This window comes from Pinus tabuliformis, chromosome 7, assembly GCF_031772625.1.
Source record: "Pinus tabuliformis cultivar Carrire ecotype Pingquan chromosome 7, CPIR1, whole genome shotgun sequence".
NCBI classification, from domain to species: Eukaryota; Viridiplantae; Streptophyta; class Pinopsida; order Pinales; family Pinaceae; genus Pinus; species Pinus tabuliformis.
Window position 1 is genome coordinate 1,498,220,257 of NC_142293.1, and position 72,089 is coordinate 1,498,292,345.

Consider the following 72,089-nt stretch of genomic DNA (forward strand, 5'->3'; position numbering starts at 1 on the left):
ATCTCCAAAATAGTTAAGTTATTTTTTGGTTTTCAATTAAATTAATTAATTAAAAAGAAATTCGTATGGGCATGCATCATGTGAAGTGACTTATAATTTTCTAAACATGTGATATTGATAACTCAGGATATTGACCTATAGTATTATAATGAACCCTATTTACAAACTAAATTTTTTTAAAACAACTATAAATTTACATGGTTTAAAATTGTATTCCATCTTTTTTTTTTATGTATATTTTAATTCTTTTTATAATTATTATTAATATTATTTATTTAAAAAATTATAAATATTTAAAATAAAATTATAGTTAAATAAAGTTTTATAAATTTTAAATTTTGAAAACACCAAATATATATGATAAAGTAAATGTTTTAATTCCATTATAGCTATTAACATTTACCCACAATAATTTATATAACTGCCCTATATTACAAATATTTGATTACCCTAATACATATTGTACTACAAATATGCTCAACAGTTCCGCTATTGTATATGTAGACTGCATTAGCTCCATTTCGTTATGAAATAATGTCGTTACGGTGTATGTAGACTGGAGTAATTTCCGTTTATGATGTAATAACGTCCTGCTGTAAATAAAACTTCTCGCTGGTTTGATTATGGGTATAGGTTTTCGTTATTTCCCACCTAATGTGAACGTATGTTCACAAAGTTGGTCTCCAAATTGTTACATATGTGAAGCAACCTCTCCCAATTTGATCTCTAGTATATAGCACAAGCGCATTGCGTCTCGACAAAGACGCGTTGCATAAGCGCCGGGTGACGGTTTCCTGTGTCGCCTGCTTGTTAATTACATACCTGAGCTACTTATACCGAGCCACAAGGTGAGGTTAATATCGCATGTGAACAAAACTCTTACACAAAATGTATATATATATATATATATAACTTCTACGTTGGAGGTTTCAACTCGAGTTGTTCGCCTGGTCGTTCTCCATCTAACCGCCGATTTGTTTATTTATTTATATTATTTACTTCCATTTAAATTAAATGTTAGGTTGCATAAGCATCAACATAAATATAGCAACGTGTTATGTTTTTTTTATTTAAATGTGTTTAATATAGACCTATGTTACTAGAAAATTAATTTTCATATATCTTTAAGAATATATTTAACATATGATTATGACAATATCCATTTGAAATCGTTTTTGAAATATGTTATTGTTTATTATATGTTTTATTATAATAATAATAAAAATTATTATATGATGTATTATTAATTATATTTTATTATATTAAAAATGTTATTTATTTAAGTTTATTTTAAAATTAGTTTTTAGAATTTTAAATTAATTATCAATAATTATTAGATGGATGGCAAAGATTAATTTCCACTCAATATTATATTCTTAAAAACAGTTAGATATGAAGGTTAAGATTTATGTCAAAAATTGTTTTGTTTTTTTTATTTGTTTAATTAACTTGATTAATTAAAAATTGTCATAATATAATGTCTCATATGAATAAACACGTGTTATACTTTTTTGAGCATGTGATTTTGAGCATCTATATTATTGACTAATGATATTATAACAAAGCCTATTTATAGATTAAGAATCTCTATGACAATGTGGAGGTGAATCTTCATCTTATAAATATTATTAGTTGTTTTTATATTTATTTTATAATTTGTATGTTTATACAAGTAAACCTATGCGGACTATAAACTTTCACTAGAATTAGGGTAGGGATTTTATGGTGCCAAGACATCTTCGTCAAAGTTTTGGATGCTTACATGAAGTGAAATAATGCAAAGGAAAAGATGGATATTTACATTCAATAGATGTATATGAATATGAAATGTTCTTATCCCTACCTCTTTTATCTAATAGTAGAAAGAAAATATATAAATAAACTTCCCTTTAAATTGGATTCATGGATTTTTAATCTAAGTTGATGTTGTATATTTATATTTTAGAACATATATTACTTGATCCATTTTATATGAGACCCATAGGTAATGGTGTCATGTGTGAGAGTTGTGTGAAACTTATATGTTTGACTTTTGATAAACTTAACCCCATTATTTATATACAGAGATAAATTTTTCATCTCCATGTGTTACCAGACCTCAAGTTTAGCCCAGGATTGTCAATATTACTATGATTATTCTCACATATTCTATTCATGTTAAATCTCTACCATCCACTTAGTAATGATTGATGATTAAATTAAATTCTCCTATAAACCTAATAATTATTAGGGGTATATTAGTGCTAAAATATTCCTAGTAGTAAACACAAATCAAAGATTGAGATTTATCTCCAAAATAATTATGTTATTTTTTCATTTTCAATTAAATTAGTTGATTAAAAAGAGTATCATATGAATATGCATCATATGAGGTGACTTATGGTTTTCTGAATATATGGTATTGATAAACTATGATATTGATCTATAGAATTACAATGAACTCTATTTACAATTTTTCTTTTTAAACAAGTACACATTTTTTATACTTTAAAATTATGTTCCATACTTTTTTAAAAATTAAAATTTATATATATTTCACTTCTTTTTATAATTATTATGAATAATAATTCTATAAAGTAAAATTATAATAAAATAAAATTTTAAAAATATAAAATATATAATAAAGCAAGGGTTTTAATTCTTATTATAATTAATGACTATCCACATTTACCCACAGTAATTTATATAACTGCCCTGATATTACATATATTTGATTACCCTAATACATATTGTTCTACAAATATGCTCAACAGTTGTGCTATTGCGTGTGAAGACTGCATTAGCTTCATGTCGTTATGAAATAATCTCGTTATGGTGTATGTAAACTGCAGTAATTCCCGTTTACGATGTAATAATGTCATGCTGTAAATAAAACTTCTCGCTTCTTTGATTATTGGGTGCAGGTTTTCGTTATTTCCCACCTAATGTTCACAAATTTGGTCTCCAAATGGTTACATATGTGAAGCAACCTCTCGCAATTTGATCTCTAGTATATAGCGCAAGCGCATTGCGTCTTGAGAAAGTCGCGTTGCATAAGCGCCGCGGGACAGTTCACCGTCTCACTGCGTGTCGTCTGCTTGTTAATTATATACCTGACCTACTTATACCGAGCCACAAGGTGAGGTTAATATCTGACATGAAAAAACCCCTACACAAAATGTATATATATAAATATATTTTAAATAATTAACTTCTACGTTGGAGGTTTCAACTCGAGTTGTTCGCCTGGTCGTTCTCCATCTAACCGCCGATTTGTTTATTTATTTACATTTTTTACTTCAATTTTAAATTAAATGTTAGGTTGCATAACCATCAACATAAATATATCAACATGTGTAATAAATAGTTATTTGTTTTTTAATTTAAATGTGTTTAATATAGACCTATATTAATATAAAATTAATTTTCATATATCTTTAAGAATATATTTAATATATGATTATGATAATATCCCTTTGAAATTATTTTTGAAATATGTTACTTGTTGTTATATATTTTATTATAATAATAATAAAAATAATTATAATAAAAATGGTGATATGACATATTATTAATTATATTTTATCATATTAAAAATGTTATTTATTTAGGTTTATTTTAGAATTAGTTTTTAGAATTTTAAATTAATTATCAATAATTATTAAATGAAGAGTTAACTTCTATGGGATATTATAAAATATTCTTAAAAATAGTTATATATGAAGGTTTTTATTTTTTTAATTAAATTGATTAACTAAAAAATGTGATAATATGATGTCCTATGCGAATAAACATGTGTTATAGTTTTTTTAGCATGTGATATTGATAATATATAGTATTGACCAATGATATTGTAACAAAGCCTATTGATAAATTATGAATCTCTATGTCAATGTGGGGGTGAATCTTCATCTTAAAAATATTATTAGTTGTTTTTTCTATTTAATTTATAATTTGTATATCTTTATGTAATATCCCCTAGTAAACATGTAATTATTTAATTACTATAGCTAATAACTTATTATGGAGGCCAAATAATTAGTGGAAAAAAGTGTTTTGTTTAAGTTGTATTGAGACAAAAATGCTTTACGCAATTGGCCATAGAAACCACATTGAAAAGTAATGTAGCTAAAAACTTATTGAGTACTGTGGACCATATGGAGGCCAAATAATTAGTGGAAGAAAGTGTTTTTTTTAAGTTGTATTCATACATAAATGTTTCAGGGAATTGGCCATAGAAACCACATTGGAAAGTAATGCACAGAAAAGTTTCACATTCTAGACAATCGAAAACAGTTATAGGCAAGGTGGTTTCTTGTCCAAACTCCTTCCTTGGGAAATAAGCTCTCTCAATAGAAAAGGGAGCCAAGAGGGTAAGAGAGAAATCTGAGGAAACCTCGAAGGAGGGACAGACTGCAAAGTTCAACCTACGACAAGATGTTACGGAGGAAGCCAGATCGCTACCAAGATAAGGAATTCTTAAGTTGGTTGGCGAGTGGAATTCCAACTAAAGCTTGTGTGCTCAATTTTAAAAACTCTATAGTAAATTTGGTTGGGTTCAAAAAGGTGTTGGGTTGGATCTAGGCAATTTATTATTCTGAAACTATTTTGGATGTGAAACTGGCTTGTGGAGAGAAGTGGTTGGGGGGAGTTCTGGTCGAAGCTAGAACTGTGACCAGCCTAGGGACAATCCCTAACTTGCAAGAATACATTTGAAATAAATAGATTATAAGGGAATTCTTAAACAAAAAATTTATAAACCAAGTGCAAATACTTATAATTATGCTTGTATTGAAATAAACTAAAAAATTATTGTAAGGGTAAGAAAATAAATCCATATACATATATAACAAAAGATAAAATAAATTTTTCAATACACATAGATAGTATTAGAACCGAAATATGTTTTTTTTATACCCTGAACTATTTAAGCACAAGTAATCACACAAAATGCCCATAAGATTGAAGAGAAAGAACTCTACTATTTTCAGAAAAATATTGAAGATATTCACAACTCAGATCGAATGAAAATTTAAAAGTGAGCCTAGCCGCATTATAAATATGAAGATACAACAATAAAAAAACCTCACGAGAATATTGACAACTTTATACAAGGACCAACAATACTATTTATGATACGCACAATGGAAAGCACAAAGAAGCATAATTCGAGAGAAATCCATTCTAAGGAATGAATAGGCATTGAAACACTTTAATGTAAGGGAAATATCCTTGAATATAACTAAATAAAATTCCCATTAGCATCGAAATTCTCATCAAAAAGGTTCTAACTAGATATGTAACAATTATTGGTCCTATGCAACTCTAAAATAACCGATAACCGACAAAATTGAACAATTGCAAGAAACAACTATAGAAACATAACAATATATTACTCTAACGTATCTCAAGATTAGAATAGTTTCCGCAAGCTGATTTAATTAGAAACTAACACATGAGGTTTTATTTTAACAACCCAGTTTTGCGAGAGTCACAAAAGAATAGTGTAGCACTGATTAACAATAAGAGGGACAAGCCTTATATAACTCTGACTCAGTGACAATTAAAAATGGAAGGGGGTTGAAAACCCTATTAATAGAAATTCGAAAAAGTCAAATTATACAACCTTAGAAGAATCCCTAAGCTCCAAAAGTTTTTAATATCACCTAGAGAGAATGAGAGGGAAAGGTTGTTAAAAACATAGGAAATGACATTGAATGCATAAATTAGCTACCAAAGGCTGCAACCAAGAGTTATCACTTGTAAGAGAATAGGAATATGAGACCGTTAGGGAAAAACTCTAATAAGCTCCTACTTAAAAGAAATAAAAAGTGCATGGAGTAATAGGTGAAGGATTTACCTTAAACAATGATGTTCTCCCTTGGACAACTCCATTACACCCCTATATCATAACAATAATAATTTTTTGTAGAGAACATAATATAGAATTGAGTGATAATGAAATGAATAGGGGATATGACTCTTACCAACTATAAGGGTTAGCCATTGATAGATTCCAACCCAAAGTAATTTTAGCCACGCAATCCTCGAGGGAAAGGTATTTGTAGAGAGTCATAAGAGAGATTGCGAATATACATTACTGTTGAACGTAGGAATTATAATGAAACAAAACAATAATGAGAAAACTGATAAAAAACTTTGTACATACAAACAAAATTACAAGAAATAAGTAATGTGATTACCTGAGCTATTATTTTCCTTAGTGTCGGATGGAGCTATTCTAGTCATTAGCATTGGCATAGGCTCACAAAACTTATGCATACTATTCTTGGTGGAAGGATGAGTGCAAATGAGCTATACACAATGTGAGGGCAGGAGGATGGTTACAATCTAGTTGCTCCCTCTTCAACATGCCCTTGATTCAAACCCTAATGAGTCTGAGTCATAGATCAACATTTCCCACATCCCAAGATCTCTAATTCCAAAGTGGCGCACAATTGCAGAGCTTCGTGAGAGTTCAAAATTCTAGTTTACAAGAAACAAGGGTATATTAATAATGTAACCTAAACTATGTGTAGTTGCAAAATAATGTTGAAGGATTAAATATATGGAATGAAACATAGTTTTATCAATTCCATTGCACATTATAAATATACTTTGAAAATAATTTTATGATCGAGGACATTAGAACTGCGGTTCATATAACCTTGATACGAATCCAACATATAACCACACAAAATTTAATAAGAAGAAAAGTTACAAATGGAATAATCTATTACATAGTAATTGACAACTGGTAAAGAGTAATTATAGAAACAAGAGAAAATTTGTTGTTGATGATGAGACATGTTAGAAATGGTCTCAAAGCCATGGTAACTACACTGTAGCCTAAACAGGGTAATTAGGATAGTGAGTAAAATTTGTTTTCTGTTCCACATAAATGAGAAGAGGTAGTGGCACGATGACTACACCACCTACTAAACCACCTACCAGGACTAGTTCAATACCCTTTTAGGGACCCAATCTAGAGATGTGGGTCTAGTTATGGGATGAATCTAGTACAATAACTACAATGTTGATGGAAAAAATACAATACTGAAGAAAAAAGATGGCTAAATTAAGAGGCGATAACAAAAAATTGATGTGAGACCAGGAAAGGATAATTAAAATTTTAATAGATAGGAATTATCAAAGAAATTTAGCCTCAACTCTTAATAGTGGAAATATCTTTGAATGACATAGGCAAATAGAAAATAGTGTTTATGAGAAAAATATTACACAAGAATCAGAGGGTGTTAGCGAAACATAGGAGGAAAATTTTGGAGATGCTTCTCTAGAAAGAATGCAGAATGGAGCAAAGAGACAAAAATTCAAATTGAAATGGGAGTTTAGAAAAATCAAGCCCCCAACCTCTGATGGTGAATATGAGGAGCCTTTTGAAGCATGCTTACTAAACATTAATCAATATTTTAAAAGTTACAAGTATAATGACAATTTGAAGGCACATTTGGCAATTTATCAACTTCAAGGAAACACAACATTATAGTGGGAAGAGGTTAAAGAACTACAAGGGTTTAATGAACATGGAATCACTTGGGAAATGTTTCAGCAATACTTCAAGAATAAGTATTTGACTGAAATATTTTACAATGAGAATGAAAATGATTTTTGTGACCTTCGACTGGGTTAGTTATCTAAGGACAAATTTGTAATCAAATTCACCTCTCTATTAGGACATGTCCCTTACATACGTGATGGGAAGGGAAAAGTTTAGTGTTTTATAAGTAGCCTATCGACGTTTCTGAAAGAGCAACTACATTTTGATAATACTAAGACCATTGATGAAGTAATATGTAGATCATGAATTTTCTATAAACAAATGAAGCAAAAAGGAGATAACAATAAAAGGTGGTTAGACAAAAAGGGACAAAAATACTCCCAAAATGCTAAGGGTGCAAAAATCGTGTATTTTAAGAACTCACATAAAAATCATTAGAGTAAATTTTCAAGAATAAATTAACAAAAATATTAACTCCAAAATAAATCTAAACCAATGGAACAACCAAATAAACTTGATTCTAGTCATTATAGTCGTGAGGATGTGGAGAACCTTACTATGTTAAAAAAAATTCTTATTGTAGGAGGACAGAGAAAGCGGAAATATTCAAGAGGCATCTATAGTAAGGGAAATAGAAAGGACTCCACTAAATATTATTGTTGCACTAGAAGACCAACAAGATGAATATCAACCAATAATGGTATAGTTCAAAGGTAATACTTCTAACCATGAAGTGCATATTCTACTTGACCATGGAGCATTTTTTAGCTTTATCAGTCCTAAAATAGTGGAGTTATGTCATTTACAAACTAGCAATTTTAAAAACCCATGGCTGGTATAACCATACACTCAAGCAAAAAGAAGAGTGGTAGTAAAGGTAGAGAATTGTCCAGTTGAATTAGTTGATCAACCGATAAAAGTAAATCTGAACAAGTTACCCCTAGGTTCTTATGACATTTCAATTGGTATGGATTCGATGGAAAAATAGTGATCCCTTATAAATTTCAAAGACAAGACCAATAGTTTCATTAATGAAGAGGGTGTTAGATAAGAAGTACAAGGGATAAAGAGGCCTATAAGATTATGACCGATCATAACCTTAGGTGGGTAAATGTATTAGGAAGGGTTGTCAAATATATCTTACACAGGTGGGATACACCAACTCTAAGGATAAGATAGCCACCTTAGAAATTTTTCTAATTGTCCAGACATTGCTGATGTATTTCAAGTAGAAATACTAGGGTTACCTCCTAAGCATGATATTCATTTTATAATTGAATTGGTCGAGAGAGCCACATCAGTGTCAAAGGCACCATACCACATGAGCATACATACACTAACGGAGTTAAAAATGCAATTGCATGAGTTGTTTCATAAGAAATACATTGGGCCAAGTGTATCACCTTGGGGAGCCCTTGTGATTTTTGTTCAAAGAAAGTATTACACCCTAAGGCTCTGTATTGACTAACGACAACTATAGAATCTAACTATAAAAGGAAAATATCCACTAGCTACGATTGACAACTTATTTGATTAGGTTAAGGGTGCTACTATATTTTCCGAAATTGATTTATGGTTAGGGTACCACCAAATATGAATCAAGGAATAATATATATGCAAGAAAAAGTTTAGGAATTGTTATGGGCATAATGAGTTTTTGATATGACCTTTTGGGTTCACTAATGCCCTAACTACATTTATGACCCTCATGAATGGTATATTCCCTCCTTATCTTTATAAATTTGTGTTAATCTTTATTGATGCCATTCTCATTTATTTAAGAAATATGGAAGAACATAAAAGATACTCACAAATAGTATTGCAGACACTATGAGAGTACTAGTTATACTCCAACTATACTAAAGGTAGCTTTTAAAATGACCAAATACAATATTTTGCGCATATAATTACTCAAGATGGAATAGTTGTATACCTTGAGAAAATAAACACTATAATAGAATGGCCCATTCCTTAAAATGTTGTAGATATCCAATCTTTATGCATTTATCAGACTATTATTGCCACTTTATAGAATGGTTCTCCACAGTTTCCTACCATATAACCTCTTTGTAGAAAAAAGGAAAGGATTTTAACTGGACCACAAAGTGTCAATATATCTTTGACCAACTAAGCAATCTATTGACTACAACCCCGACTTTGAGGATTATAGTTCCAGAAAAGGAGTTTCTTGTTTGCATGAGTGCTTGTAAGGAAGGGCTAAGAGGTGTGTCAATAGAAGAATGTCGGGTGGTGGCCTATGAATCTATAAAGTTAAGAGATCATGAAAGCATATTCATCCTATGATTTGGAATTGAAAAAATTTGTTCATGCCTTAAAAGTATGACAATATTACCTACTTGGAAAGAAGTTTGTTTTAATGACTGATCACAGTCTAGTTTAACAAGATTCTTTAAACGACCCACTTTTAATGCACAAAAAACATGATGGACCCCCTTTTAAGTGAATTTGATTTTGATATAAAACATTTGAAGGGTAAGGAAAATTGAGTGGCATATGCTTTAAGAATAAAAATGAATTATATCTATGTCATTTAATGTAGTTAAATTAAAGTTGATTTTATAGACCAGATTAAAGATGTCATCCAAAGAGACCCAAAATATCAGTTTCTATGGCAACAAGAAAAACATAAAGACAGTAATGAAAAACAATTACGGTATGATGTTGTTATGAAAGCAAGTCACTAAAAGATAGAAAAGATAGATCAGTGCCTTAGAAATAATCCTCTTTGAGGGGGATAACTCCTTTACATTACACGAATGAACAATTCTTGGATGATACAAATGAGAAGACCTCCTTTTTATATATAGGAGTCTAACGGGTCATAATATAATCAAAGCCGACATAACAATAATAATGTAAGGGCACAATAATAAGAATAGTGGGCTTCTATGGGGCACAATAATAACAATATGGGTACTACATGGGCACAACAATATAATAAGAGGGTTTCACTAATAATAATAAGCGGTTACACTAGTAGGATAGGGACCTAACATGCCCCTCTCCTTCAAAAAGTGTTTTCCTCAACACTTGAGTAGTTCTGGATGCTTCTCTATAAAATTACCGTCCTTCCATGTGGAATCTTCGGTAGGTGAATTCTTCCACTTGATGAGATACTCTAAAATTGATCGATTTCATAGCTGTCGACTTCTCGGTTCTATGAATGCTTCAAGTTCCGATATGAGTTTTCCTTCCTTGTCAAGTTATGGAAATATTGTTGGAACTAGCATCTTCGGTAACTTCTGAATGAGTTCTCACCCTGCTTCGCCATTCTTCCATTCATCCATTGCTTTGTTTATCAAATTTGGTTGGATATTTATACCAACCTCTACCATTTATGCAACCATATGTTCAATTTCACTCCTTTGGGCATATGGATATCTATAAGGCCTGCTGTTTGGAGCAACACTTCTTGGAACCAAATGAATAGCATGATCATGATCACAAATACATGGGAGACCTTTGGTAGTCTCAAATACATTGGAATGATTGTCAAAGACTTTTTGGCGATCTGGAGAAATAGATGATTCGATGTGGGAACCATTAGAGAACATAATTGTGCAATTATGCCTCATTCTTCTTTCTTTAGAAGCTTTTTCATTCCATTAGAGCTGATTATATTTCTTTGTTTGCCTGTGATACCCCTTAATTCAACTTCCTTTCTTTCCAAAGAAAATTTCATGAAAAGTTCTTGAAAATTAAAAGCTATTGTACCTAAGGATTGTAGCCATTGGACTCCTAGTACAACATCAACACCACCCATTGGAATGGAAAGTATTGGTATATTCAATACATATTCTCCCATGGATAGCTTGATATTATGGCACTTTCCAGAGCAATTTATGGTTCCTGCACTTACAACCGTCACTTGAGACTCTAGTTCTGGATATAGGAAGCAATTCAATTCCCTGGCTACCTTATAATGAATAAAATTATGAGTACTACCCGAATCAATCAGCACTATTACATTTTTCTTCTTGATATGTCCTTCTATATTTATAGTTTCAAGAGTGCTAATTTTGACCAATGCATTACAAGATATGGTCGAATTCATTTCTTCTTTCTCTGGGGTTGGTTCCTGGTGAGTATCCTTTTCTTTTGATGTTTCTTGACACTTTTATTCTTGATATTTCATTATTTGAACTTTCTTCTTCTTGATATGCCCCTCTTATTGAGAGTTTTAGGAGTGGTAATTCCAGCCATTATAATACAAGATATGGTTGGATTCATTTGTTCTTTCTCTAGAGTTGGTTCCCGGTGTATATCGTCTTCTTTTGACGTTTTTTGATCCTTTTCATCATTACGAGGCCTTTATTGTAGCAACTTTGTCCCACCTTCCTTCAAACCTTCCATATCTTTCTTCAAATATTCCATGCATTTATTCCAATATGCTTTCATACCATCGATATCAGCTTCCATGGCATAGATAAAACTATTTATCTTTTGCTTCTCTAGAATACCATTTACCCTTATATTCAATTTTTGAAAGTCCTCAATGTGCTCTGCCATTGAACCCTTTTGTTTGAGATTTATCAATTAGCTAAAGAAGGTGTTTATCTCGGAATCCTCATAATGTGCTATCATTTCCTACGTGAAAATTGACCACGTGACAAGTGGTTTACGAGAACAAATCCCTTTATACCATAAAAATTTATTTGGTTCTAAATAATTAGATGCAATACGTACCTTTTGTAACAATAATACACCATGTAGATCAAAATATTTCTCCATCTATAGTATCCAATTTACAAGATCCTCGCCATCAAACTTCCTCATCTCGCTTTTTCTTGATTTTAGGAGCTCGATCTCGAAATGACTGTAACTCTATAATTTTAGATCTTTAAGTTTTGAAATTTTAGCTATTAATAGCCCTCTAAGACCTCTTTCTAACTTCGTGAGTCTGATCACCATTAGATTCCCGAAGAAATAGTTATTCCCAATATCCCGCAATGACCTAATTATAAACTTGTTCAGTAGAGTTAACTTGTACGATATGTCTCGTGTCACTATTTCAAACTTAGAATCTGCAAATTATACCCAAAGAAAATACAGTCTATCCTCTTTTTGTGACTTCTTACGAAATGTCAATCTGATGCTCAGAGAGAAAGTTATGATGATTTTCCCAAAGTTCCCTATTTAGGATGTAACTCGGGAGTTTGCAAAAACCCTAACTTCCTGAGATCATATAGCTGAAACTATAGGGAGACAAGATTTGAAATTCAGACCCAAGCTTCAGATCAATTTCTTCTCAAATGGTGTTTTTTTAGCTTCTAAAACTTCATAGTGAAAATGTTATCATGAAAATTCCACGATGACCTATTTTTGATGAAATTCCAGAGCTTGCAAAAACCTTTACTTCCTCAGATCATATCATATCATATTAACTTCTTTTTGTGTTGAGATATCTTTTTTAATTCTATCCTTTTGGGATTTTCATATATTTATGGCTTGTTATCTTACCTTTCTTTTGTACATGCCAAAATTTTCTTTTATTATTTTTCGATTTTGTACAGAGGTTAGACCTTACTTATGCTATTTGTGTAGATTTGCTTTTACAAAAATTACATAGTGTTATGTTTTCACCCTATACATACATTTTTTTGATTTCTCGATGTTTTAAAAATTTATATGGGTATAGCCCCTACACAACATCAAATGGTGGATTTGGGAAATATATTCTTTTACTAGAGCGGATTTTCATTTTTCTAGAAGATCATTATTATGAAGTTTCTTCTCCCTACATTTGTCTAGACTTTGAAGGAAAACTTAGATGTATTCCAAGTAGTACGATTCATCTTTTCAAAGGAAAGAAGACACTATCATTTTCATGTAATCCCTCGTGTTTCCCACCAAATTTAAATAAATCCTCTACACTGGTAGATGCAGAGAAGGCTTATGGGGTCAAGACTAAAAGTATGATATATATTTTCTCTAAATAAAAAACACCTCTTGTACCACCCCAGTTTCTTCAACCAATTTCAAAATGGAATTCTCCAATAAGAAAGTCAAAGGGTTGAAAGCAAAAGATAATTGAGAGCAGCAAAAGGTGTGAGAAGTACAATTAAACCTGTCAAGGCTATAAACACTCACTAGTAATAGGGTCAAGATTGTAGGGTATCCATGAGGAAGAAGGCTCTACTACACAAGTTACAATGTGAAAATAAATAGAGGTTGATGTTACAACTTGACAAGATTAGACCTAACACCCAATAAATGGCATAAATCATCCATAATGTGTGAATGACGAGATGGGAGGACCTACATTCCAATATCAAGAAAAAAAAACTAATATATAGATGATTTCACAATAAAAAAGAACCATATCGCATAAAAATCATATAGTGAAAGAGATCAAACATGCATAGGTTAAACAAAACACCATATAATTTTTTATTTTCTGATTTTTATAGTTATTTTTGGACTTTTGGCCTATATGTACTATCTATGTTTAGTTCATCTCTTACATATGGCTTTGAATGATGTGACTCAAAATCCATGTTTTATGGAGTAACATGCTTGTATAAATGATCAATTTATGTGACAAGTGTCAAAATATTGAGAGGAATACCATGTGTAAAATTTTCATCTCACCATAGGAGTGCCTATGACAAGGCAACAATTTGTGAGTAAAAAATGTAAATCAAGCATGAATCATGATAAGAATTGAATGATAATAATAAAAATTTAAATATAAAAATTCTCATAGCACATCCCAAAGCAAAAGTACACTACATACGGACAAAGCTGAATGCATTACAATAGGTTACGTAATGTATTGTCCAGCACTTGGCACATGTCAATGATTCCTATGGATGTGTATGAACTCATGGGCCATTGTCAATATCATATTGTGCACTATCCTAGGGCCGCACCACATATAGTTGAATTGTGGCATTCCTAAAGGTTGATGATTCTAGGTAAAGCTTAGAATCATATCGCTATTGAAACTAACTAAGGACCTAAATAATGAGTTATCTCATGAGATAGTACATCTCCTTGATGATGGTTATCAAGGCACAATAGTGGTATAAGACACTCATTAGTGCGGGTGCTCAGATTGGAAATCTCATTGGAAGCTTGGTACTATAAATCTAGGACATGATTTGGTTGAATGATAGTGCTTCTATTATCAAAAAAAATAGTGATAACATATCCAAAATCATTAGGTGTATAGAAACATGGCATGTTTGTATGGTGTTACACATTGAAACCCACCTTCACCCAAGGAAATAGCCCAAGTAACAACTTTTCGTAAATTATTTGAATTAATTTTTGATACTTATATACAAATAACTGATACATTCATTTATTTTATGTTATTATCATAAAATTACCAACATATGTGAAAATAGTCTAATTATTTCACTCACATTATCCATTTCCATAAAAATAATTTAATAAATAAATAATTAATTAATTAATTATGTTTTAATGTTTTAAACAATTTCATTTATTGAATCATTATTTATGAATTATTGGAAACATATCTTATGCTCTCAACTGTAAATAATTAAATAAACCATTTATTTATTAATTATTTATAACAATTTTATAACAAATAATCTATCTATAGATTGTTTTCATTAATTAACTCAATAAATCCTTATTTTGAGTTAGTTACCCAAATAGAGATCATCAACCATTATGTTTTTACCTTTTTGTCATACAAATAATAATAACATACCAAATTAGTTAGAACTTGATTCAATCCAACAAATATTTTGTAACAGTTGACCTCATCAAAATAGCTAGTAGTTTATTCTAAATACGAGAGATTTTATCCTCATTTCACTAGGAACCATTATCATCATCAAACCTATTATCCTAAGCCATTTGATTCCATTCCACTAAACATCTCAAACATTTTTCCTTTTTATTCTTTGTTTCATTTTCTTTTTGAAGAGAGGGATACTATTGTTGTAGACAATTTTTTAATGAAAACTCCCAAAGAGGAGGTCTATAGCACCACTATTCAACAAGATGATTTCATAGGTGATATAATAATAAATATTTTTGGGCTTGATTTGAATTTTATCGCATATTATGTGTTATTTTATTCATCTTTCTATTCACTATTATTTTGTAAATATATAAGAAAAGACATATGAATGTGTGATCATCCTAGGGTTTAATAAGTGAATCCTCAAATTTACTTAACACCTTATTTGCAATTAATTGTTTATTTGTTTTTACTAACCGTTACTACAAAAATAAAACAATGACATAGACAGTCCATTAAGGGTATAAAATTTTTAGGTCAAGTTGTGTGCTATCAACTTTCTCTCCCTTTCTTGATTTAGTTTAGTTTTATTTTTAGTATGTTTTTGTAATGCCTTTCTGAAGTTTTTTAGGTCAAATGCCTCACAATAACAACATATTGTAGATATCTATCAAACTAGAAAAAATGACTTAAATCCAATGCACCTTTTAGCCGCTTTTTACATTATTAAACAAAATTTTTGTAGCTTTTTTAAACTCTAGCTTTTGGCCCCTTTTATGCATTATTTAATACACTTTCATGTTACTTTCATGCACTAATCAAATTTTCAAAAAAACATCAATTTATTATTCCACACAAATATTTAAGTAGGGTTTTAGTAGGGATTGTTGTTATAAATAGTGTCTTTTCAAACCTTAATCTTTTGAGCTTCCAAATATTAGGAGGAATAAAAATCCCCGTAGAGGGATTCTAGTACTTCTCTATCAAGCTAGGCTTCGGGGGCTAAATTGTGATTTTGCTATTGTAGGTTGGTTCAAACTTTGTCATATCATTTTTCATGTTTTTTCACTTACTTCTACCTTAGATTTTATGACTTAGGAACATCTCATTTTGATTAGTGCTCATCTCCCCTTTATTTTCCCTTTTGATCCCCATAAGTGATAGGTATTTTTGAGATCAATTAAAAATCCCAAAACCATTACATACTTGTTGTTACCTCTATATAAAGTTTATTTTAGGTTAAAAATTCATATTTCATCTTTATTATGGATTTTTATCCTACCCAATTCAACCTCCTTTTTCACTCTTTCCCACCTCCATTTTTCATCTATGAAACCCTCATAGGTTAGGTAGTTTTTTTATTAAAAGTGGATTATTTTTATTATTTATTTACAACATTGTATTTGACATTTTTGCAAAAATTAATTACCTTTAATTTCATTGAAATAATTTTATTTCGAAGCTGTAACACATTACACTAGCATATACATACACAATCAAAAAAATAAACCCTTGTTCCATGACCACAAGTACAGTTGTTAAATTCAATCATAATATAAAAGCATTGATTATGACCACTTTGGCACTAAAATATTCTATTAGTTAGGATAGGGATAATGGGTAGGAATCCAAATAACACCCAATGGTCACTATACATTTATACACAGATGATGAGCTTAGGGAGCTTAAAATCCTTTACCATATAATGGTATAAAATGAGTACATAGAGGAAATCCATAAAGGAGGTAAGACTTAGATTTTAGATATTAGAAGTTCCCCATGATTTTCCCAATTCTTTTTCAAGACTATGGTTCCAAATATGACACACAGGAATTGAGATTCTCTTGCTCCCACTAGGCAAATGTAACCTTCGTGGCCAATATTCTAGGAAAACTACCCTATAGATGGAAGTAGTGTGGAGAAACTACACTTGGAACAAACATTTGTAGGTCTATAGTATTTCCTAACCTAACAAGCATAAGCGCAACTATCTTTGATAAATTCATTTATCCTTCTGAGTCATGATTACTTGTTATGTAGGCTATTTGGAACACTATTTTAAAATATAGGTTATGGGCTTGTTTGAGGAGTAGTTGATATATTATTCTAGAGAACTTTTATTTTATAGGAAAACGCTACTTGATTTATATTAGGATAGAAACCATCATGAAAGAGACACTACACCAAATATGCACATGGTTTCTTCTTTCTCTTTGTTGATACGATTCACTTCCTTATCCATTTATCCTCATGCATTCATCCTATTTTTATTCTGTACACTCTATATTGACACCATAGTTCTTCTCAAGTGTTAGTGGAAGATATTAGGAGGCATTCACCTTTATTTCCTCTCGGATGATTAGTTACACCTTCACAATTCTAGGTCCCTCCCCCTAGCCTACCTCAAGGCTCTAACTCTTCTAATTCATCCACTAGTTCCTCTTCCTCTTGTTCTACTTAACCCCGACTTGCTACTAGTATGGTACGCGTCAACCTTTGAGACAATGTCAGTGTTAATGCGGATGCGAACAAGAGGTAATGCTAGTTTACAGCTGATGTGATTCCAAATTTAGGAACATTAGCTAGTATAAACATGATACAACCTTATCTCCCATTCATGGATAGTATTAATCCCCCTTGTTTAATCTAACCCATAAAAAATCCTCTCCTTCATGATCACACATTGATCCCTATGACAATAAATCTTCCCTCAAATATCCCAAAGTTGAAGGGTAATCCATCAGAGGACCTTGTTAACCATACCTAGACCTACGAGATGTGGTGTTTTCAGACATCTATCATATAGAATTTGGTTGATATCCATCTATTTCAATGCACACTAATAGGTGTTTCTACAAAATGTAGCATCCATTCAATATTCACCAATATTGCTAATGATTTTATTTCATACACTTAATTACTTGTTTGTCACAAAATAAACATTGAAATTTCAACGACATCTTAGTAAGTAATTATAACTTAGATAATTGATCAAATTCATGAGTGGCATAAATGACAAATCTTGTGCAAGGCTCAAGAGATTAATTCTTTCTTCTTTATGGAATTGTTTTTGAAGTCCCTCCTTCCTACCATTGCCAAATATGTGGCTTCAATTTTCCCCCAAACCAAGGAAGTGTCCATTTAGAAGGATATGTCATACAATCTAGTCAATGCCTAATTGTGCTACATATACACCATCATCCCTAATGCCCCATAATCTCATCCAAGTGACACTACAACACCCAAAGCATCACATGTTGCTGGGAGGCTGATTGGATCCATTGCACACTATTTACCTTCACCATTTCCACCATGTAGTAGCCCCGAAATTAAATATGCAACTCATTAGATCAATTATGTGATTTACAATTAACACACTTCAATTCAACTAATTAGCATAGAATTTTTTAGAAATAGAAGTAAAGAAAATTGACACGTAGTGATGATATTCCTCACTTGAAATTTTGGAGTTGAACTCTATTTGAGTCTCACTAAACGCAACCAATTTTTGGGGATGACTCTCCGCCCAACCATAGACTCATCTGCATATAATATTTCTACCACTGGCCACCCCCAAGCCCTCAATCAACGTAATACTCCCAAGGAATCCTTTGCCTCACCACAATTTTCTCCCCAAAGAATGGGGGAAGGAATGATCTCTCATCTTCCTCATTATCTATTAAATAGACCAAACATTGGAAAGGGAACCACATGAAAACATTCCATGTGTCAACATGCAACTTTTTTTATTTTATTTAAGTTAAATTTTCTCTTAATTTATTTCTTTCTTATTTTATTCCTTTTTACTTTTTGATAAATTTACTTATTTTTACTATTTTTATAGTTTTCTTAGTTAAGTCTTTCTCATTTTATTTTAATTTTTTGTTAACTTTACTTATTGTTACTATTTTATAGTTTACTTTTATATATACTTATGTACAACTCTAGTAGTGTTATTTACTATTTTATTTATTTGTTATTATTATATTTCTTCATTATTTATTATCTATTTACTATTATTATTAGGAGACATTACATACTCCCCCTCTTTAAGGAACTTCGTCCCGAAGTTTAATTGAGTCATTTAACATTTTATTTATTTAGTTTTTTATTACTTAATGTTTTCCCTAAACCGCCTGTTGAACTAGTATAACCAGCAAGCATCAAAAGTTTTCACAACGTCGGGGAAATCTCAAGGAATATCTGTCATTTTTCCCACTTTCAGGGTCAAGCATATGCCTCATCAGTCTGTACCATAGCCCAAGGTTGGCCCCAAGGCTCGCGCTGAGCTTAAACCTCATCTGCCCCAAGGAAGGCATCTGATATGGTACTTAGTGACTTTGGGCATCTCGCAAGGCTAGCCCACTCCCTCCACACCAACTAAGGTGCACAGCCCCAGGAATCGAAGTCCCTACACCCCCACTAGACTTCGACATCATAATATAATACCAAGCACCTAGCCTATACTATCAGGCACTTGGATTCCTCAAGATAGTCCCATAGCCCTTCCAGAGCTATCCATAAAGAGCTATATGAGACAAAGGAACCACTAGCATATGTAGTTTTGATAAAGTTTTTCCCCGTGCCATATGGTGTTACATGTTCTCCCTCACAAGCATGGGCTCCTACGGGATCATCAAATAAATAGTCTCTCTCGACCCATTTGTGGATTTCCTATCGATCACCACATCTCAACATATATATAATTCATTAGCAAAAACCATAGTATCATATGAAATAATCTGCATGCCAACTCTTGCATGTCATCATGATAACATAACATCATTGTTAATCACCACATATCGAATAGTAAAGAACTACATACTCTTGCATGTGATAAAAACTGCATGTGATTACCACATAAAATACCTTCATAAATTATAACATCAACATATTATCTTCAAAGACATATCATGAAATCATATAATAAATGAACCATGTGTGAATATAACCTCATACCATAACACCATAATCCCTATGCATATTATATCCGTCATGACCATACACCATTATTATCATAACAAAATAAATAAATAAGAACCACATGTGCATCATTATCCTCTCATTAGAAATGTGTCCAACTACCACATACTATCACACCATCAAACATCCTCACAATATTATACTTCAACATTTCCATGTTGACATAACAAATATTTGAAACCATAACCTCATAGATGGTACCATATTGTAAGAATCAAATTTAAGGAATAAGACATGATTTAGATGTTTCAAAATTCAGATGGTACCATATGCATTCTCTTACCATTATCCCTTCTCCTTTATTATTAATCATCTCTGATGCTAAGAGATTAAAGAAATATTCATAAGAAAAAATCATCACTATTAGAAATCATTTAGCAAAGATTCCAAACCATATTCTAACCAAATAAATCAATATCCCCATAAAACTATTTTTGTTTATCTACACCATCTTTACTCTATATTTACTATTTATCCTAAAAAATATATTTAGTATTTAATTTCCCCAAAACTAATCATCACTAATAACCCTTATAAGAATATGTTCAAACTCAACAACTATATATACTATTACACATACCCTTATAACAAATCTGATTCCTTATTAATTTATATAATTTAATTTCTTTTAAACTTAATCACTAAATATATAAAAATTTAAATATATTAATAATGCACTTTGAAATATTCTATATATTAATATATAAATATTATTTTTATTATTAATACAAAAATCTATTAATAATATATTTATACAATTATTTTTTACTTAAATTTCATTTTCTATATATGTCAAATATATATATTTAACATATCATCTCTAAAATCCCCCTTTCATATTTTATTTTAAAAAAATGACAATATTCAATTTTATTAAAAATTCTGTAATAATATTTACTATTAATGCAACGAATATTCTAAAACTTATTTTCATTGTCATTGAATCATAAATAAATTCTCTTTATTCTTTTAAGATTTTATTTGGTACTTGAAATTATATTAACGTTAATAAAACATTAAAACACATTTCTTTATATTAAATAATAATTTTATAACTCTAATTTCAATATTTAAAAATAATAATATTTATGGTTTTTTAAATAATTATTTGATATATTGTAAAACATTGATTTTGTATTGGGAGTTTTATAAAACCTAATAGAAAGTTATCTCAAAGTGGATGCACAAAGTGTGCATTACAAGCCTACAACTAGTACAAAATCTAAACTAATATGATCTTCTAAAGAGGTAATTAGCCATTTAAGTATTAACTTTGACCGTGTGCCTAACCGCAAGGGATACATCAACTTGCACTAGTTGCTAACAATCACTCTCATTCAAATATAAAGATCTAAATTTTTGTTAAGTGAAGCTTGCATTGATTTCTTAAAGCTCGACGATTAAATTTTTGGATATTTTAAAGCTAATCTTTTTCGATCCCGTACGTTCTCTAAACAATATAATATTGCATGTAGTTTATAGCTTAAATCCCTTTTCGTTGGAGTGAAAGCAACAAATTTAGAGTTAAGGTTATGACCATACATAAATTAACAAAATAAATAGTTAATATTTGTTTTTTTTTTTTAATTTTTATTTATATATATATATATATAGAATGAATATTGTTTTGAGGATGAGGACAACGAGAATATGATTATAAAGACAGTTTTATTTCCGAATAAGCCATCCCGTCTCCTAACAGAGGCATGGTATTCGTCGCCTAACGGTGAGGCGTGGTATTGTTATACGCTGGTTCAAAATTTCATGAGAAAGAAAATAAAAATTAATTTTATTTTAACCATCTAAATTTTTCATAGTTTGTCAATTATTTTCTTCTTCTCTAATTAACCATTCAACTTATAATCAAAAGTTATACCAACATAATTTAAAATATTTACACTTTCATCTAATTAATTAAGGATCATATATTAACAATCCCAACAATCCATTATCGTTCTTGACTCGGCAGTTTATTTGTAAAACCTATTGTAAATTATTGTATATAATAATAAATGATTTCATTATATTATTAAATAAAATATTTTCTAGCATGTTCAACACAATATATATATATATATATATACTAATTATTTTATTAAAAATATCATTTTCTAATTCTTTTGGATTATTATTTATAATCGCTATATTTATTAGTAAACGGATAAAAATTAAAGCTAGTTATTGATGATACTACACATGTTTTTGGTTTAATTTATTGGAAGTATTATCTCATGTACATATATAGAAATTATGTACAGAAATTCAAGAAATAATCAAAGTTTTATTTATTTTTTAACCTTAAAATGCCCACACGTCTTAAGGGTTTGAGCCTAAGCTCTAATACCATATGTAACAACCGTGAAATTAAATTATGCAACTAATTATAGCAATTATGTGATTTATGATCAACAAATTTCTATTCAACTAATTAGTATAGAAGTTTTGAGAAATAGAAGTAAAGACAACTTACTCGTAGCAATGATATTCAGTACCTGAAATTTTGGAGTTAAACGGTATCTGAATCTCCCTAACCAGAACAATGTTTTGGGGACGACTCTCCACCCAACCGTAGGCTCAAGAACATATAATCTTTCTATAACGGGAACCCCGAACCCTCAATCAACATGCAACAAAATCCTTTGTCTCACCACACTTTCCTCCCCAAATAATGGAGGAAGGAATGATCTCTTCCTCATCGTCTATTAAATAGACCAAACATTACAAAGGGAAACACTTGCATACGTTCCATGTCTCAACATGCAACTTTAATTTTTTTACTGAAGTTAAATGTTCTCTTAATTTATTTATTTCTTACTTTATTCCTTTTTAATTTTTGATAACTTTACTTATTTTTACTATTTTTATAGTTCTCTTAGTTAACTCTTTCTTATTTACTTTTTGTTAACTTTACTTACTGTTACTATTCTATAGTTTACTTTTATATATACTTATTTAGAATGCTAGTATTGTTATTTACTTGTTATTATTATATTTCTTCATTATTTATTATCTATTTACTTTTATTATATTTTCTCTATTATTTATTATTTAAGACAAATGAGATATGGCAAACCACATGGGGAACTATTACTTATAACAATTATTCACATCTTGATATTTATCACATTCCCTCATAAGGAGGAACTAGTACCTCTTACACCTATGCCCATCCACATCATGACGTGCCTAGGAAGTCTTGTAATAATCCCACTTTCCAGAGAAAAATAGTGATGACTTATTCTCCATTTCCACATCGAAGTGCTCCAATGCCTCTAGTACCCGAACCTCAACCTCCCCTACCTCAACATGCACAACTTGAGAAAGATCAACTATATTCCCCAAAAGAATGATAATAACTCCAATATTTTAAAGAACAACTTAATGCCAATAATATATGAAACTCAAATACCACAACCCAACACCGGGGAAATACATCTAAACAAACTAAGGATATTTTAATGAATAAGCATTATACATGTTTAGCTACTTATCAAAATTATACACATAAGTATCCTCTTCCCTTTGATATGTGTCGAGAATAGGAAGCACAAGAAAATTATATGTGGGTAAACCTACCACCTTCCACCTCAGATCACCCTCCTTCCCAGCTGATAGTGCTTAAGAATCTATTTCTTCCCTACCAATCAATCTTAGAATCAAACATATATGGCCTTACTGATGAACTTTTCTGATGATAACCTCCCCTCTTAATCACATCAATATGGTCGTCCACATATGATTCAACCAAAATCATCCATATATCCTTTATTTTCACCAAATACTACACTACATATCCATCGACCATTAGTTGAGCCCCAACCTAGGATTGCCAAGGGTATGCTATCTCAAACACAACCAATGCCCATTTACAAGTCACCAATAACTTTACCATAATAGACAACGTGGAACAATCCCTTCCTACAATGTCAAACATTCTCTTCAAAACGTAAGGATCTACTCTGTATATTGAGTGTTGGGGATCTCTCATGATTGTATGATCATTTTTTGTGTCAAAAAAGACTACACTCCATGTTTTCACCCATTTCTCATTTTACAAGTTCAAGTCTCCACCAAGAATGTTGTTTTTCAAGATTGCATTGTTAATGAAGGTGAATCGATGTGTTTGATGTCTGCCCAAGTGTGGAAAAATCCTAGCTTCTATCAAATTGTGCCCCATACAATTACATTAGAAGCATATGATGGTATCCCCTAGTATACAAAAGGATTGTACCAAAACGGGCCTATTGATTCAACCTACAAGTAGGCCTTGCTAGTTGCATAGGCTATTGACTCCCATTTACACTGTAATGTCCTCTTAAGATGCAACTTAATGTACACCATAAGGGACCATGAGCCATAGTTACCAAATTCGACCATGATGAAGAACTTGAAAATTCTGCAATTTGTTTTGGTCATTAATGTGATTAAATTCGATTCAATATAGTTAGTTTTTCTTTACTCTTTTTCCAGTTACTCACTCTCATAGAACTCGCATGGATGGAGATGGAATTATGCAAGAAGGAGAGTATAGTATGCCCATCAACCAGGGAGCATTTCTATTTTCCTAGCATACGAGCTTGTCATGAGCAGAGACATTTTCATCATTACGAACTACAAGGACCCAATTATGGACCTGCTTCCCTCCAACACTCTTCACCATGGGTAACTAAATAGAAAACCCTGAAAACCAAGAATCAAGGCTTAGGTGTCCTTCCCTCCTGTCATTTTTAGATCTAGTAGAGTTTGCATATTTTAATTGGAGAAACATAATCAATATCATAAAGAGCTCCTTAAGAGTGTGCTTTCAATGTGATCTACTTGGAAGGCTAATCTAGAGTGAGTGATTTAGTTTTTAGTTATTAAATAATAATGGCGGTATTATCTTTCATTTGAATTATATTACATTTCTAAGATTTTTATCAAAATCTTTGATTTGAGATTGGTATTATTTTCCAAAATGATATAGCTTTTTATGTCCTTATTTTCCTTTGGATAGATTTATATAATATTAGATATATGTACAAAAATTATAGATAAATGATTAAAGAAAAAATTGTTCAATAAGTGAAAATATATATAAAAAAAATTTAAAAACAAAAAATATTTTAGATAAAATCTAAACCTCCTAATTTTTCCCCTACTGAATTTCAAATAATAAGATTTATTCTAATTCTTATTCAAATTTGAATTGGATAATTAGTCCATTAACTTCCTTCATAGTGAAACCATCCACTAAGTCACACAATATGATGCTAAACTTCAAATTCATCATTATAATGTTATTGCTCAGTGGTGGGCAACCAAATGATGTCTCGTAACTAAACTTGGGACTCAAATTTATCTTGTTTGTCAAATGGAAATTAGATGACAGTTATTTGTTTTTTCATGCCTATCACTTTACATTTTATGTAGATTCACGAGTGTCAAACTTTTTTCTTGTTAAATTCAAATTTTGTATGACAATGGGGAGGTAGGCTTAAAGTAGTCATCCTTGGAAAAGGAAAGCCACTAATATAGCTTTATAACTCCAAAAAATATTAAGATTCAAGTATTTCTTGGAAACAACAATGGCTTAAGAACTTAAGAGGTGAAGCTACCAACAAAAAATGTAAATTGAAGGGACAACACCTAAAAGAGAAACTATGAAATAAAAATATGAGTAATGGACTTTTATTTTATTTCAAGACTTCATTTACTAGTAAAAACTATAGAATAATATGACATATCTGTCAAACAGGATCTATATGTTAAAAGATATGTAATCATAGAACTTAATTTATGCATCTTTGCATGATATCTAAGGCATGTTTGTTTACTTATAAGTGATTATTTCACATTTAAATATATCAATGCCAAAATAAGAAACACCTTTTCTGTACATTTAAGGGTGCAATCCAGGATCAGTTATACCTCTTTCACTTACTAATAGTGAAAGTACACAGTAGGGAGATAGTGGATGGAGAGAAATAAATTATTATTATTAAATGTATATATATACCATAAATTCTCATTTTTGATAAAATGAATAAGAAGCACTTTCAAAAAATATTGAAGACAAAATAAATAATTTTTTTAATAAAATAAATAAGAAGTAATTTCACAACTTTAAAATATTGAAGACAAAATAAATAATTTTTTTAATAAAATAAATAAGAAGTAATTTCACAACTTTAAAATATTGAAAGCAAAATAAATAATTATGAAATGTATATCAGCCATGTGTAACTAGAGAATGTTACTATTCTAATCCTTCCCCTTATTCCCTCTTTTATTTGGAAAAATCTCATTTCCACCTAACTGATAAAAAAAAGTTGTAATGAGTGCTACAACTAAGGACAGCAGAAATTATCTACCTCAGTATGTGTTTGTAAAGTACTTGCTAGAATTTAAACCACTTATTAATTATGACAGACTTTGGTTAATATCAAATACTCTCAAAAGTTCAAAAAAGGGTTCGGCCGAACGTCAAATTTCACGCTTGCTCGCAGCATACAAAGACTCATGTAAATGCCAAAGCATGACCAAATCGTTGTACAATTAATATATATAGTATTGTAATACCTATATCCTCAACACTTCTTCTTCGGTTTATGTAGACGGCAGCAGCTCCGTTTCGTTATGAAATAATGTTGCTACTGTGTATATAAACTGTGTTTCCGTTAATGATGTAATAATGTCATCTTGTAATGAAAACTTGCCTAGCGGGTTTTGTTATTAGTGCAGGTTTTCCAAAAACCTATTTCAGACTTAATGTGAACGTAAGTTCACCAAGTTGGTCTCCACATCGGTACAGATGTGAAGCAACCTCCCCCAATTTGATCTCTACTGTTGCGTATTGCATCTGGATGAGACCCGCTGCATAAGCTGCGTGTCGTCTGGCTATTAATGATACACCTGATATTGTTAAAAACTGGTATACGAAATGTATAATATAGATATATATTAAACAATTAATTTCTGCGTTCGAGGATTCAACCTAAGTTGTTTGCATGGCCGTTCTCCATCTAACAACTGAGTTGTTTAATTTTTTAATTTTATTTTTACTTCCTTCTAAATTAAATGTCAGGTGGGCATATGCCTCAACATAAATATAACTAGCATTTGCACCAGATGTTGCAAAGAAAACGCCGTAAGGCATAAAGTGCGGAAATCCATTATCCATGTAGTGTGTGCATTATTCAACAAGGTGGATCTCTTTAAATTTGTTGCAAACATTTATGTTATTGCATTGCTAATTTATTTAGAATCTACTACTACCTCCTCTTCTTGGAATATTAAATTTCTTATCACCCCATGATGACAATTCCTCTAATTATTGGAATCACAATTTTTTCCACTTTAGTGGGTTTACCGTCAACCTAAAGAAACATGAATTTGAGTCACTCAACTAAAAAGAAATTGCTAAATTGCTATTTATCATGTTTTGAGTAAAAACAATTAATAACTCATATTTACAACCCTTGAAATATTTACAACCTTTTAAGTCTTGTATTTATAACTCATATTTATAACCCTTTAAAATGAAACTAACTATCTATATTTTTATTAATAATAAAAAGAATCTTCTTTATAAAACTGATACTCACATGCTACTCCTATTGAAAAGAATCAATACTCTTTGATAAGCAAGGAAAGCATTATACTCGACCTCAGGGAACTCAGTGGGCAAAATTATCAATAACTAGTTAATATTGATTTGCATCAATTTCTTTTGGTCCAACCAACAATTAAAATCCATCCCCTGCCACTACAACAATAATACACCATATATCACCTTCCCATTAAAACTGAGAATGAGCTGCAAGTAACTGTGAGAACGCGGATGCCTCATAAGCATGGAGTTAAGTTTGATCCCTGAGCTTTGCTACAATCCTCAACTGTAGAAATATTGAAATTTTTAAGAAGACTCTGGCCATTTCATAAGCTGCTGAGTTGACAGCAGAGTTTGTCTGTTGCTGAGTCCCAATCATAGAGATGTCTATATGAGTTATGTCAATGTCTAAGTAGAGCTGTTGAATATGGAATGTCGGTGTAAGTCCTCATCTATGTCCAACTTATGTCAAAGCAAGGATGCTACATAGGAACAAAGAATTGGTTAATTGGTTGTGTTAAGTTCATGTGCTGGCCTAGCAACCCTGGAACAGGGCAAACAGGTTCATGCTCAAATAATCAAAGTGGGATTGAGTCAGATGTTTTTGTGAGAAGTGCCATAGTTGATATGTATGCTAAATGTGGGAACCTAGATGATGCACGGCTATCATTTGATAAAATTTACAAACCTGACACGGTCTTATGGACCGCAATTATATCAGCATATGCTCAGCATGGACATGGCAGGGAGGCATTACTACTCTTTGAAGAAATGCAACAAGCAGGCTTGACTCCAAATCACGTTACATTTCTTGGTGTTCTGGCTGCATGTAGTCATACAGGCCTAGTGGACAAAGGCTGGCACTATTTCTTATCCATGAGTCAGCATCATGGTATTAGACCAAGAGTGGAGCACTATGTCTGCATGGTAGATATTCTTGGTCGTTCAAGGCACTTGGATGAAGCAGAGGACCTTATCAACTCCATCCCTTATGAGCCTGATGCTATTCTGTGGAAGGCCTTGCTTGGTGCTTGCAGAGTCCATGGAAACCTTGATATAGGTAGACGTGCAGCAGAACACCTTTTTGATTTGGAACCTCAAAATGCAGCTTCCTATGTCTTGCTGTCAAATATTTATGCTGCTGCAGGCAAGTGGGATGATGTTGCAAAGGTGAGAAGAATGATGAAAGATAGGGAGGTAAAGAAGAATCCTGGATGTAGTTGGATTGAAATCAAGAATGTGGTGCACAAATTTATTGTAGGAGATAGATCACACCCACAGTCAGAGAGAATTTATGCAATGCTGGATCACTTGTCTAAGCGGATGAAGGAGGCAGGATATATGCTTGACATGTTGTCCGCCCTGAAAGCAGGGAAAAGTCTAGCTAAGGTTCAGCTAATGCGACACCTTCTGAAGCAAAGAACGATCCATTACCCAGCTTCTGGAGTGAGGATACCAATCCTCGACCTCTCCCTTGGCTTACAGGAGCGGAAACCTTGCTCATTTCTTGTCTCTGCAATAATCCTCGTCTGGCGGGTAATTGACTCCACGAGGGTTCATCATCTCATCTTCCTCTTGCGATTGCTCTCTTGGTTGAAAGTGGTTCTTCTCCCCTTTTTGCTATGAGTTATCTAGGTCTTATGAGACCCGTCTTGTTTTCTTGCTCACAGGTGAGTGAATGGTTCTCAATCACAGTTCGAAGGTGGTTTGAAATTATCTTCCCCTAAATAACCAAGTGCTTCCTTTCTTTTTCCAGGTTGACAAATGTTCCACCAAGTCTGCGGCTTATTTATTTTTTTGTTATTAATGCATGGACCCTATTTAATTTCTACGGAAGAGTTTCTCGGAGGAGGGTTTCAGATTTAGCTATGGCTACTTCAACGACGTTTAGGTAGTTTTAACTGCTCTAATTTCTTCTTAATAGTCTAGTCAAGGAGAATGATTACTACAGTTTCCTAGCTTTTTTAGTTTAGACAATGCGATTGATATTTTCATATTGTTTTTCAATTTTCTGGATGTAATGGAACTTAGTTCTTCTTCTGCTTATACCCATACCATGACTATAAGGATTTATTTTAAATTCAGTGTGTAATGAATGATGATTTTTCTTGTTATGTTGTTATTCTATATTTTCAGAATGTCTTTCAATTTTATGTATGTAATGGAACTTAGTTCTCCTTCTACTTATATCCATACCGTGATTTCTGTGTGTAATGGAACTTAGTTCTCCTTATGCTTATACCCATACCGTGACCATAAGGATTTATTTTAAATTCAGTGTGTAGTGAATGACGATTTTCTTGCTATGTTGTTATTCTATGTTAGTTATCTTGACAACCACCATGGATTTGGTTCCCTTAAACTTGCTATTTACAAGAATATGGTTTGTGATCTTTCCCGGGTAAGCAAGGGTCTGGCCTGCCTGAACTCGGTTTAACCCACAGGTATAATGTTCTACACTTTTCTTAAATGCACAGTCAGGGATTACTCTTACCGATGGCTCTTGACGGTTATCAAGTGTGAAACTGTGCAATGCCCTGTTTGGAAACAACATGAACATGGAGTATGGGATGTTAGCCACCCCATCTCAAAGCAATTCAACAATTCAAATGTTGAAGTGTTTCATGTTGCCCATTTTCTCAGAGCATGCTTTCTTTGCAACCGACAATTGAACCATTGGAAGGACATCTACATGTATAGGTTTGTTATAATGATCACAACATGGTTTTTATGTTAGAATTTTCTTTAATCTTTGAAATTCACCTTGAATTGATTATAATTTCCAATTCTCAAGAGCTAATCTCATTCTCTGTTTGCTGATTAATGCAGAGGTGACAAAGCATTCTGCAACGTGGAATGTCATTACAAACTGATTTTGATGGGTGAACAAATGAAAAAATTAATTGCTTCTCCACCATATTCATGGAGTGATACTTGTTACGGTAGAAATATTTTCTTAAGATTAGAGGCATGAGAACTGTCCATCTGTTATATTCTATGTATTGTTTGCATCAGAGAAGCTGTTGAAAAATGCAAGGCCACAGATGATATAAAAATATATCTTTGTTTTGCTCGGAGGGAAAGGGAAGGAATGGGATGGTGTGCCCTTTTTTGAACCATATCAATTTGGAATGAGCTTTCTTGTGGTAAAAAATGCATGGCCACAGATGATATAAAAATATATCTTTGTTTTGCTCAAATGGAAAGGGAAGGGATGGGAAGAGGGATGGGATGGCGTGCCCTTTTCTGAACCATATCAATTTGGAATATCAATTTGGAATGAGCTCTCTTGTGGTAAAATTTGTTCTATTTTGAAATTTGATAAGAAAACTAGAACTATTGATGCTTGACATATTCTCTGAGTTTTGTTTAAGTGAATCTTATTGGTTTTAAATACAACCCCTGTTGTACTTGTTTCAATGTGATTCAGATCCAATTCACAGGAAAGATTAAAAAACACGAAGTGTGACTGCAATGCAAAATTTGCACATTATGTAATACTCCTAAAAATTCATCTGAACGATGTTTCATAAACTCATAAAATCAGTCTTAACTATGACTGATAACTGATAAGCCAGGCAGGATAAGTTATTTATTGGGGAAAGGTCATATGTTCGATCCCACAAATAAATAAAGAATGGCTCCTCTTAACACGATATAAATTGAGTACCTTGTTCAGTTTAGTGACACCCCTGCAATTAGAGAAGAGAAATGGATGAAAGGGAAAACAAAATTTGGAGATAAGCCCCCTATTTGGGAACAAGCAGCTGCAGTGTTGTTGAGTCTTTTTGGTTTCTGGATTGATCCTTTTCTGCTCCTTTTCTGCTGCATCACAGAAACAAGAACACCCACCTCGGAAGTTATATAGCTTTCTTCAACTTTCATAGTTTGTGCATGTCCATTGAAGTTGGTATTCTGCAGTGTTGTTGAGTCTTTTTGTTTTCTGGATTGATCCTTTTCTGCTCCTTTTCTGCTGCATCACAAAAACAAGAACACCCACCTCGGAAGTTATATAGCTTTCTTCAACTTTCATAGTTTGTGCATGTCCATTGAAGTTGGTATTAGAAGTGCCGACTTGGCTCCTGATTCCAAATTCAAAATAGAATAGATTGAGCTTTCATATAACACAGAAACGTAACCATGAATTTGTGCAAATTACACTTATTTATGAAGAAACCATGAAAACTTAGTATTTTCATTCAAAACAACATTAAAAAACTATATAAGTGTGAATGCAATTGTTGAATTTTGATTAATATCATGTGCTACTACTTTAAATGTTAATGAAATAACCTTTCCTATGTAGAAGGCAGAGTGATTACTATCTACTCTTAGGGCTACCGCTTGTTGACTACCTGGCCCTGCTGCATTTTCGAATGTTATATCCCGTGCTAAGAAGCCATCAGCATTTACAGCTGCAATTGTGAAAACAAATAAATTAGCAATCCTCAACATCTAAAACAAGATTTAGTGGGATCGAGGAATATGGATTGATTGAATTTTCCTTTGATAAGAGTTCAAAACCAAAGAACGATGGTAATTGTAAGTATTAAATTCCGTCTTTGTTTAGAAATAGCATACACATATTTATCTAGTTATCAGAATAAACAGAGGATCCGATTTTAGCATATGCCCATTGAAATTTCTCAAACTTACAAACCCCAATGCATGTTGAAAGACATTACACCTATCATATGAAAGGGTTCCAAATATCTTATTCTTAAAATGTAAAACGATAATTAATTTTTTTGCTGCTTTAATAGGATGAAAGAAGTGCAGAATCTGCAAAAATAAATGTTATTGCTCTCTTCTTCTCAGCAACCTACAATCTGAAGAAAAGCATTATTGCTTCCCTTGCAAATGACGGATTGCATTCCAAGCACTGTTGGATTTTGATTGTTTCCTTCTCCTCTCATTTGTATTTTGTTGATGCTTTCTAGATCAGCATTCCTTTGCAAGGGAAAGGGAATTAATCTGGGTTGAACTCAAGTAGAAAATTTCTCTCTCATTAATTGGATGGTCATTTTCACAATTGATTGTCTCCAAAGAAGTCTTGTCAGCCAAATCTCTACCTTTCCTCAGGCTTTTAAGTTTAACCAGCATGCAGGCCCTCAGTGTTGTGGTTTGGCATTTTTATCCAGTAGTTCTTAGCAACATGGCAGAAAGGGCACACTTTATGTCCATGCAGAAGGAATTGGAAGCAATGGTAGTGGATTCCTTGGCCACAGAATTGAACAAGCGTTTAAAGCCCTTTGGGTTCTGCAAGAAGACCCATAAAAATCTGCAAATGTATCAAAGAGAATTGCTTCCTAGATCATACTTGTACAATAAGTGATCATAGTAGAAGGTCATTTGATTGTGAAACCGTTGTGGGATTCAATCCAAGTGACCTGAATGTAGAAATTAACAAACTCTACAAGCTTATTTAAATGTGAATATTTTATCATTTTCCATTCAATGATAAATTTTTTCAGAATGTTTGGCTAGTTAACCCTCAATAGGAGTTTCTTCAATGGAATTCACATTAACAATTGAAAAGTCAAAGTTGTCATCTCTATCATGGCCCATGTATTTGGTTGTCTCCTTCCAAATTTCAGGAATTGCCTCCCTCACATTATGAATACTTTCTAGGGAATAATCAGCTTCCTCAGATTTTACAGAGCTGCCCACCTTCCCAAACAACATACCAAATTAAGTAAGAAACCAATAAATATCAAGCCACCAAGAATGATAATCTAGACTTTCAAGTAATCTTTTTACTTCTCTCAGATTCAAAAGAAATTTGACTACGAACAGGAGTTTTCGAGTCCAATGGTCAAAACTATTAAAACAATTTTCACAATTTACAACACAAAACTCTCTTTCCCCCACTATTTTTCTGTAACGAATAAATTCCATCTTAAACCTTTCCCACTATGTCACAAAGAATTATAAAGTTTCCTGCAATTTGATAAAATTATGACATGTACTAGTAATTTCTGAGGGTCATTTGAGGGCTTACCAGAACTGTATTAAGGCCTGTTGCTTTTGCTCCTGCTATGTTTCGGACATTGTCATCAAAGAAGAGCTGCAGAAGAGTTCGAAGAAGGATCACTGTAAAAATATGTAAACAAATTAAAGACAAACGCTGGAAACTTACTGTTCTTGGTGGATCTGCATTTGCAATTGTGAGTGCACGCTTCATGGCTTCAATTGAGGGCTTGATAAAAACAGGAGAAGTATTGGGTTTGCATTCATCAGTTTGTTGATTAAAAGGATAAGCCATATTAAGGCTCTCAAAACATATGACATCCTCAAAACAGTCTTCCAAGCCTAGTCTTTTTAGGACTTTACATGCATGAGTCTTATCTGAATTTGTAAATATCTGCACATAAGATATCTCCAAACAATAGTTATGGTTGCATTCATTTCATTTTATTCTTAGAGAAATAATGCCAACTATTGTATTTTTCATGATCTCTTTCAACTATCCACAGGGGAAGCAACCTTATAGAATTGTGTTTGTGCTTGTAAGGCTTTAAATTCTATTGAAGTTGACCTAAAAATTGAATTTATGCAACTCATTACCAAATACTTACCAATTTCCTTTGAGGCATGCTCATCAAAACGCTTCTCAGTGCAGGGTCTGGTTCAATGACTTCATATGGCAAGTTCCCATGCACAAATCTAGAAATTATGAAAATTACACATGTATAAGATTTTCCTTTTGATAAAATGCCAATAAAGCATATGCACCTAGCCAGATAAATTTCAATTATCTCAGGGGAGAAATAGAGGTGAATCTCCTCACTAAGCCATGATGCTTAGTGATACAATTTAAGCATGAATGTCATGGAAAATTAAATACAAAAGCTGAAAAGCTATTTCTATTTTTCTGAAATAGGTCTCTCACAGCACTCTATATTGATTTTCTTTTTTGCTCATTGTAGGAAAGGAAAAATGTGACAGAAACAATCATTCACAGCACAAACAAAATAGAATTGCACCTGTGATATTCATCTGCATCAACCTCATAACCCAGTTTCTGCAACTTTAAACAACAGTTATTAGTCACAGTCAAACAGCCTAAATCCTCCAAGCAATGATACCTCTGTTCTGCTCTATGAAGTTGTCACATGGTGATGCTTAAAGGGGAGTGAATAAGAATTGATTTTTTCTTGCAGATTGAATATGGAAGGCGGGAAATCTTACTCTCAGCCCAGCCAGAGTGCTCCCATTGGTTTTATAAAATTCTGTACGGAGGCTGGAAACAATTTCTCTGCTGAATCCGAAAACTTGTGCAAGAAACTCTGGAACAACATTAATCAAATCCATGAAACAACACCCAGGGAGAAAAAACTAATTGAATTCTAATAGAGGAAGGAAAAAATAATCTGTATGTAAAACTTAATACGGGACATAATTCACAGCACACCATCAATATTCTTGCGGCAGGCTGTGGCAATGCCTGTACTGGAAGGATACAGAGTATCATCCAAATCTGTGACAAAAATAAAACAGAGCGTCAAAATAACTTTGGAATTTCTGGCAAAATGTTCATGATAAATGCAATTAAAGATATGCGAAAAGTTCAAATTGAAACAGAATCCAGGATTTCTTCTGAATTCATGCCAAAAGTACCGAAGAGCAGACAATCGAATTGAGTTGTTGATTGTTCCATCATATTCATATCACAGAATTCGCAATTACAGAGGCAATGGATATTTGCACTGAGCCTACGAAAACCACATTGAATATGCAAAGAAGTTATAGATATATATATAGAGAGAATTCAAGTTGCAGGCATGGTTGGTCGGAGGCTACGCGGTGAAGGAATCGACGTGGAATCCTGCAACTAGATTCATGTGAAATGAAGGTGTCACACTGAAATACAAACGCATTTACCATTTGGAGATTTTCAGTAGGATTGTGTACAGGGTTTTGTTCTTCAAGCAGCATTAGAAGCTTCTCTATTTCGTTCCTTTTAGCCACTGGAACGCCGAAAACACCCCTGTTCAGGCCTTGCATTGACATTCACAAAACCCAAACGGGCAATCAGCAATTTACTTTCAGAAAAGGCTTAAATCCTTCAGCTCCGAATTACTGTTATCATCCAAAATGCAATAAGGACCCCAAATTCAATAACAGAAAGCATAACATACCCATGTAAGAATAAGCTAACCTTGTAAGGAATTTTTTAGGGCTATTTTTAGTTGATCAGTGCTCCCAACCTCTGGAGTCTCCCTGGAAAGCTCTGTTCCTGCACTCGCATTCAGAGACCTGATCTGCTGCACATCGCATCTGATGGCGCCGCCTTTGATGGCATGATCCAGCAGCCTATGATCCAGTGGAATAATTACCCAGAGGAAAAATACGAAGACCGGCAAGAACAGGGAGCCTGAAACCAAATCCAGAGCGATGAAACCAAATCCAGAGCGAGGGCAAGCGTTTGATCTGAGGTACAAACCCTGCTGCCGGATGAAACTATTCGATGAAACGCCCAAACCGTTTGGGCAACCCCGATCAACGGCTGAAATGGTTGCAATCGTCTAACATATAATCCTGTGGCTTACAAGATGACAGGTAGGCAGAGAGGGAAGTTGATCTCAGAGGGAAACGCCTTACGGCGTAAATATAAATATATACATATAAAAGACAATCTTAATATAATTCGATAGAATATATTTAATATAAATATATGATTATGATAATATCAATTCGAAATATTATATTATATTATATTATATTATATTGATAATTTTAGTGGTATATAATTATATGGATAGACATGTTATATTATATGATTTTAAAAACTTTAATTTAATTATTATTTATATAGATATGTTTTTGTTGGAAGTAATGAAGAAAGCTAAACTTAGATTATTGTTATGGAGATGATAAGTTTGAGACTCTAATCTTAGACCTGAGATCCTACTATCTAGGGAGTGGTTGAAACCACCATGTTAGTGTGAAAGTCTATATATACTAGGTTCTCTTGATTGAATATCAATGCGTATTGTGTGAAGTGCTTAGGCACTCTCCAAAGATCTCACCTGGAGAGCCACCTAATTAATACAACAATAGTTTTTATCATGGTATCGAAGCTTCAGGGTTGTTGATCCTGTAAGCGCTAAACGCATCGATCCCACTGTCGAACTACACGCATTTTTTATTTTGTCAGTCATCGCCGATTTCAGGTGTCCAGTCACGAAGATCTTCGTGAGACCGTGGTGTATAAGAGCATCGACTGTGCAAATAGAAAACAAGGCTGCGTGTTTGAGGAAGGCGGTGACTATGGTATCGTCGGTGATTGAAGCCCAGATCCATGTAGCTGTGTGTGGAACTCGTGAGGACTGCCACGGAGGTCGCGTGAGGTTGTTGTGGTCTTGGAAAACATCACGTGGAGACCAGTGCGTGATAAAGGCCAAAGACCCGACGTTTGGATTGCTGCAAGATCGCCAAGGTGTGATTGAGATCTGCAGCCGGTGCGTGGTAAGAGGGAGTAGAAGAGCACAGGAGGCCATATTTTCCCAGAGGCCATGCATTCACCACAGTCGAGGCGTGGAGGAGGATTGTTGTGGTAAAAGCTTGGATCTATGTTAGATGAGGCCGAGAGCATTGGTGATTGGCTGCATAAAGAGATCTGCAACGTGGCGCCAGTGATTGTCTCTATAAAGAGATTTGTGTGCAAGCGAACGAATTCTATGTGAAGAGATATGTTGTGCGACAAGGTCAAGGAGATCTTGGCATGAGGAGTGAATTGCTCATGCGTATGATCTAGGATAAGTGGAGCAACTATCATGTTGTGGATTGAAGACCCATGTGGAAGACTCGGACCTGTTTGTGAGTTCGTGTTGAAGCAGACCTATCTATGTAGATTCATGGATGTGGTCTTCATGTAGTAGATCTGCGTGAGGGTAGCTTTCTCAAAACAGTCACTGGATGATACAAATGCTTTGCTTTTCAGCAACTATTCTATTTTGCTTCACATGGCATGGTGGTTTTGACCATAGCGGTTTTGGCAATATCGATTTCTTATCAGTTCAAGTTGTATTCATGTAGATCGAAGTTTTTACCACTTCTTGAAAATAGAATCCGAACACCTGAGTAGACTGTCGGTGTAGCATAGCCCAAACCAGCGTCCAAATACTGTTTGTTTTATTTAAATTGGCTTATTTTGTAAGAGTCCTTTCAATCCCTCTCCAATATAGATTGCCACCACCACCGCCGAGCAGTTCTGTGTATAGATACTAGATGAATTTTTGGGATTGTAATTTCTTTAAATAACCCTAAGCATGCGAGTGAATTTGCTACTTATTAGTGCTAGCACAAACATTTCTGTCAAGATTATTAGACCCAAGTTTTCTTGTGTGGGTTCATTCCAAGGTAGCAATACATGGGGTTTTACCTATTGTAGAACTGAATATTTCAAGTTTTCTTGAAATCTGGGTGGTCTTTAATTTTTGTCAGGTCGTTTTGTTGCTCGTCGCTAGAGCTGAGGGCACTAAGACCTATGTAGCACAAAAGCCATAGTATACAAGGTTCTAAAGTTGAAAAGCTACAAAAGTGAGAAGTTTCCAACCTACATGGTAATGATGTTGTTGGAGCTTGAAGACCGTGTGGAGTCGAAAAAAAATCTCGGAGCAAGATAAGATGGACTTTTCCAATATGACTCCACTTTTAGACATATTTGACCCTCATTATATTTTTTTCACGAGTCTTAGTGGTTTTACTAATGACCACGATTATCAAGAGATACTATATGTTCTAAAAGAACGTAAGACTAAAGACTTATGAGTTGTTTTGTAGGAAGGATGTAAAGAGGGACATATAGTTGAAGATCAATTAGACGAGCCACATGAAGCTGATTGCAAAGACATGGCAGAAGAAGACAAAGCTAGAGAGAATTTAAATTTTGATGATCTCATTAATATTTCTGTGTGTGGACGATACCAACAACAACAAGGAAAAAGCAATGAAGTTTGAAGAAGAATTGAAGTTTCTTGAAGCATGGCTTGAAACACCATGTCTTTATGAAGTCAACATAGAAGTTGGATCAATGAATGATGGAGACATCATCATTGAGATGGTTGATATCGGAAATAGTGAGAGGGAAAATTCTCCTATCTAGCCTGTCATAAACTTGAGAAGGGCGAGAAAAAGAATTCGAGCTTTCCATCACTGGGGAAGAAATGAGCTGAAAATACATCATTATCTCATGGCAAGGAAAGTGAAGATGAAGCCTCAACTTAAGATGAACAAGTATGGATTCACAAGCAAAAAGACCAAAATGAAAACCTCTGTTACCAAGTTTTTCAAGTTTTAATTGTAAGCCTAGCTGAGACTAGACCAACAGGCGTACGTATATTATTGTTCAGTACCCTTTCTCCATTAAGTGGGAGTGTTGGAAGTAATGGAGAAAACTAAACTTAGATTATTGTTATGATGATGATAGGTTTGAGAATCTAATCTTAGACCTCAAATCCTACTATCTAGGGAGTGGTTGAAACCACCATGTTAGTGTGAAAGCCTATATATACTAGGTTCTCCTGATTGAATATCAGTGCATATTGTGTGAAGTGCTTGGGCACTCTCCAGGTATCTCAACTGGAGAGCGGCTTAATTAATAGAACATTAGTTTTTATTAGTTTTTTATTTAAAAAAAGCGTTTATAACTTTAATATAATTATTAATAATTAATAGGTAAATGTTAGAGATTTAAGTTTAATGGAATATTTTAGAATATTCATAATAATATATATAATCAAAGATTTATATTTATCACCAAAGTAGTTATGTTGCATTGTCCTTTTAATTAAATTGGTACATTTAAAAGAAATATTATATGAATAACTCACATATGAATGTAGTTATTGCTTTTTAGGCATATTGTATTGATATATGTTTAACTTGTATATTAATTATATTTTTAATATGAATAACAATAACAATAATTTTAAGAAAAATTATTTGCACAGAGTGGTCTCTACGACCTAGTATATGATGGAGACGTTCTAATAAATCTCCCCGGTAAAACCCAGTATAAGATGGAGATGTTGTAATAAATCTCCAGGGTTAAAAAATTTTATCGTGTTATTTCAATGTATATATGTTTAACTTGTATATTAATTATATTTTTTATTATGAATAATAATAACAATAATTTGCGACAGATCGGAGAGATGGATAGGGTTTCTGATCTCCCCTGCACCGCAGTCGTCACACTGGAGATTAGAAAAGGAGTTGAGAACGCAGGAAGGCCCTGCAGGATCTCGATTACTGGAATAGCCAAATTCGTAACTCTGTCAAGAATATGCCCCCGTAATGAACGAGATCACAAACCTCCCATGGTTGATTGATCCCTGGTGACAGATCGACCACGTTCAAGCCACGGACGCGATCTTCTTACCTGTATTGGGGTTTTTATCACTGGGTTGCCCGTGGATTCACTGCAACAGCATATGATATGAACAGAACTCCCCAACATCGACTAGATCAGCAAGATAATAGTAATTTCTTTCTCAGGTTTGATCTTCGTGCCATGCTTAAGGACGAGGAAGAAGGGCTCTGACTGGAAATAGTTGTACGAGCAAGGGTAGGACAGAATGCCGCGTCCCTGCCTCCCACCGAGTTAACGAGGGGCACGCATCATCGGCCGGAAGGGCAAACAGAGCTTGGCACGACAGAGCCAGAGTACACGAACTTGATCTTTAAGGCAGATCGACAGCAAAAGTGATATATGCGCGATACCGGGTTAGGCGAATCAGGATCACAGCCAGAACCCAGGCAGGAGGAATCATCAACTTGTTTTCAGATTTTTATAAAACCCCCTGTGGGGAAACCAGTCTAGAGTGGGTACATACAAAAAGCACCATTATGCAGTTGAAACAGAAAATATGGGCATTGATGGGATACCCTGTTCAGATCCAACATTTGGTCAGTGGTAGGTGGTCCCTTCAGGACAACAGAACCTTGAAAAACTACGATATTAGCCCTGAAACAACCATTGCTTTAAACCTTAGGCTAAGAGGAGGTGCTCTGCCCCATGGACATCCAAGCTCCTCAAGAGGAGACAAGGGGAAAAAAATAGCAGCGCAGCATCAACCCAAGGGAGGCTTCTCTTACAAAAACACCTTACAGGGTAGCAGAGATCCAGGGTCCCCTCCAGATCAAGGTGGATATACACCTAGGCCATACATAGTAGATCAGCTAGGGAAAACCCCAGCCCTAAACTTTGATTCTACAGGACTTGAATATTTTGTCAAGTCATATGAAAAACAGGCACTAATCTACCAATTTAACAGTTTTTGGCCAAATCCAATGGATCTATTTCACTAGATCTTCACCAATTGGACCATGGAATGTGATATACATCTATGCTCCAAGGGGTTTTTCATTGTTAAATTCGCATCCACGGAAGTCAGAGATACAATCATCAGTACAGGGCCTTGGTTTTGGGGAACATCGGGTCTCTTTATGACCCCATGGTTTCCAGATTTCGATCCAAACAAAATGACTGTCTCCAAAATTCCGGTCTGGGTCCGCCTATATAACCTTCCTCTTCACTTTTGGAGTGAACGAGTTTTGGAAGGAATTGGGAACAGTATAGGGAAATACATCAAAATAGATCTGGAAAGGACTGATGAGAGGATCCTCACCTTTGCACGCATTTGTGTGGAAGTAGATCTAAGTAAAGCACTGCCGGAAAGCATAAGGCTAGTATATAATCAACAAAACTGGCTGCAAGGACTAGACTAAGAAAACACTGCTTTCAGATGCACGAACTGTAGGCCGACAGGACACTTGCAAAGTACATGCCCAGAAGCCAAGAAAGCAAACAGTAAAAGGAAGCAGAAAGGGAAGAAAAGGAAAGGGTAGCAATTCTCCCCTCCTGACTCAGAGGACGATGAACCAAAAGTAGAGGAGGAAGTTACCCCCACAGAGAATACTGAGCCTACCCAAGGAAAGGAGACTCAAAAGGAAAACATATAAGCCAACAAGGTTTCACAACTCCATTCAAATCAGGCAAAGAAGACAAACGGGGATATGATTATGGGAGGGATCAAACGACATCACCCCTCAAACACTTCAGACTCAGACAAAGATACAGCTCCACAGAAAGCAGAAACACAGTTAGTCCTAACTTCGATCGAGCCCACCCAAGGAGAGTGGCACAAGGTCGAAAAGAAGAAGGGGAGAAAAACATGAGGTGTGAGTCCTCTACTCACTCCCGGGAACCAATTTTTCTGTCGTTTCCTCCTTTCTTTTTTCTTTTCTCTCATTCTTTCTAAATGCGCGGTAGCCTCGCTACGTTGCGTTGTGTGCAAAAGCACACGAGCCCAAGGGGCAACTTCTGGAAACGCTTCAATGCATATGCTTTGTGTAACTTTTCATTTTTTAAACAAAAGGTTACCGCTTTTTTCCTATGGAAAAAAAATAATAACAATAATTTAATAAATTATTTGCACTAAGTGGGATCTACAACCCAGTATATGATGGAGATATTGTAATAAATCTCTACGGTTAAAAAATTTTGTCGTGTTCTTTAAATGTATATATGTTTAACTTGTATATTACTTATATTTTTTATTATGAATACTAATAATGATGATTTAAAAGAAAAGAAATTATCTGCACTGAGTGGGCTCTACAACCTAGTATATGATGGAGATGTTGTAATAAATCTCCACGACCAAAACCCTTGTGTTGTGTTCTTTATAAATGTATATATGTTTAACTTGTATATTAACTATATTTCTAATTATAAATAATAATAAAAATAATTTAAAAGAAATTATTTGCACCGAGTGGGCTCTACAAGCTAGCATATGATGGAGATGTTGTCAGGTAATATCCATTAAAAAAAATTAAAAATATATGTTGGCTAATTAATGATTGCTCGCAGAAGCTCTATAGCCCAATATATGAGGGAGATGTTGTTAGATAACATTACATTAAAAATAATTAAAAATATATTTCCGCTAATTAATGATTGATGAAAAATTAAGAATATGAGGTCGTTGTTTTCACTTAACGTTATGTTAAAGAAAACTAAAAAATATATATGTGAGCTAATTAATGAAAAATAAAGAATATGAGTGAAATGTCATAACATTATCTTAAAAAAATAAAGAATACGAGAGAAATGTTGTAGCATAACTTTATGTTAAAAAATTTGGGAAACATATGCGAGCAATTAATGAAAAATAAAGAGTAATAATGAATATGTTTCTCAATTATTTTTTTAAACAAAAAGTTCATATATAAAAGATATTGGTAATCACAAAAAGACATTAAGTGTGGAAAAAATTCAACAAAACAAAAAGAGTCTAAGAAACTCATTAGAGTGTATATCTTACGAACTCCCCATTCCTCATTCCAATTGGATTAGGTTTTGTCTATAATGTAAAAAACCAATATAAGATTATTTGTCAAAAAGTGAAACTAATAAATCACGTCAACTCTTATTTCATGTAAAATATTAGCTGAAATTAGAATACTAATAATAATCTTACGAACTCCCCATTCCTCATTCCATGTGAAACTAATAAATGGCAAATCAACTCTTATTGCATGTAAAATATCAGGTGAAATTAGAATACCAATAATAATCTTATGAACTCCCCATTCCTCATTATAATTAGATCATCTTTGTCTCTAATGTAAAAAATCAATATGGACTTATAGAACTCTAAATCTAGCCAGTCGGGTGGTGCTCATCAAGTCGGTCCTTCAGGCAATGCCTCTCTACCTGTTCTCAATCCTAGCAGCGCCAAAGTGGGTGTTAAAACGAATAAGGAATCTTCAGCGTGGCTTCCTATGGGGAGGTTCGGCAACTAACCGTAAATGGGCTCTAGTAAAATGGACCACCGTTTGTACTCCCAAAGACAAAGGGGGCATTGGACTGAGAGACCCAGAGCATAGCAACTCCATCATGAGCGCCAAGATCTGGTGGCAATGGGTCACCAATCCAGATAAGCCCTGGGTCAAGTTATGGACGGCCAAATACGCCAACAACAGACCTCCGGAGGAACTCATCAGGTTCACTCCCAATGTCAAAGGCTCGCTAATATGGAATGCAGCCAAACAACACTTCCACCTAATTCAAATGCACAGCTTCTGGGAAGTGAGGAATGGCAGAACGACAAGATTCTGGATGGATGCATGGAACCAGATGCCAAAGCTCAACAGTATTCTGCACCCAGCTCCAGAATTCAACAGGCAGGAGCAGCAGCAAGAAAAGATCCAACAGTTCTGGTTGCAGGACACGGGGAACGGCTTCAGGAAATGGAAACAGGGTAATCAGTTAATCTATAACACAAACCTTCAAGACGCTGAGCAGCTGGAGCAGGAGCTGCGGAAAAGAAATATTAGACAGAACGAAGGAAATGACATCCTTCGTTGGGGATATCAACCAAAAGGCACCTACACCCCTTCAGAGGCGTACAAAATAGTAAGTAATATTAACATCCCGTCTGACCCAATATGGCGCAAAATCTGGGAGCTCGACTCCTGGCCCAAAGTCTCTCACTTTCTATGGTTAGTAGGACATAAAAGGATACTCACCTGGGATAAATTAAGAAGAAGAAACTTTCATGGTCCGTCCATTTGCTACAACTGCAATTGTAATGAGGAAACTCTCCAACACCTCCTGGACTCCTGCCCCTTAGCCAATCAGCTATGGGAAAAGGCAAGCTTCAGATGTCAAAGAAGATGCAGAATGGAGAACGACATTACCAACTCTTTAAGACAATGGCCTCAGAAACCTTACAAAAGCGAGCTCCTCAACTGTCTATGGAACATAATCCCTGGTCTAATCCTCTGGAGCATATGGAAGGAAAGAAACAAACGAATATTCAAAAACCAATGTTCTCCGATCGAGGACATATGGAGGAGGTTTTGTGGAAATCTCAAAGAAACGCTACTGCTAAGATCATGGGCACAGGAGGATCTACCCTCTCTAAACAATGAGAAAAGTATCCTAGACAACTGGCAACTGCATCTTCCTAAGGAACTTCATAAGAAAGGCTCTGCCAAAAGTAGCAATAGCAACAAAGGCAAATGGACCCCCCCCCAAAGCATTCCTACAAGCTCAACTTCGATGGTGCTTCCAAAGGCAACCCTGGTATGGCTGGTTTTGGAGGTATTCTAAGAAATCACGAAGGCTCTCCCATGCAGATATACTTTGGCAATATAGGATGGGACACTAATAACTCAGCTGAGCTAGAAGGACTTTGGCAAGGGCTCATTCTAGCTTGGAATCTCAACCTCCAACCATTGGTCGTGGAAGGAGACTCCCAGATTCTCATTAACATGGCCAAGCACATCCAGAATGGATCCCAAGCAAGGAAAATCGCCACTAGCTGGAGGCTCGAAGCAAGGCTGGAGGCTATTGAACAATTGCTTCGCAGCAACAGAGCCATCTCTTTTACTCATATAAAAAGGGAAGGCAACAAGGTTGCTGACCTTCTCGCCAATATAGGAGTGGAAAGCGAGAACACCCTTCTCACTGGAAATACCACCATAATTCCAAATACTGTCCAGGCTCAGGAATGCGATAACCTGGTCCAATGTGATGCTGCTGACCCGGATGCGGGTGATAGTACGGGTGGCAGGGAGGAGCCACATGCCAGCCATGTGGTGCCCCGAGTTCAATCTTAAATGTTATTGCGTCTCTCGCCGCCGAGGATTAAAAGCTCAGGTGTGGGTGAAGGGAATTCAATGCAGCGTCCGGTTAATTGGTGCGACTGCAATTTGCAGTTATGGAGAACAGGTCTCGAGGGAATGTTGAGGATATTAAGGTGGGTGATGGTATGGAGCAGGTTCACGCTCAGCGCTGTGGTTACGAGGTTCAGGCTCCTGCTTGTTGTTTTGTTCTACAGGCCACAACTCTTGCTGTTAAGGCCAGTTTTCAAGGTGGTGAGGGTTGTCTCCAGCCTGGAAACTCTGCTGGTTGCCATCTCTACTCTGTTGAGTGTTGTCCCAGGTCTGCTGGGAGCGGCTCTAATTTAGTGGGGGGTTGTCTCAGGGTGGGAAGGTCTTCAATTGCTATACTGCTTCAAGCCGCCGGTACTCCTACAAAATGGTTAGACCCCGGCAAAGACTGCTCAGTCGACGAGGTTCTGCTCGGGGAGGGTCTTCTCGTCCTCCAGCTACAGAGCCCCATCTCCACTGTTGTCACTGTAATTGCCACAGAAGGGCAGAGGCAAATCCCCTCCAGGCGAGCCAGTTCATGGACGCAAGCAGTCCAAGCTCTGAACCGAACCCTCTTCTTGCGTTTGGCTCCGCCATCTTCACTTTTGGCAGCTCGAAGAATAAACCCCGCATTAATGCTCACATTTCGGTCTTATTCATCGAGGAAACTCAGGATGGTGAAGGTGGTTCGCGCAGTAAGGAGGAGCTCCCAGATGAAAGCATGGAAGGCGACGAGGAGAGACCAGCGGGGGCTCCCGTGCAAGCTCCCAATCGCCCTCAGGCTCAGCAGGCGTCGACCTCCAAGGAGAACACTGCTGAAGACTGGGACTCCTTCCCCACTGCAGAAGAACGAGAGAAGTATGGATGGTGTAGAATTGTCGAGGAGAAGCCGGAGGACTAACCTCCACTGGTTCAACCTATCGTCTTCCACAATTGTGCAGGTCCTGTTCCGGTTTTATGTCTATGTCTATGTCTCTCTGGTTTATGTTTCTGTCTATGTCTGCTATGGCTATGTCTCTCTAGTTTACGTTTATGTCTATGTCTGCTCTGGCTATGTCTATAACTCTTTTGATGCCCCTGCGAGGGATGTACTTCTCTGCTCCGGTGCCCCTGCGCGGGATGTTTTTTGTATGGTATGGATTCACTGTCATATTATGATGTCCTGTGAAGATAGTTTTGTCTGGTCGCGCTGCCCCTGCGAGGGCGGGTCTAGTGCTGAGAAATCATGCTCCAAAGAGCCACAGTCGGCCTTGGGCAATCTGAATATATGCCTGTAATGTTTTTTCTGTACATAATAGAATAGAATAGATTTACCGAGAAAAAAAAATGTAAAAAATCAATATAAGAAAGTGAAACTAATAAATCACAAGTCAACTGTTATTGCATGTAAAATGTTAAGGGAAATTGAAATACTTACACAACTAAAATGCCAATTCCTATTATGTGTAAAATGTTGTATGAGATTGGAATATATTTATAGAATTAAAATGTTGTGTGTTACATGTAGAATGTTACATGAAATTGGAATTGGAATAGTTATGAAAATAAAATGTTGTGTGAAAAATTATGTTGGTGTGAGGTAAATTTTGTCAAAGTAAAAAATAATTAGCATATCATAGTTAAAAATGTTTTTGTGTGAGTTCAATTTTATCAAAGTAAAAAAATAAACAAGCAAAGATCCATATTAACTTCGGATCTACGAAAGGATGAGAGGGATCAAATATTTTAATATGAAAACCTATTTTTGAGTCTAAAACTTGAGGAAATTCTCGCACGTCAAAGTATTTGATCGATCTTGGGGCTTGGTACATCCGGATTTAAACTTGATCTATGTTGGTGTTTATTTTAACAACGTGAGATATGTCACGAAGTAAGTTTTATTCCAAGGGAATAACAATCATACCTTCATTCATTGATAACATCAAGATACAGTTGTCCTCCCTATTACTTTCAAATTTGAGTTATGATAGATTTCCTACCCAATGGAATAATGAAGTAAGTCTTTTGAGGCTTATTATAGATTGATGTTGATTTATATGGTTGCAGTTATGTATATTTTGAATTTAATTTAATTATCAAAGTTCTTTTTGTGGATCATAGGGACTTATCCTCAACCAAATATTCTAGAATACTCTTAGGACTAGTCATAGATCAAAATTTGAGATTTATCTCAAAATTGCTCGTGCTCTTTCAATTTCTTTAATTCAATTAATTAATTAAAAAAAATGGAATATGAATATATGTCACATGAACACTAGTTATGGTTTTTTTGGTACTTGGCATTAATAATTCATGATATTAGCCCATCTTATTGTAACAAGGCCTATTTAGAAGTTAGGAATCTCTATAGTAACGTGGGGATGAATTCCTAAAGTTAAGAATTTTGTTACATGATCTTTTTAAATTTAACTCCTATATTAATTCCTTTTATAATTACTAATAATAATAATTTAAAATAAAGATAAAATTAGGATTATTTTATAGTTTGTTTATTTATTTTGGTAATATGATATATATCATGATGTAAGTGTTTTGATGTCTATCATAGAGTGACGCCTAGCAACATTATCCATTACTTTATCTGCATGTCCTAGTTATTCGGTGGATGGTAAGAATTTAACCTCCCTATAATATTTTATAATATTATTATTAATAGTCACAAATAAAAGTTTGGGATTCATCTCAAAAATACTTACATCGTAAGGCATTCCTTTGTAATGAACTCCCCTTCCATGCTATCGTGCGTCGTTGTGTGTCATCAATCTTATGTGTTATATGATTGGAAGATTTTCTATCATTGGATCATCATAGGAAGTGGACAATGTTGTACTCAATCTCCCTCAACCACATGTGGTAAAATAGAATAGACAGAAGTATTGTGAAACAATAGAAGGGGAAATAGAGAGGCATTCGAATTATAACACCGAGGCAGGCGAAAAGAAATGAATCAAGGAGTGAAAGATGAAGCATTCATTAATAGTGGAATCAAGAATCAAGTGATTACAACCTCTCTAATATGTTAGTTGGGGAAGAGGATTAAGGTTCCCAAAATACTAAGCCTACCCTTCTCTCATTTTCGTTATTGTCATTTTATCCCTTGCAACCAAGTATTTTGCTACCTAAAACTATTGTGAGGTTTACTTTGGTAAATTTCCTATTTGACTTCCCTATAGGTGCATCGCACACGATTTTCCAAGCATTATGCCCTTACATTCTTCTCATTTCCTTGATTATTTAATATATTTCATTGTACCACTTGTTCTTCTATATATTACCACTTATTCTTTTTCATATCTTACAGAGGAGCTAGTCCAATAGTCTAGGGTTTCTCCTACAATTTTTCCAACTTAATCTCATAGATGAGCTCCATAATTTCCGTAATTCCCTAACTGTAAGCTTTCTGCCTCTTTACAATTTTAGTGTTCGATAATTTCGGAATGGAAATTTGGAGAAGCATTTTGTCTAATTCATTTTATACCATTTCCAATTACATGCACAATCAATTTCCTCCTCCCATGTTTCTTAGTTATATTTTTGCATAATATATTCCTCATCATTTAAATTCTTAGAATACTATTTTAAATTACTTGAAGTCCTAACCAAGACTTAGTGGTGTAACCACTTAACATATATTTGTTTCCCATTTTGAGCTCCCATAAATTTTATTTAACTTACCTTCTAGTGATACACTTGATAGGTTGCGGGGGAGGCAAAGTTAGTGACCCTTCACGATAACACTGTGAGTTTTATTTCTATTGATTTTCTATTCAAATTCTCTCTAGGTGCCCCTCAAAGGCTATTCTAGGTATTATGTCATTCCATTCTTCTCCTTTCCTTTATTATTTAAGATTTCTGATTATATCATTTCTTCTCTGGTATATTAGCACCTATTCTTTTTCACATTTTAGAGAGGTGTTAAACTAATAGTCCGAGATTTCTCCTACAATTTTTACAAGTTAATTTTAGAGATGAGTTCCTCAATCTCCGTAATTCCCTCAAGTATAAGCTTCAAATATCTTTAAAATTTGGGTGCTCACTAATTTTAGAATAAAAATTTCGAGAAGGCTTTTGCCTAATCTATTTTTATTACGAATAAAATATAGATATAAATAATGTAAATAAAAATAATAATAACACATCATAACTAATGATTAATTAGTTAATGCAGAGATATGTCCTTAAGGACATAACCATTCATGAAGAGGCACCTACCTAGGGTATATAAGCAAGTCCTCACTCTCATTTGTAACATCATTCTCATTCATACATTTTAATACATATATTTTTGTATCTTCATATTCTAATTTCTATGGATTATTTAACTTTTGAGTATATGAACCTTGTTCGTTACATTTGTATTAGAGAATTACTCTGATTATAAGCACTTTGTCATTACAATGGTATCAAAGAATTCCTCTGAGTGTACAAACTTTATTCGTTACAGTGGTATTGGTGTTGTTCGATCCTCTGGTCGCTCAACCACTGCATAGAGCCAATCTAATCTAGTCTTTGGCCATTGAAATTTCTCAACTTTGTTGTTGTTGAATCAATTTGCTACAAGAGTTGAAGCTTCTCCGTTTCACCAGTTTCGTCATTCAAGCCTTCTACCATTAAAAAAACAAAAAAGACAAAAGAGTACTAAAAAAAGGATTATATTATAGAAAAAAAATAAAATAATAATAATAATAATAATAATAAAAAAAAAAAGAGTTAAAAAAAGAAAAAGAAGAAAATTGATTAAAAGAAAATTCTATATTAAAAAAATATAAAAAAAAAATAAAAAAAAATAACATTGTATATATAAATTATATATAAAAGGGAAAGAGTAAATAACTTTAAAAATAAAAATCATAAAAAGGAAATAAACATTACCTACAGTTGTATGAACCTCAACCACCTGCCGCAACCAAAGAAACATGCGACCTAGTATTCAGCAACTACCGACACCCAACTAGCAGGACTCATACCAGATAGCTATAACAATCTTGTACAACTGCCTTCATTCATGGAACTACGAGGCATAGTCATATAAATCTCAATAGCGAGCACTCTATACTCTTACGACGTCACTACTACACGTACAATGCAACCTTAGAACCCAGACATCAAACTAATTGCATAAACACCATCTTTTAGTAAGTCATGGACTAGTTTGTACCTCACTAGACCAAGACACTATTTGAATAGTTGTTTCCACATAAAAACCTGTCATTTCCATACAATAACACAGGTTCTGTGTAGACGATACTGACGAGAAGAAAATCTGGATGTTCAAGAGAAGAAACATAGAGTGACAACAACTAAATCGAAACCTCACTCATACAAATACCACAAAGTTTATGCGTTAAGGTATGAGCATTTTGGAAGAGACATGACCGTCCCAAAAATTTAAAGGTTAATTTCCACCAAATAGCTCTATTGTGAATTGAATTGTTGTTGCCACTTCCATAACTTCGACATCCAATACATTATTAATCCAGTGTGCATTGAATCGGGGAATTACAAATTAAAGGATATACAAACTTAAAATAAGTACCACCCCTCAAACTATTAAGAATGATAATTTATTAAAGATGTGGTTTTCATATAGTGAAACATATATTAATCACATAAAGAAGCACCATATGATAAAAGGTCAATAATAAAAAGATAAACTAATCGAATTTAAGCGAGCCTCTTGGACCATTATACCAAAGTACCTTAATTTTAACACCCAAAAGGTCATACAGTCAATATTAAGGCATGATTTGACTCAATAAAAATAAAGGTATACATTAATATGTTTTAAGTAAGTTAAACGATAAGAAGGGTATTTTTTTTATAAATATTATAAAAATTACAATCTTTTGTTTCAGGAAAAAGAGAGGACAATGAAAAGGGATGTATAAATACAAAGGAATATTCTATTTGATATTTAGTGTATTTTTATATAGCAATCAAAGTGGGTTATGTTTAACCCTAAAATCTCATCCTGAAAAATAAAAAAATGGGACCAGTAATGAAAGACTTCCTAAAACCTTTAGTAAATGTGTTAGTACACTATTTAAAATCAAATGACCACTTGCATGAAGAGATATTATAATCACTATTAGTCACATCAAAGATAATAATTATGTTATTGCTCAATGTGCTAATCAATTAGTGATTCATGAATCAAATGTAATTGAAACAATTGTTATTGACACAAGTGACAAACAATACGACATAAGCAATGTATAACTAAGTATTGGGGATTATACTTTTAACTTGCAATTCACCATGAAAACATTATTTTTTGATGATAGTGAGATTGTTTTAGACTCTCCCTGGATGCGAACTCTAGGGTCCTTTATCCTAAATACATTTTTTTTTCCTACAAAAATTAGAAAATAATGCTACAGGACATTACTTTGAAGTCGGATTCAGTGACAACAAAAAACATACAAGAATTATCAAAAGTAATTATTAAAGAAAGTAAAAGAGTGATACAAAATATGCAAAGGGAATTTGGCAAGATCGCCGATGAAAAAAATGAATAAGTTTCTCGACTTTAATACCATAGTGAAAAATCACTAACACAAATTAAGAAGCTTAAGAAGGACATGAAGTCATTGGAAAACAAGGTACAACGACCTATCGAGAATGAACCATTGACTATAGAAGTCAAAGTTGAAGAGAAATGAATAAATATTGATCTAGTGAATATTACAACTCAACAAAATGATAAGCTAATTGAAGGAAAAACAAATTCAGATATTGCAGTTCAAATGATGTAAATTCCAAGTGATGATTTATTAGTCAACTCAACAACAACAATACTTGGAATAAATGAGGAAACTGCCACATACATAATAATGGAAATTACAACCAGAATAACTCCTTATTGACATCCAAATAACAAGAGTGGACAACTATGTTAGTCTACATATTTGAACCATTAGAAAAAAAAAAACAACAACAAATTTATGTTCTAAGAAACACATAAGTTTACAGAATCCAGTTCAATAACAATTCATTACAAATTTTGATTGACTGGAAGATTCCATAGAATATTAATCTAGGATGGTTAGATCCATTCTCCGTTCAACAATTATGTTTATGACTGAAAGGATCATATCATCTTGTATCAAGAAAGATGATAGTTCTAAGATGATAGGATATTCAAAATAGAAAAGGAGATCAAGCCTTTTCATTAGAATTATTTGAGGAAATAGCCTTTTGAGGAGGAAGACAATGATATGAATAAAATATAAATATAAAAAAATAATAATACATCATAAATAATGATTAATTTCTTGATGATGATATATGTCCCTAAGGACATAACTGTTCATGAAAAGGCACTTGCCTAGGGTATATAAGCAAGCCCTCACTCTCATTTGTAACACCATTCGCATTCATATATTTTAATACATATAGTTTTGTATCTTCGATGGAGATCTTCATATTCCAAGTTTTCTAGAGTATTTAACTTTTAAGTATACAAACCTTGTTCGTCACATTTGTATCAATGCATTCCTCTAAGTATACGAACTTTGTTGTTACAATTTTATACCATTTCCAGGTAGACGCGTAATCAATTTCCTATATCCATTTTTTTTAGTTATATTTGTTCATGATATAATCCTCCTCATTTAAATTTTTACAATACTTTATTCAATCACTTGAAGTCCTAACCACAACTTAGCGGTGTAACAACTTAACATAGCTTTGTTTATAATTTTGAGCTCCCTTGAATTTTGTTTAACTTACCTTCTAGTGATACACTTGATAGGATGCTAGGGAAGCTGAGTAGGTGAGCCCTTGTGGTAATACTTTAACATTAATTTTTGTCGACTTTATATTCAAATTCCCTCTAGGTGCCTCACAGAGGCTATTCTAGGTATTATACCATCCCATTCTTCTCATTTCATTGATTATTTAAGTGTTTTCATTATATCATTTATTCTCTAGTATATTACCACTTACTCCTTTTAACGTTTTACAAAGGTGATAGACTAGTTGCCCAAGATTTCTCCTATAATTTTTCCAAGTTAATTTCATAGATGAGTTCCTCTATTTCTATAATTCCCTCAATTATAAGTAGCATGTATCTTTACAATTTGGGTGGTCATTAATTTCAGAATAATAATTTGCAGAAAGATTTTCCTTAATTTGTTTTATACGATTTCCATGTGCAGGCATAATTCATTTCCTCTATCCGTGGTTCTTTTCTAAGTCATTTCTTCATCAAGCAAAAGGTAAAAACTATTATATAATTCTAGTTTGTCTTCGTGTGGTTCGATATTCACTTTTTGAGCAGATGGAAGAAGTTCATATTATATGTATAGTGAATGTAGTGGTAAAAATCACTGAATTTAACAAATATGAACATAAATATTAACCTCATTGCTTACAGTTGTCAATTTTATCATTATTTGGTGAGTGTACAGAGAAATGGATCAACAAGCAATGGGAACATAAAATCCTACTTTTCATCTACCTACACATGACCCACTAGCTAAAGGTGTTGATGGAAAGCATTACTTTCATGCGGTGAGATAAGCCTTATTGTCCTTAAATAGATAATGAGAATTTGACATCTTGAAAGGACCCACACAAGCACAATTTCATTATTCAACCTCTTATAGAGGTGTTGTAAATATTTTTTATTGAATACATAAACATAGGAATGTTATCTATTTGTTTGATGGTAGATTAATTACTATGGTTATTATCATGCATCAAAACAAATACTATGACCTACTATGCCCCTGTTTGAAATAGGCTCTATGAAAATTCATTTTAACATTCATGTATCTCTTCAAATGAATTTTATACAACTATAAGAAACTCAATCATGACTATGGTATGGAATTATATATAGAAATATCAAGAACTATCACCTAGTAATACATTGTCTCCATTCACTAATATATATAGGAAGATTTCGGACTTGTCCATATGTTGGAAGAACTGTAAAGTAGTTTGTAGACCAATTTACAACTTGATTCATCCAAAATCATAATGATATACTATGTACATTCTAGCTCATGTATATGAGGATAGAGGTTTCTATTTGCTCTAGTATATGTTTTTCTTTTTAACTCTTGGTAGGAATCCTAGTTGTTAACTCAACCCACATGAATCTTACTTAATCAATGCATGTAGTATGCAAAAATCATGGAAAAAAAACTTTAGTTATAAGAACTGGAACCCTCATAACTATGATAGGTGTGAATAACATGGAAAAAGTTCATTGTTAGAACTGATAGAGTAAATTTATTTGGAAATTAAATTTAAATGCATTAGTTTTATTTTCTCATGAAATTGTGCATATGAAAGCGTTTACAAATTGTTACAAAGATGGTTGATAAAGGATTAGATTGCTCTCGTTTAGCCTGAAATGTGTTTCCTCTTTAGTATGTTGGTTTTTATTACATTGCACGAAAAATTTTGGGGGTTATTATTTGCAGGTGGGGTAATTTCCTATACCTTTTCCAAAAAAAGAATTTTCCAATTTCCATTTTGTCTAAAAATGATTCACCCAAGTTTTATAGTATGAAATTAATTTACATTAAAAATAACCAATATATTATATATACTAATAAATTATAATCATATATCTCTATATTTTTACACAAATATCATCAATAATTTTACAATTTGTCTATTAGAATCTATTAAGATTGGCCAAGGTTTCTAAACTTTAAGATAAACTTCCCTCATTGAAATTTTTCCATTGGTAACTTATAACATGATTTTGGATTGCATAATTCGTGGTCATATTGTAGCTATTGCAGAGGACATGTTTATAATTAGGTTGAGTTTTGTGGCTTGAATGAGTTGATGGAAATAGAAGATTAATGCTTCTATTTCATCATGGTTTTCAACTATCGGAATTCGTTTTTGGAATTTCGTTTGATTGTAGTGGCTTACAGATTCTATCCTTGTAGTCATGGTTGTGGTCTTTATTGATCTTCCATTCTTATATCAACTTGAATAGTATTTCGAGAACATTATTTATTATATACAAAATTGTGATGTCTAACATTGTCTAGTGTTATTAGTTTGCTAAAGTTTGAAGCATATTGACTCAAAAAAAATTGTCACAAAATTAGTTTGTGAGTATAGACATGGATATTTGTAGTGGTGTTTCATTCTTCTACCATAGGAGAAGAGAATACTATTGGATTGTGAAGGTTGTAATGCCAAATTATAGGATGCTTCATATGCATGCCTAGAGAAATACATTCAATTAATTATTCTTTGATATCTACTTTTAACATGGAAAAACATTGTTTTTGTGCTTGTTTTTCCTTGCTTTGCAAATTTGTAACTAATTTTACAAATATGTTTTAAACAACAAAGTTTCCATTTGACATTGTATATTATGAGAATTCATTGTTTTCTCTACTTCTATTAGCTAGAATGGAAGAATTTTTGTTCATAACAAGTCACTAGATTCTGCGACAAGAACATGTTCATAGTGTCATTGATAAGGTTTCGAATTATTTTTGCAAAATTTCTCTCTGATTGTATGATCCCTAAAAGTGGTATGGTTTCATGCATTTGAAAAATTGTAATTTGCAGGAACTACAAAATTTATGAGTCCTGTACTTTATGAAGAGGATTATGATCGATCGATTGACATATATTCTTCTGGTATGTGCATGTTGGAGATGTTGACCTTTGAGCATACATATAATGAGTGCAACAGTCCAACTCAAATCTATAGAAAAGTGACATCTATAAGTTATTTTTATGTCATATCATTGTTAAATAATTTTCATCTTTTAATTCCGTTAGAAATTGTTTGATTAGTGTTTACTCAACAATTTCTTTGTTGATACACTATGATTATTTGGCTTCCTTTTTTAAGGGTATAAATCCTACTATCTTCAATAAGATAAAATATCTACAAAAAAGGGCATCATTGAAAAATGAGTAGTTGAAACACCCTAGAGATTGTCTGCAAAGGATATTTTATTGGATCCTTTCCTTCAATATGATGGGAATAAAGAGTTTACAGATTGCACTCAACCATTATCATTTGCCATGCCCGGACAAGGAGGCAAGAAAGAAAATTTTACTACTTTAGAAGTGGAGGTAACGGGTGGAAATGATAGGATATCATCGATTTTAAAGGATGTAAATGTTGTTTCACATACTCCCTCTGAATGTATATCTATAGATATAGATGGAGAGAGCTAGATTCCTCTTGGTTATGAAACAAAGAAAATTGGTTCTGCTCTGCCTCGGTGAACGTGGGAGTGTGAAGCTCGACAAATGGTAAAAAATTAAACTCGAAAGGGAAGATAAAATATAACAATAAGATATTTGTACATTTCCACATTGCAAACTAATAAGGTAATACATTCCAACTTGTGATAAAAGTTACTCATTCATGGGCAGAGATTTTTCGATTCATAGTTTAAACTATTTGGCAATTTTAATAGTATTACAATTTAGTTTTTCCTAGATGATTCAAGAATGATATTTTTTGTCTCTTCCTCTAGACCCTGAAAGGGATATGCATTTCTACTTTTATATAGACATTGAGACCACTCTTTGTTTTGGAAATGAAATGATTGAGAAACTTGATCTTTCCAATCAAGATGTGATATAAATAGATGACTTGATTGATACTTTCATTACAGAATTGCTACTTGGATGGAAGCCTTAGGGTCTTGCTGATGAAATCATTAGTGTAAATGAAGTTCTAGCTAAAAATGTTCCTAGTGAGAATGGCTCACATGAGGTTGATCAATACCAAATAGAAAATTCGTCGGATTATGTTTCTACAACTGTCATTATCGAGGCTACAATGATAGATGATGAATCCTCTTTAGTTAAACAAATTTCCTCTTTAGAATCTTCCTTAGTTGAATGTTTCGCACTTGTTAGATATGAAGGTAATGTAGGTGGATTTGAAAAATTCATGTATAACGAGAGTTGTTCATAATATTCCCCTTCAAGTTCTATTTCACCTATATCTTATATGGGAGAAGATATGTCTTCTCAATATCCATTGAATTCATAGGCTTCTATTACAGTGTTGGGATGTTCATATATTGAAAATATTTCATTTGTCAACCATCAATGTTTGGGCCTAATTGATGACACTAGAATCGATGCTTGCCCAACATCTAACAAATTGAAAATTTAGGGGAACATGAAATAGTCATAGTTAATTGATACTATTGATGTTTACCATGCCAACATAAACAAAAAAGAAAACTTTAGACTGCTAGAAATATTTTACCCACATCTGGAGAAGCCATGGTAAATGTTTCTTGCATCATGTTGGATTTTGTGGCTTTCTAATTGTTGTTCCATATTAATTTCATGGGATCTATATTGTTGTTTATCATTTTGCTAATAATCACTAAGTAGAGCATAGCTTAACTGTAGTAGTAGAAATTTGAAGATATATTCTGGTCAGCTAAGCATTGCAATATCTAACGTTGTTAGCAGATAATCCAACTCAGGAAATATCTAAGCTGACATGTTTAAGTTTCATAACACTTACATTGGAAAAATATTTGTTGTTCAACATTATATTTGAAGAACTTATTGAATAGCATTAATATTTCTCTCAAATTGTAAAATATCATATGTGTCTTTATCTTTTCTCTTTCTCTATATGCTATGAACGTACAATGTTTCCTTTCGAACATCTAGTGCAGTTGCTACTTAAGCCACTGCTACTTTTTTAATTAAGTTGTTTATTTAAAAAAATGCAAGATAAATATCTATCATATGAACATGACTTACGATTCATATGACTTATGATTTTTTCGAGCTTCTAGTATAAGTAAAACATCATAACAGTCCATTTCATTATAAGAAATTCGATTTATAGATTAAGAATCTTCATGATAAAATTGAGTTAAATTTCCATGATTAAAAATCTATTTATTTTTTCAAAATGTATATATTTAACTTATATGAATTCTTTCTAATAATAATAATAAGAATATAAGTATTTAAAATAAAATTATAATTTACTTAATTTTTTTTCTTTTGAATTTTAACCATGAAAATATTTTTTATCACCGATTACTCATTATTTAATTTAGATAGCCATGCTCATTTAAGTTATTTGAAATATATATATTTGTATTAACCTTCGAATCTCATTCTTCAATATGATTTAATAATCGATTATTGACTTCAGTAACACTATATACCACCTATTCACTCACAATCATACTAAAATATTTTACAAAGACTACCTTGACATTGTCAAGCTCGAGTGAGAACAAAATCCAAGTATAAATACCTAGGTTGTAAATGCAAATATGTATTAGGTGGAACATTAGCTCCATAATTGAACTCCGTATAGACATGCCTAGATGTAATCGTATCCAATATTTATGATTTCTCTTTGATTTGATTTAATTATGTATTTAATTTTCTTTATCCTTCTTCCATTTGATAATCAATATTGTGTCAAATACGTGGCGATTATATAAGTATTTGATCAAAACCAACATTAAGAGAGTTTTGGTTACCATCATTTAAACAAATTTTTTAGCCGTTAACTAAACATTATTTGAATGCTATATACTATCTATCATAAATATATACAATTCCATCCAAATGAATTTTTCTATGTCCCCTCTAACCCATCCGTTGAAAACCCTAATGGAATTGACTTGTCCATTTGAAGCTGCCCATTTTTTTTAAGCATTTACCTTTATTAATCCCTCGACAATGGTAGAAGGTAACATAGACCTAAAAATTAAGCATATCCATGTTTTCAAATGTGACAATATTTTAAGCTAACCAAACACCCCATTATATTAGAACATGAATAGTTCTAAACTCCTCTAACTCTGACCACTAAGATCCATTTCAAATATTTATTTAACGGAAACCAGTGCCCACTGTCCCCTAAAAGTATTGAGCTTAAGGACATTCAATAACCAGAAGTCAAATATTTCCATCTACTTTTCTGTAAAGTTAATAAATGTGTATTCTTTTTAATAACAAAATCTTCAACCAAATCTCTAGTTTTCAAAGCAAGCCACATATATACAATTTGCTTCTTAGGTTCGTTAACAATCCATGTTTTAGATCACCATCAACAATTCACATTATGATCAATAACAAATAAAACACTATATCCCAATTTAGTTGTATAGCTTCCTCTGGTAATGAATTTTGACTAAGCTAAGTCATTGTCATCTAATTTCAACCTAAAGTGGCACTTGGTTAACTCACCAAAATCCTATTCTAAGCACATCATTGTTCACCTTCCAAACTTATAAATTGAGCTCCTTTCCATCATTGATGCCAAATAATAGTTATTTTGAGATCTATATTGTACAATTATCATTATAATTTAATTTAAAATAAATTATCCAATATTTTAGAGCTTTAGGAGCAAGTAAAATAAAAACATCACTATGACAACCCATGATGTTATATACAACGAATATACATCATTTTCCACTTACGATGAAAGATGATTTGATCCTATTATTGGGAAAGCCAATACTAGAGCTTTCGATTAATTGGAAACATTTTTAATACATTTCTTATACGTTTTTATTCAATCATGCAATGTAATAGAGAATGTATTTTCCGATAATATTGATCATTTTACATGGTTTTTACTTAGTTAATAAGTTTAATGAACTCTTCGTAGCCAATAAATTAAAAAAATGTATGCTTTAACACTTACCCACTTCATCCTTAGACTTAGGCTTGTGTTTGGATTACTTTAAAAAGGTGAAGCAACTTTGATGCAGGAGCATATGAGCACCTTGGAAAGAAAAAATAGAGAAAGAAGATAACTGGACAACTAGGCCAATCGTAAACAAAATTCAATTAGTAAACTAATTTTAGTTAAAAATTCAGTTAAAACTGAATGCATGTATAACAAGATATTAAGAATTCATTAGTGAATCAAGAGATAGGGAGAAAAAAATTGTGCATGTGAGAGAGGGCAAAATGTAGTTGCTAGAGAATTCTTGATTAAGGCTGAGATGCCTTAAATTGTAACCGAGTTTGTAAATAATGAAAATTCTCTTTCTGAATTTATGTCTATGTTTTTTTTTGAATTGTTTGCCATCAAGTTTGTTGTCAATCTCCATCGTCCAGGCCCCTGGCTTGAGCAAGGGCGTCAAGGATTCGGTGGTAATGGTTACAAAAATGTGTTTCAATTTTTTTTTTTTAACCAGTTGCCTTCGCCTAGAAAAGTGGTTGATTCTACTCTGAGGGAAATTAGGGAACAACAATACATGGCCCGTTGCCTGGTCAGGCTCTCTTCTGCAGCAAGGCTGGTGGACAATGAATATGCTATGTTTGATAACAGAGACAGAGTTGCCATGATGGAGGAATGAGATGAATCGATAGAACCTGAGGCGGTCAAAACGTTCTCATGGGAATTGGTATGTTATTCCAAGAAAGAGCAGAACCAGAGTCGAAATTTGGAATTAGTCTTAGCAAACGATCATGTCGAAGCTGCAGGGTCTGTGCAGCTAGAAGAGGTAAAGCATGGAGGATTCAAATGCGGGACATGCAAGAAAGCATTCAGGTTGCACCAGGCTCTGGGAGGACATCGAGCGAGCCACAAGAAAGTGAAGGGTTGTTTTGCCAGAACAATTAATGTAGATGGAGTACCACTGCTAGAAAGATTCACTAAAGAAGATGTTGATGTTCTTGCGCCACCTGGGTTTGTCTTGGTGAGGGCCTTCCTTATTTCAAATAAGGTAAGTGAGATCAGAGTAGCATTATAGATAGGCTTTGTGGGCCCATAACCCATAGGCCTGAAGGCGATTTTATTGGGGAAATGGGATTTTGATTCACCTCAAATTTTGTCCCCATCAAGTGGTATTAGAGCAGGAAAATATTTCCTGCGGAAAGGAGTTTTTGCATGCGAAGAAAGAAGAGGTATAGTATGCTAAAGATTTGTAAGCTTGTAATTTTTTAAATTTATTTTGTGAAGGTGAGAAGATTGCAAAAAACCTGGAGTAGGACTGCTCAATTGGTTTGAGAGGAGAGAACTAGAGAGATGCTGAAAGACTGAGCTCAGGAGAGAAGCTTGGCAAGGTATCTGGTAACAGAGAGGACTTACTATTGTAGAGGTTTGGTTGCAGCTCATAGAATACCATGAAGGTAGTTTCATTGACGAAGTGAAACAGTGGGTAGAATTGCTAAGGAACAGGGTCACCATGATGGAGGAGCGAGCCGAATCGATAGAACTTGAGGTGGCCAAAACATTCCCATGGGAATTGATATGTTATTCCAAGATAGAGCAGAACCATGGTCAAAATTTGGAATTAGTCTTAGCAAACAATCATGTTAAATCTTCAGGGTCTGTGCAGCCAGAAGAGGTAAAGCATGGAGGATTAGAATGCAGGACATGAAAGAAAGCATTCAGGTCACACTAGGCTCTAGGAGGACATCGAGTGAGCCACAAGAAAGTGAAGGGTTATTTTTCCAGAACAATTAAGGTAGATGGAGTACCACCACCAGAAATCTTCCCCGAGGAAGACGCTGATGTTTTTGCACCATCCGAGTTTGTCCTAGTGTGGGCCTTCCTTATTTCAAATAAAGCAAGTGAGATCAGAGTAGCACTGTAGACAGGCTTTGTGGGCCCATAACCCACAGGCCTCAAGACAATTTTATTGGGGAAATGGGATTTTGATTCACCTCAAAATTCTGTCCCCATCAAACTTTATCTTATTTATATTTCTACAAAAAAATTGAAATAAGTATTCTTGGCCTTTTCCAAGAATCTACAAATATGGGATAACATATGTCAATTTATTAGAATTGCAAAATTTCATATAATATATACATGACAAATGTCAAGGTACTTTCTTAAGAAAGGCATTAATTCCACTAGAAATAAATAAATTATTCCTTCAATCTCATACAAGAAAAACTTCGTTACTTCTTACCATAGCCAATAGGTTTTAAGACAAACCCAAGGTACTTGTGTCCATCCTATAACTCCAAAAACCTAAATGAAAATAAACATCTTAGGGACTATTGAAAATACACACTAAATTCACTAAAACAAATCTATATTTGTTAAAATTAGTCTCCATCAGTCTCATTGCAATATAGCTACAAAATATCCTATAACTTTTTCCCTTGCACTTTTGTACCATAAATAACAAAGAGAATGTCATCAACGAAAATGGGCATGCAAGTATCTTTAAAGTCTAAAACCATATAATCCTATCCCTTATATATTCTTAAAGAAATCTATTTAATCCTTTTACTGACATGAATGGGTATAGGGATAATGAAAACCATGGCCTTAAACTCTTTGAGGTTTGATGAAAGATCTTTGACATTAATAAATATAACATAGGAAAATAAAATAATGCACCCTTAGAATAATATACTCCTTATCAAATTATTTTAGAAATATTCAACATGGCTTACAAAATAATTGCTAAATGAAAGTCATCATTGACAAGATCCCATACCCATTTATTCTTCCAAAGATTAATTGAGAAGGGAAACTAATACTATAACCAAAAATAATGTTTGAGACAAGGACTAAGTAATTGAGAAATCAAGTGGAATAAGTGACATGGGAAGATGAGATTCTCTTGGAGAAACACCCAAAAATAGTGAAGTGTTGAGAAAAATACTTTTAAGAAGGGGTTGATCATACTAAGCCTTATATAATCCCAATGCTAACCCTAAAACCTCCTATTAGGCCCTAGATATTGACTCATAATAGTTCTATTGTTCTATTGTTATATAGGCTAGAACTATCTCACAGAACCTTATATCTATATATATATATATATATATATATATATATATATATATATATATATCTATATATATATATATATATATATATATATATATATATATATATATATAGATTAATGATACCTAGTCTTAGGATCTTCAAAAATTACCTTTTGCATTTTATTTATTGGAAAATGATCTTTCTCTCTTAAAGAGGACTGTAATTATTAGTTTATTATCAGCTTTATTATGCAAGGTTCATACTAGCGCACATGTTGTAAAATCTACAAATCGAAATGAGGAGTTCATTATGTGTATACATGCATGCAAGGAAGAACTAGGTGGAGTCCTTATGAAAAATAGACTTGTAATTTGTTATGAAAAAATAAATACCAAAGACCATGAAAGGAATTATGTTTCCCATCACCTTGAGCTTGTAGCTATTTTCCACACACTAAACATGTTGAGACACTATCTAAAGGAGATGAAAATTGAGTTGAGTACAAAGCGTAAGGGTCTAAAATATTTATTATAATATCTAATAGTATATATAAGAAACACTAGAGGGTTTAAATTTCTTAGTGAATATGAATTTCACATAAACATATGAACAATAAGGAAAATAAGGTGGCTAATGTACTTAGAACAAGGGTTTGCAAAATGCATGTTATAGGAATTAGCATGTACAATACCTATTTAAAGAGAATAAATCTATAGGATTCAACAACATACTAGCATTATGTATAAATGAAAGAAATCTAATTGCAAGTTGATCTCCATAAAAGAAAGAAATAACGATTATTGGGTAGAGGAGGAATGAGTGCTTTTGTATAGGAACAACATTTATCTTGCTAATTACTATGAGCTGAAAGATTTAGTTTTCAAGGAAATGGACATTGTGCCAAATTCTAGACATTGAAGGTAACAAAAAACTATTGCAACAATAAGGGGCCAAAAATTTTGGCTTAGATTGAAGATGGATGTGACCAATTATATGTCCAAATGTGTGAAATGTTAGAAGTAAAAGCTTGAATATCGACATATTCTCGAATTTCTTCAATCATTTCACATCCTTGTATGCAAATTGGAGGTACTTACTATATATTTTATCACCATGTTACCAATGATAGCAATGCATCGCGATACCAACATTGTAGTGGTAAATAAGGTTATAGATCTTGTAGATACTATTCTAGTTAATATGACTAACAATGCACCAAAAGTTGTAGAATTTTATATGAAATGAGTTGCTAGGCTCTGTGATGCAACTAAGGAAATAGTGCTGGATAAATATTGTAAATTGACTTCTAATTTTTTCAAGGAAATTATTTAAGGAATTTTGGAAAATTATCAATTTCAATACAAATTATCATCTACAATTATATGAGTAGACATAAAGGGCCAACCAGAGAATTAAATATGTGTTACGAATGAATCTCATGAACAAACCTCCATATTGGAAAGACTATATTCATTTGTTCAAGTTTCCTTATAACGATGGGAATTAGGAGTCATTGAAGATGACCCCATTAAAATAATTGTAAGGTGTAAAATGAAAAATAAGAGTGAGTTGGGAAAAAACATTATATAGATTAAATATTGGGCGAAAATTTAGTAGAGAAATGGAAGAGAAGATGATAAAAATCAGGAAGAAATTAAAGGTTACACAAAATAAAAGGAAAATATATGAAAATAAAATTAGTCCCATAGATAATTTACACTAGGAAAACATGTACTTTTGAGAGTAAAGGCTAAGAGGACATCATTAAAAATAATTATTTTCCCAAAGTTGTTAGCAAGATATTGTGGGCCATTTGAAGCCATTGGTAGGATAACCCCCATTTCATATAAAATTGTATTTCATAATTCCATGATAATTTATAATTAATTTCATATATCATTGAAGCTTTTTTAAACCCGTAAATATAGTTTTTGGCCCCTTTTATTCATTATTTAATACACATTTGTTGGCTTGTAGGGGCCTGACCCAGGTTCAAAGGTGATTTAAACAAACAAATCCCAGTACTACTAGCCCTTTTAGCAACAGTTCGTGGAGTGTGGACTAAGGTCTCACCCAAAGTAGTATGGGAGGGTGCTAGAACGAGGTTTCTGCAACCTAGAGATGTCTGATGATTTTTGGTTATCCACGGTTTGACCTTGCGTGGAAGTCACTACACACATCTATCAATACCTTCTAGCTTGCAATGTTGCCATCGCGTAGCCTTGCTCGAGGTGCGATATGTGTTATTACCCAACTCCTTCTTATTAACCCGAAATTAGTCAATCACTTAGCTTATCTATATGTGTCTAGTTATACTTAACAATGTTCAACATTCATATAAGTGTGCACGATAAAGAAAACAATATAATTAAACATGAAATAACCCCAGAATAGATACACAAGATTTGGAATCAAACTTCTCTTTATTATTCTTCTTCCTTAGTTACAAACTCGACTCCGCCCTGCGCACTCAGCTGCAGGGATCCACACACTCACCTGCAGACTCTACTAGGCCTCTACACACTCAGTTGTAGAGCCTCTTCCTACTACTACGAACCAAGTAACTTAGACTCTTACTTTATGATTGAACCATTTGTTTTCTCCCTATATTTCTTTTTCGTTCCCTTTACAACTTAGAGCCTCGCTCTATTTATACACTCCCATGGTCTGCAGACCATGGGTAGGCCGACGCCACCTTACAAAACTTAGGGCAGACAACCATATGACTCAACATACATTTCACCCTCCGTGGCTGCAATTCGTGGAGTCTTACAACATTATTTGACCAAAACTTGGGCTTTGAGCCCCAAAACATGCTATGAGGGGATTCCATGCCCAACAGGCCCCCAACACAAACATTGTGACTGACCCTCGAGTCACTCTGTTGGTTCGATGATCTTGGCGCGAAGTCCTTCTAGCAGGTCCCAAACGGCTTGAATGTCAGCAACGCACTGAGCTATTGCCTGTTAAACCTACTACCTGCTCCCTCCTGAAACCTTTGTAACTAGATTTTTCTATACAACCATACTGATATGTATTTATAGTCTCACACTCCCATTTGGCTTTCTGAAGCGTAGAGACTCTATTGTTGTCGGTTGGTTAGATAGTTGACCCACCTTTGTAAGGCTTGAAGTGGCTACCGTTCACTTTGCCTAGGAAGGGTTCTGCATTTAATTAACAAGCTAGATCGTGCCCCCATCTGTGATTTCCTCAACCACGTATGGTCCTAGCTAATTAATTTTGAATTTACCCAAAAAAAATTCATACTTACTATCATATAGTAGTACTTAGTCATTTACTTTGAATGTGCACAACTTGATATGGCGATCATGCCAAGCTTTTTCATGTTGTTTCTGAACCTACTAATGAAAACCTGCCAAGAACCGTTCTACTTCAAGTTCTTCCAATTGTGCAAGTCTTTCTTCCAGAGCTTCACGGTCTATCATCCCTGTGAGTGCTACTATGCACAGAGTAGGTATGATATATTCCATTGGCATGACAGCTTCCACGCCATAGTCTAACCAGAAAGCGGTTCATGCCGCCAGTTTCTCGTACGTTGTTCTGTAAGCCCATAGTACTGCAGGGACATGCTAGTCCCAATCCCTTCGTTGTGCATTACACACTTTGGTCCGCGCAGTTTCCAGTATTTTGTTGAATGCCTCTACCATCCCATTTGCTTCTAGGTGATATGCTGTACTCTTCTGATGATATACCTGCAATTATTTCATGAGTGTTTTCATGGTTTCATTCAGAAAATGTGTTCCACGGTCACTCATTAAAATTTTTAGACAACTAAAGCGGGTAAATACATTTTCGAACAAAAACTTCACAGTCGTAGTAGTTGTATTGTCTTTCACCGGTTGCGCTTTCACCCATCATGTTAGATACTCTATTGCAGTGATGATGTAGCGCGTGCCCATTTTTCCCTGAGGCTTCATCAGTCCTACAAAGTCGATTGCCCATTTCTCAAACGGCTATAGTGTCATCTTTGGTTTTAATGGCATCCCATCCCTCCGTGATGGGTTTCTAGTCCTTTTACATATATCGCAGTCCTTATAGTGTGCTTTCAAATCCTGGTGCAGGGTTGGCCACCACAAACTCGTGCAAAGAATATCTTGTGTAGTTGCTCGTCCTGCATAGTGTCCTCCTACAGTGCCCCCATGTGCTTCTATGACGATTTGACTTCTTTCAAATTCAAGTACCTATCTTCGTAAGATCTCCTCATTTCCCATTTTGTATAGATGACCTGCGATGATAGAAAAATCTGTCACGCGCACCACCAATTCCTTCCTCTGTTAGACGGAATATTCCTTCAGCGCAGTCCCTATTGTCAAAAACTGGATTATATCTTCAGAGTGCCTATCTGCAATGTGCACCACAAAACGCTATACATTAGGTAAGCCTTCCTCCAGATTAACGGGTTCCTCGCCCGTCTCAATGCGTGATAAATGATCCGGTCCTGCATTCAGGCATCCCGGTTTGACTATGACCTCGAAATCATATTCCTGGAACAATAACAGCCACTTGCATATGCATCCCCCCAACACAGGCTTATTGACCAAATATTTTAGTGCAGAATGGTTGGTATACATCTTAAAATGTCCTCCAAGTAAATAGTGTCAATATTTTTGGAGCGCATACACCATTACTAACCCCTTGTGCTCGGTGGTGGAATAGCCTTTTCTACCTTGGACAACCTTCGACTTGCAAACGCTATCGGGTGATTCATGCCCTCCACACCCTCCTGTGTGAGTACTACTCCCAGCGTAATACACGACACATCAACATGTAAATGAAACTCCACATCCCATTTTGGAAAGACTAGGGTAGGAGCAAAGGCCAATTTCCCTTTCAAGACATCTAAACTCTTCATGTAAACATCATTCTAGTAATATGTAACATCCTTTCCCAATAGCTTTTCCATCGGCATTGTTATTTGCACATAACTTTTGATGAACTTTCCATAGTACCCTGTATGCCCCAAGGTAGCGCACAGCAGTTTAACACTTCGTGGTTCTTCTAAATTTAGAATAATGGAAATCTTCGTAGGGTACATCATTAGTCTTTGTTTGCAGACCACATGTCCCAGTACGTTTCCAAAGGGGACGAGGAATGTGCACTTCTTAAGGTTCGATGCAATCTGGTGTCGGCGACAAGTATCCAACATCAACCGTAGACTTGGTACATAGTGCTTAACTAATGCCAATACTGTTCAATCATCCAAATATACCTCCAAGAACTTGTGGATGTATTCTTTGAACATAGCCACAACAATGCACGAAAATATGGCTCGCGCGTACTTTAGTCCAAATAGCATAACAGTTTATTGGAAGCAACCACATTCTGATGTGAAAGTTGTTTTGCTCCTATCTTCCGGTGCGATCTTGATCTGATGGTACCCTGAGAACCCATCCATGAATGAGTATGCTTCCTGACCCCCAACATTTTCTAGTACTTCATCTGTGAATGGTGTCGAGAATGGATCATGTACATAGGCATCGTTCAGCTTTCTAAGGTCTACACATATTCTTATTTCACCTTTCTACATTTTCTCTTGTACTACCATAGGACTCACCCAGTCGGATTCTTCCACTAGCTTAATAACTCCAGCTGCGAGCATTTTCTCTAATTATTCACGGACCTTTTCCATATATTTTTGGATTCAAGCGATAAGGCGCAGCTTAACTAGCTTCGCCTCAGGTTTTAGTGTGATATTCATCATTCCTAAGTTGCTAACGATCCCCTTTAAATCCGAAATTTTGGTTGGTAATAAATCTTGCTACTTGCAGAGTAATTCAGTGACCTTATCCACCGTGGCATCATCCGAATAGTCCCCAAGTGTTGCGTACTTCGGCTCTGCCTCCGTTCCAATGTTAACCTGCTTTATTTTTAATGGCACAGTGATTTTAGGATCGACAATCAATGGTCCTTGAACCTCATGACAACCTTCTGATAATGGAATGTTGATACTTCATGGGTCCTCATCATCCTCCTCCACTTTTACATTGTAGCACTCTAGTGCGCAGCTCAGTTCTGTTGCCCATTCTAGCTGGAGTACTCCTATGGGCTCCTAGGGTTTTTTAAAGATAGCTGCTTTTATTGCATACAACACATCGTTAATAGTATTCCACATTCAATCTTCAAACGTGAAAGTTAATAGAAATCCCTCACGCAATATATCCCATTCGCTTGTACCATGGCGAATCTCCATTTCAGTATACCAATTCATGGGGATGACATCTAGGCTATGATAGAACAAATTTACCCATTTAGGTTATGGCTCTTCCCCATAGGCCTTAGTCCATTTCACGAGGTGTGTACATGGATCATCCCATCCGTTATACTTGTCTACTAACTACAACTGTGGTTTCCCAAATCATAGCCGCATCATTCTTTTGCATCCGTGCTGGTTCGTAATGCTTCTTTGATGCGTAACCCACCATCTTGCGGGCATAGTGTGCAGTTCCCATTTCAGAGCATCAAAACATTGTTGTTCTGGTACTTCGCCTTTTAGCTTGTTTAGAAAGTCATCCACTACTATCAACTTGTCATACCTAGGTAGATCCCTTATATCCATGGTTACGTAGTGTAGTGATCTTATCATCATGTTGCAATTAAGCATTGTTACTCCATTTAGCTGATTTTGCCATTGCTCTATTTCTTCGTCTGAATCCGAAGTGTAGGAGCTTTCGCGCTCCCATGAAATCCTACCATCTGCAGTCGGATTCACCCAATCATGTTCACACGTGGTTATCTTGTAGATACAATCGAGATTGTCATCATTATCGTCGTCACACACCAGTTCAGTGTATCACGCTCCCTCGGCCGGATCAAGTAGTACTACTATGCATATCGACTTTTTCTCAAATATTATTTTGTGCTTCTTTAGATTTATGACTCTGTTCATATCACTTGCCTAGTCTATGCCTAGTAGTGTTGGCTAGGGATTGTTGTTCTCGACAATCTCTATTATTTCGAAATCCACCAACATGTTGGCTCCTTCTGCTGGTTCTCCATCCGCAATTGAATAGGAGACCATTGTAGTGTGGGTTTTCCCATGCATTTCCATGTTTGTTTCAGTAGTACATTCGCATCCGATCCAAGATCAAGGATTACTTGATCCATTTCATACTTGCCGATTTGCACAATCAACCTCATTTCCCTTCATGTGCACAATGCATGCCTTCCAAGTTTCCAGACCATGTGCAGTTCTCCTGACGCCACATACCTAGTGATAAGTTCCTATAGTCCTTTTACTGCCTTGGTGTCGTGCAACAGTTTCATGCATGTCTCCAGAATGTAGTGAGCATTAAAGGATCCATCGCTGGTTCTACTTGATCCTTACTACCTGAAGTGGAGGCCTCCGTGAAGCTCTTCATAGCCTCCATGAACATCTCCTTCATGCGCTCCAAATCGAATTTAGGCTCCTTTGTAGGAGCCTTAGAAACCCACACACTTTCCTTTGGCTTCTTACCTTTATCATCTCCAGTTGTGATCCCACTTTTGAGCACTATGTTTACATTCGGGTATTCTTCGCACAGCTCAAACCTCATAATTTGCAAATTATGAGTCGGGGGAGGCTGGAGTACCCATTTTTCGTGCAGCCTCACTATCAAGGTAGGGTAGTCTTCTACCTCATGATCAAACTGAGTATACTACAAACATGATGTTATTGTCGGATTCGTACAATCACGAGCATAGTGTCTAGGCCCTCCGCAATTGTAGTAAATTAGTTGTTCGTGAACCCTCCCTAGTCCCATTCTACCTCGACCTCATCCGTGTCCCTGAAATCCAACGCGTGCCATTCTTGCATTTGGGTCAAGGGCTTGCGTTTCGATCTGTACCCTGTAGGCATGAGTCAGATCCATCATTATTTCATAGCTTCTACAGGTGCATTCATCATGGCCTACCGATCTGCAGAAGTTACAAAACAATTATTGGGACATCTGTGTATACTTCTGCAATAGATGACAATTACCCATAGTGTGTTTTCCTCCTATTTGAAAAATCGCACACCATAATCCAGGCACCACTCTTGGTCTTGCTTGTGCCTCAGGTCTTAACAGCATCAGCCCTCCTCCAGCCAAGTAATTCGCAAATACTAGATAGTGGTCCTTGTCATGCCCCTGGACTTTGCATTTTATGCACCATACCTCCTTGCGTGCCTCTGGCCGAGGTGTCTTGTCCTGTTTCAAAATCTACATTTCCAGACACAAATTTTGCAATTGCACGTGGATTTATTGGACTGCCATACCAAGATCTTGTATAGGGGTCTCATGCAATCTCATTGCCATTTCAAAGTCTTCGGCCTGGGTGGAAAGCTTCTGTTGTGACAACTCCATCCTTAGATGTTGTGTTAATGATGCTACAAACCATGCATGGTGTTGTCCATCCGTTAAAGTCATGTTGGCTTCGTGAATCATGCTCTTCAGTCTTTAGTCGAAATCCCAGGGGGTCTCACCTGGGAGCATCACAATCTCCTTAAACCCGATAATTGATTGTGTCTCTGACTTTGGCCTGCTAAATTCCTTGTTTAGCGTCGCCTGGATTTCTACAATTCCTACATTTGGATGGTCATTAGAATGCTTAATATACCATGTTAATGCATGATCCTGCAACTCTCTTACCAACGTAGATTTTTTGATATTGTCATCCATGACCCCTTGCACTTCCCATACTGACCTTACCACGAACCAGAATTGGTTTGGATCTTCATTCCCTACTCCTTTGAATATCAGTAGCTTGATAACACTCGCCATACTAAACTATGGTGATGGCAGAGGTGGGGTGGGGGAAGATGGAGGGGAAGATGGTGAAACTTGTGGCCGTGTAGGTGGAGGTGGTAAGCGCAGAATTCACTACCTTATCAAACTGACCGCGCTTCTCGGAGAAACTTTCATGAGCTCTTCCTCGC

The 72,089-nt window shown here is 34.2% G+C and overlaps 1 protein-coding gene and 1 long non-coding RNA gene across 24 annotated transcripts; one reads left to right on the plus strand and one right to left on the minus strand.

Moving 5' to 3' along the window:
• The first annotated feature begins 28,974 nt into the window (after window positions 1-28,974).
• LOC149253506 (uncharacterized) lies at window positions 28,975-31,013 on the plus strand. The gene is made up of 2 exons (XR_016267090.1): window positions 28,975-29,349; window positions 29,484-31,013. It is a non-coding gene; the product is annotated as an uncharacterized LOC149253506 (long non-coding RNA).
• A 585-nt stretch (window positions 31,014-31,598) lies between these two features.
• On the minus strand, window positions 31,599-36,113 carry LOC149253507 (uncharacterized protein C24B11.05-like). Of its 23 annotated transcripts, none has more exons than XR_016267086.1 (11): window positions 35,975-36,113; window positions 35,698-35,803; window positions 35,434-35,528; window positions 35,228-35,293; window positions 35,005-35,102; window positions 34,800-34,843; window positions 34,392-34,479; window positions 33,953-34,177; window positions 33,815-33,880; window positions 32,169-32,228; window positions 31,599-31,783 (listed from the first exon to the last, which is right to left on the minus strand). XR_016267086.1 is itself a non-coding variant. In XM_089459933.1 (10 exons), the coding sequence occupies exons 3-10, from the start codon at window positions 35,480-35,482 to the stop codon at window positions 33,301-33,303; spliced, it is 813 nt and encodes a 270-aa protein (XP_089316059.1). In that variant the 5' UTR covers window positions 35,483-35,528; window positions 35,698-35,803; window positions 35,975-36,113; the 3' UTR covers window positions 32,170-33,300. The 23 variants fall into 23 exon arrangements, 10 of the variants coding, with proteins under 10 accessions (XP_089316059.1, XP_089316062.1, XP_089316058.1 ...); XR_016267087.1 differs by having other exon boundaries at window positions 31,599-31,786; XR_016267084.1 differs by having other exon boundaries at window positions 31,599-31,895.
• Between the last annotated feature and the right edge of the window lie 35,976 nt (window positions 36,114-72,089).

Coding starts and splice junctions, on each gene's coding strand:
- LOC149253507 (XM_089459928.1), bottom strand. CDS start 35,482: ATGAATATGATGGAACAATCAACAACTCAATTCGATTGTCTGCTCTTC. Junction 34,844..35,004: donor GCACTCTGGCTGGGCTGAGA/GTAAGATTTCCC, acceptor TGTTGTTTAAAG/TTGCAGAAACTGGGTTATGA. Junction 33,484..33,814: donor CAGGCCTTAATACAGTTCTG/GTAAGCCCTCAA, acceptor TTGTTTGGGAAG/GTGGGCAGCTCTGTAAAATC.